We start from the raw sequence: 72,089 nt of genomic DNA, 5'->3' as shown, positions 1-72,089 counted from the left end.
GAGATAAAAAATGGGAAGAAAAGGAGCTGGTTTATATAACCTGGGATGTGTTTTAAACCCGTCTCTACATAAACTGGAAAGGGAATCTAGCCATTGTAATGGCTGCCATGCAGGACTGAAGATGAAACTATGTTCCCTGTTTCATGATACTGTCCATGCTGTGTTCGGGGAAGGAGAAACTTATATAGGTAAAAGTATATTTTCGAAGTTAGAAAACTCTATGTGAATGCTTAAACTACATAATAGTAATATTCCATTTTATACGATATCAAGAGATGGATTTTCCATATAAGTACAAATACATTTATGTAGAAAGTGCTCACACCAACAGTACTGGCTGTCTATGTCAGGAAATTAAGAAAAGTTTCTGGGACCCAATCAGTTTTTGATTTTAGCATATATCCAAAAGATGTGTGTTGGAAATGACAAAGCACTAGGGGCTTTTGGCTTAAAAATAGAAATCTTGTGATGACACAGGGACTTCTCCCAGCAAAGAGAAGTACAATGGCAGCGCTGAATATACCAGTATACTTACATATAGCACTATTAGATATTTTTAAATTAGATCTAAAAGTGGAAGTTCTATTTGTAATTGCAACGAGCCCCTGTGCACCTGTGGCCCTGGGTGTATTACCCAGTGCAGAAACTCAAATTTACAATACTTACTGAAGTGGGCAGTGGATGACAAGTTGCATAACCATCTGTATGGTTTTTGATTGAGGTGCACACTGACAAAAACTCCTCACCTACATGCAAACCATCACCTAGATTGATGCTACAGGACATGGGTAGTTTTTGTCCCTGGTAAAGGGCGGCATAGATTTGTTATGTTCTACAGAAGAAGCACTGTTTGATTAACCCAACTGGAGACTGACCAACAATAATTTATAATTGATTAATTGATTTGCATACAGTAGGATGACCTCTCAATGTGTGTCGTGAAAATGCTTGTCAAGAATCTGCTGAAACTGAAGAAGCAATCTTAAAAACATAAGAAATATGTAAAATAAACAGTGGAAAAAAATCAATGCCCAAAAATATTGAAATAAATTAACACTGGAAAGTATAAAAGACATATGGGAGATAACACATTGACAACACTTGGCTTGAAAAATACATATAAAGGCTTAATATCAGAACAATGTATTTGATTATATTGCAAGATATTTCAGATCTCTACGAATCCCATAATTAGAAATATAAAATCAATAATGCACACATTGAACATTATATATATATATATATATATATATATATATATATATATATATATATAATGTATATATATTATATATACGCAGTGCTTTTAAAAATAGAAATGTTAATAGTTTATCTTTATCAATTAACAAGGTGCAAAGTGAATGAACAGGAGAGAAATCTACATCAAACCAATATTTGGTGTGACCAGCCTTTGCCTTCAAACAGTGTCATTTCTTCTAGGTATACTTGCACAATGTCAGGGATTATGTAGGATTATAGTCATGTGTGTGATTAACCAGTCATACCAAACTGGTGATAATGATAATCATTTCCATATGTACTGTAGGTTGAAACACAATCATTAACTGAAGCAACAATGTGGGAGGCTTAAGACTGGGTGAGGAACAGCCAAACTCTGCTGTAAAGGTGAGGTTGTGGAAAACAGTTTCATGTCACAGGTCATATACACCATGACAAGAGTGAGCACAGCAACAAGAAACAAGGTAGTTATACTGCATCAGCAAGATCTCTCCCAGGCAAAGATTTCAAAGCAGACTGGGGTTTCAAGAGACGATGTGGTCGGCCAAGGAAACTTAGTGCATCAGATGAAAGACACATCGGGCCTGAGCCATTAAGGAGAGCAAAGCATAAAAAAGGAGTAACTTTGCACCTGGGCAAAACCATGTTGCATTGGAGGGGAAGGTAAATTTAAAATGTGGGGACAGATTTATAGTTGGGGTTAGGGCATGTCCTAGATCAACTTTAAATTTCATATAAAAAAAAGTTATCAAGTATTTGTGTGCTAGATGAAAAAACAGCCAGTATTTAACTTATGTGCAAAATAATAAACTAATTTGCCCCCCTTGCATTGTAACATGGTTTGTCTTGGAGAACATTTACTCCTTTTTTTGCCTTACTTTCCTTAATGACTCATGCTAACTTCCCTTCGCAATCAGAAGGTGTCCCATAGTGCCATCTGCTCAGAACTGGAAAAAAACAGTGGGACACAGGTATACCCATCTAGTGTTCGGAGAAGTCTGGCCAGAAGTGGTATTCATGGAAGAATTGCTGCCAGAAATCCATACATTCAATGTGGAAACAATGCCAAGCGACTCAACTGTGCACGAAAACATAAGAACTGGGGTTCATAAAAATAGCAGCAGGTGCACTGGACTGATGAGTCAATATTTTAAATATTTGGCTGCGACAGAAGGCAGTTTGTTCACCAAAGGGCTAGAGAGCGGAACAATAATGAGTGTCAACAGGCAACAATTAAGCATGGTGGAGGTTCCTTGCAAGTTTGGGGCTGCATTTCAGCAAATGAAGTTGGGGATTTGTACAGGATTAAGTTTCTTAAATGCTGAGAAGTGCAGGAAGTACAAGCAATACCATCAGGGAGGTGTCTGATTGGCTCCAACTTTATTCTGCAGCAAGATAACAATCCCAAACATACAGCCAATGTCATTAATATAAAGAAGAACAAGGAGTCCTGGGAGTGATGATATGTCTCCCACAGAGCCCTGATCTCAAAATCATCGAGTCTGTCTGGGATTAAATGAAGAGACGGAAGGATTTGAGCAAGACTACATTGACAGACAATATGTGGTCAGTTCTCCAAGTTGTTTGGACAATCTCCCTGCCGAGTTCCTTCAAAAACTATGCTGTATGACTCTGAGCAGCACAGTCCCCAGAAAAAAAAATTCATGCTTTTAAAACCCCAAGTGTGCCCATCTTAATTGTGAAGGACAGTATCAGTGACAACTGAAGTATTTAGTTCTACCAAAATCAGAGATGCTCTTTGACTCTGAGCAGCCTAGCACCCCCACCCCACCCCCCAAAAAGAGATATTTCTTACTTTTAAAATCCCAAGTGTTTCAATCTGAATGCAACTGTGTGAGGGACAATATCAGTGACATTCAAAGTATTTAGTGGACCAAAAATAGGGTGTTTTTTGACACTGAAAAGCACAGCCCAAAAAAACACAAAATATATTTCTTACTTTTAAAATTTCTGAGTGTTTAAAGCTAAATGCAACTGTGTGGCGTCTTTAGTACTAAGCCGCAAAACAAACTGGGTATTCTTAGACTCTGTCCAGCACACCCCAAAAAAACAAATATATTTCTTGGTTTTAAAATCCCAAGTGTTTCAAGCTGAATGTAATTGTTTGAGGAGCAGTATCAGTGGCATCTTTAGTAAGCAGCCAAAAACAAGTTCTCTGACTCTTGAGCAGTACACCCCCCTAAAACAATATTTTCTCATGAAACAATTGTCTAAATTTTAATTATATTGTGGAGCAGTTTCAGAAGAATTGCAAGGTAACATTCCCTCCTTATCTTATCTCAATGGGTATTCTACTGGAGTGCTGGCAGCTAAAAGTAGCTCCATTTTAAGTAGCATTAACCCTGTTGTCAACCATGTATTAGTCTACAGATCAAGAGCATCTCAGTGTCAGTACTGGCAGTAATAGTACTTTTTAAACTCTACTAGTAGAAAAGGTAATGTAGGAACAAAGTGTAAGAAAGTATGCTAAAATTCCAAACACTGTTTTTCAATCTAAAAAAAAACACCAGGGGGTAAATGTATCATACTCTGGTTTCTTCAAGTCACCGGAAATCTGCGAGTTGACAGCTAAAATTTAAAGCAGCGCTGCCTTGTAAAGGGAAACTTGCCTTTACAAGGCAGCGCCGCTTTAAATTTTAGCTGTCAACTCGCTGATTTCCAGCGACTTGAAGAAACCGGAGTATGATACATTTACCCCCAGATCTTGATGTAAGGATTACGGGAAAAGTTTCTGATGAATGTGGTGATTTGTCCAAAAAAATTTAAATAGTTAACATTCCATACACCACAAACAGTGACAAGATAAGACTAGGATCATGACCACATTTTGCTGTTACTGCTGGTAGATGTACTAGAATGCCCATTGCAAAAGAGAGTGCACAATACGGTCATGCACCTTCCTAAACTTCCCATACACAATCTCTCTCTCAGAGTGTAGGTCTGTCACATTCACAACATCCTCATCAGTGCATGAAAAGAACACTGAGGCTGAAGAACAACTTGGGCACTCACAGAATTATGAGGAGAGTCTAAAGGTATCCACGAGTGCTATATGTGGGTCTGATGTTTCATATTATGACACTGTAATTAAAAAGCAGCCTCCTTCCCAAATGTCTCAACCATTTGGAAATGTGAGGATGAGTAGTAATGATGATGATGATTTAGACATAGATATTGACCATACTACTTTGGAACTTGCAAATGTGCAAGAGGATGAGAGGGATAATTATAGATCTGAAAATGTATGTGTTGGACTTAATCAAAATGATGAGGATGATGATGATTTGGTTGAAGTAAGGCAGACAACAGTGGTGCCACCTCATGCCCATGATAAGCACATTGTCATGCCAGGGCAAAAGACCAAAAAAAGCACCTCTTCTATTTGGAAATATTTTTATCCTAACCCAGACAACATTTGTCAAGGCATCTGTAGTCTTTGCAAAGCCACAATAAGTAGAAGTAGCGACGTTGAACATCTAGGCACCTACTCCTTGGTCCGTCATTTGTAGCAAGTTCATTTGAGTAGTTTTTCAAAAGATGGAAAATTGTGTACGAGCAAAAAGCAAGCAGCTCAGCATCAGCTAGCAGTCGAATAGACACTTCATGCAATCTTCAACATCAACCTCCTCATTATTAGTACGTAGACAAGCATCCAATTTTGCAATGCAAACTAACTCCCCTAACACAATTAATGATTCCCAAGAGACATTCTTGCACACTACAGATGCTGCTGCTGCTGGGGGTGATATATCTATACAGAAGGGGACCGAAAAGAGTAAGCACAGTGTTAAACATTTGTCTGTGAAGCGTTTTCAAAAGGAACCAAGTATGACAGCCAGCATGTTGTTGCACTGCGAATCATTAAAGCCATGACAGCTATGTCAGCACTGGATGTTCATTCAGTTCTCGCCATCTATGCCTCAGGTTTTAGCAGATTAGTTGAGGTCATGTGTCCATGCTACAATATTCCATCTGGATTCCATTTGCCCCAAACAGCAATTCCTCAACTGTATTGGGAGGGTTAAGAAAAAGTAATTCAGTACCAAATTAACTATGGTCAAGTGGTACTGGTCAAATAAAAGACTGCATGACTGTGATATCCCACTGGGTAGGTATATTGCCATCAGCAGCAGCAGCACTGGTAGCTTCATCATCATCCTCTTCATTCTTTCTGCATAATAGTGCTATCATACAATGCCGGGCAAGCTACTCTTTGTACCGCTGGTTTCACCAAGAAACATACCAGTGTCAATCTGTTGTAAAAACTCAGGAATGTCACAGCAAAATGACTCATCCGTCTAAGACTCTTACCAGGATTCCTTCATTGACAATAATGTCATTGTGTGTGCATTACGATGAATTTCAACATGTGCCATGCTTTGCACACACAATAAAATTGGTGGTGCAGAATTTCTTAAAAAATGAAAGGTCAGTGCAGGAGATGCTATCCTTGGCCCATAACATTTCTGGACATTTTCGACATTCAGCAACCAATGTAGAACATTGCAGGAGGTGCAAAAATAAATACTCTTCCACACCACTAAACAGCAGCGCCTCCAAATGGGCGTGGCCCCAATTTTGGGGGCGTGGTCATCATGGGCATGGCTGAACTTCTTTAGACATGATATGTTGGTGGAAATTCAATTGCCGGGTTATTTTAGATACATTTTAGACAAATACACAGGCAAAACTGTGTGCACTACTGTTAGGTACATGCATCTCTGCCGTCACAAGCAGTACAGTGTGAAGCAGGACATACCTCCCAGCTGTCCTTGTTGTCGGACCAAATCCTGACTAAGCGAGACAGACGCCCAAATTCAGGGCTGCCCCACAAGATTTTGGACAGTTGGCAGACTGTCCTGCTCTCTCCTACCTGTTCTTGTCACCTTCACCACCTGTGGCTCCTGCTTTCTTTAGATTGGTTGCTGTTTGTCTGGATCCTGGAATGTTAGGGGCCCTATTTGGACAAGAAAATGGGTACATGAAATTTAGAAAACTCTATCCAGCCCTGGCATTATATCACAATAACATTTAATAATTAGACCTCCATACAGCCCCAACATTAAAATAATAGTACTCCCATTTGATAAATAGATCTATTTCCCTCCAACCAGCCCTGACATTAAATTAATAACATACACATTTAATAAATAGACCTATTTCACTCCAACAAACCCCAAGAGAGAGTGGAACTCCTGCAAACCCCTGTGTAACTGTGGCTCCAGGAGTTATCAGACAGGTATATTCCTGGACAGTGACTTAGCTCCTCATATATTTTTCATCAATTGGCTGCTGGGGGATTAACATTTCTTATCTGTTCCATCTACTAGATCTTCTCTGCAAAGTGGTCATCTTTCTCTTACAGTCATGACCAACATAGAGTACACGCAGGAGAGTTATCTCTGCATGGGGAACACCGGGCCAAGCCACTAACAGAGATAGAAATTGGGAGCTGCTGAAATTGGAAGTCGAATTTTCCAGGACCCCCAGCGTGATAGTAACCTGTCATACTTGAATACAGCAATCACTGGAAATCCCTTGCAACTTATCACTACAGAAACAAATTAGTGAGTACAGCTTTCTCCCCTCTGTGATGATTATGTAGTATATCTAATAACTGATTTTTATTTTCTGTTGAATTCATGTATGACAATGTATATTGTGTGTAATCTTGTAATTTAATCTCAACGTGTGCTTTGCTAGATGACATGAGTTTGAATTTATGCAAGTGTCATTAATCTGCTGAAATAGCCAGACCAGGGAGATGGATCTTGGAGGAGTTTGAAATCCCAAAGTTGTAAACTATCTAGCTAGCCAAACAGTACGAGCAAAGGTGGGAAATCAGGTCTTGTGAACATTCCGATCTCAGGACATCCCTAGCTCCCTTCGAAAAGCCCTGTGACATTTGGGAGATCAATCTGTCCTTTGACAACTAAACTCCAAAGGTGGAGGGGTGAGGACTATGTGGATAAAGGGTTTAAAATCTTCTGCTTTAGACATCAGAGTGTACATTTTCATGACTGAAATGTCACATTTCCTCAATTGTGTTCCCTCACACATCAGGTCTTAGCTAGTAAGTAGTAACTCTGATTTTATTTCCTATTTTATTTTCTGAAACTCATTTGTCTAACATATTGTATGTCTTGATATTAATATTTGTAATTAAGCCTTGGAAACATTTTTTCAGATTAAATAAATTTTAATCCAGTGTATTCTCCGTGATTCTTATTAATGTTTCACACTTAAATCACATACACATGTAGCATGAGGGAGGCTCATGCTATATGTGTATGTGATTTAAGTGTGAAACATTAATAAGTGGTTTTGATGAACGTAAGGACACCATAATAAATCCTTTGTGGTGGCAGAAAAGGTGTATTCATTGCTAAGTGACTAAGGTGATGCCAGTCATGACCAGCTGTTCAGATTGCTGTATCTGGGACAGACTGGGAGTTCGTGACACCCTTATTTTAACACATATTACAGTATCTGAGACTGGGTGTGTTACAAGTGTCGATCAAATACCTGCATTAGTCAGATAAAGTAGAGTATGAGGCTCAGGAAATTTGTGTACTGTTTATGTCTATGTTTTAATGTTTATGCCTTAAAGAAGTGGTCGAAGAAACATAGTACTTATCTTTAACTTTTGCAAGTTCACCACTTCATCTGGCTACAACCTTAGGTTACAAACTGCGGATACAGTTTGCAGCATGATCTGTTCGTTAAATATGTATGGTAGAGTAACACTGCTTAATTGTTATTACAATTATATTGGGTTGGACCTATAGTTCCTCCAAGCTCAGTCCTACATCACTATTATATATTGTTAGTCTTAATTGTATTGCTTATTTAGAGGCGAACACAAATGCACTAATAACCTTTTCTTAAGGAAAACGTATTGAAATGAACGCAGCTGATAAGGCAATTGAATTCTCAACAGAACCTAGCTTCAGATTTTTTGGGTGAGAATTTTTCATGCAATATTATTTTTGTTTTGGGGGTGGTGTAATATCAAATTACTTTTGAGAATCCAGCTTTATAAAACTTGATTCTAAAAGCATACTGAATGTAAAATTACATATGTTTTTATTTTATTCATGCATCAAAACAAATTGATATGTAAAATTATTTTGTAAGTTATATGAATGGAAAGTGGTCAAAGGCCTAAACACAGTTAATATTACACATATGTTGTCATTTGTTTTTTTTAGATTTTCATTCTAAATACTTCATATCAAGTTTCTCAATAATATTTATTTAATTTAAGATTCACCATCATAAAGCTGTTGTTAATAAAATGTAAAAATATTTTTTTGTAGAAAATTGCACAAAGAAATTTTAAAAGCCCATATCAACAATAAACATATTTAGATGTCACTTTTAAAACCAATACACATAAGATTCATAAAAATTATTTTATTATATAAGTTTACTAAATTCATCATCATATAACACAAATTATGTTCTTCCCATAATACTGAGGCCGCTGAATCAAGACCAACTTGAACACCCTTTTTGCCCTTTCTTACCTAAATACTTTATTGCAGTAATCAATATTTTTTCTATATGTAATCTCAGCTAAGTAATTGAAAGACAAATGTTTAAATAAAGGCAATAAAAAGTATAGAAAAATAAATGTTCAACAGATTATACAAACATCATTTTTCTAACCATTGCAGAAATGAAACTGTTTTGTCATCAACCAACACAAGGACTTCCCAAAAAATACATAACAAAGATCACATATGGACTCAACGATCGGTTGGTGGTCACAATGCAGTGGTTTTCACACAAGTTGCAGCAACACTTCTACCCACAAATTTATCAGATGTCAACAATACAGTAAAATCTCTAAAGTTCCTATCAGCGCTAGAAATATCTGGACCCTATAGCAAAATTGTGATGGGGTCCTCTATGCATCATCATAAAGTCATACCCACCAAAATATCTGTTCCATCTCCAATAGGGCAGAGTACTAATTACATTAGTAGCAATCTGGCACATTAGTCTGAACCATATATACAATAACTTTATTCTCATTATTTTCCAAAGTATATAACTGCCTGGATAAATTCAACATGAAGCCATATTGAGTTTGTACTTTAAGGCTTATTTTTCCACCTGGGACAGGGTCCCCTGTGCTGCCCAGCTCCATAGTAGCCACAGGCCCGGCGCTCCCATTAGGCAAGGTTAGGCACTTGCCTAGGGCGCCGTGCTCTGGAGGGCGCCACAGAATGGTAAATGACTTTAAAACTGTGCGGCAACCGCTGACCATACCTGTCACGGCCGCCCCACAGCATTCAGATGCATGGGGAGGGGGGAAGAGGCTATTGCTCACCACCGCCGCCTCTCTGCTCCGTCTCCTCCCCTCCACTCACTAGTGTCAGTGAGTGGAGGGGAGGAGACGGAGCAGAGAGGCGGCGGTGGTGAGACAAGGTAAGGAAAGACGGGGTGAGGGGGGAGGAGGGCGCTGATTTTTGCGGGGTTAGGGGCGGCGCCAATTTTTGGGGGGGGGGGGGGGGGCTGGGGCGCCAATTTTGTAAAAATGCCTAGGGCGCCATGGACCCTAGCACCGGCCCTGAGTAGCCATGGGGATAACTTTGGTTATAATTATGTTCTATTTAGGAGCAAATTTAGCAAGTTCTACCAAATAAATAAGTAAATCTCTGATTATTTACAACTGTAATGGCAACACACATTAAAAACATGTTACTAGCTTACAGTGATCATTTGTTTTTTTATTGTCTATTAATTTTATACAAATGTGTATTTTATTTTATGTTCTTATTTAATTAAGACCACTGCATTATATTCACTCTTAAAAAACATTTTTATGGTTTATTACAAAGCAATATTTTGATTTTCAGGGTACGGTGTTTTGATGTTCAGTGTATTATATGCACTTCAACTGATGATCTGACTCATTTCCTCTTCCAGCTTTCCTGAATTTTAACTCTGTCAGCACTTTGCACGCAACAGTGTGTGATGTTTCATACAAAATTAATGTTCCCATTGACATTTTTCTGCAAGTAGGAATTGGCATTAAAAATGCTGGATCAAAATGTGTTTTATAAAAACAGCTCCTTGAAACATTTTTTAAAAAACTGGAAAAGGTAGTAAATCTTATTATGTTATCAGCAGGCAAAAGAGTGCCCCCCAAAATATGCAGACACTGTAGTAACCAGTAAGCAGACAGTAGGCATACTACAAGAAAAAACTCAGATTTAAGAACAAAGAAACAAATGCCGTGAAACAACACCTGACGTTCTCAATTATTAATTAATACAATATGTATGTTGTCTAATATAATATGTTTATACTGCTTAATATGATTATTTTTTTTTAAAAAAAGTATTATCTTAAACACATTGAATAGAATGATATACACCAACGGTTCCCAAAGTGTGCGCCGCGGCTCACAGGGGTGCCGCGGACAACCCAGAGAAAAAAAAACACAAAAAAAAATTATCAATCCGCGCGGCGCCTGAGACCCAGCATCCTACTCTCTCCCGCAGCTGACAGCTGTGGGAGAGAGGAGAATGCTCGGTCCTGGGCACCACGCGGATTGGTAAGTTTTTTTTTATTTGGCTGGCCGCGGCAGAGGGGACAGCGTGACAAGGGGCAGAGGAGGCAGCGTGACAAGGGGCAGAGGGGGCAGCGTGACAAGGGGCAGAGGGGGCAGAGTGACAAGGGGCAGAGGGGGCAGCGTGACAAGGGGCAGAGGGGGCAGAGTGACAAGGGGCAGAGGGGGCAGCGTGACAAGGGGCAGAGGGGGCAGCGTGACAAGGGGCAGAGGAGGCAGCATGACAAGGGGCAGAGGGGGCAGCATGACATGGGGCAGCGTGACAAGGGGCAGAGGGGGCAGCGTGACAAGGGGCAGAGGAGGCAGCGTGACAAGGGGCAGAGGGAGCAGCATGACAAGGGGCAGAGGGGGCAGCGTGACAAGGGGCAGAGGAGGCAGCATGACAAGGGGCAGAGGGGGCAGCGTGACAAGGGGCAGAGGGGGCAGTGTGGCAAGGGGCAGAGGGGGCAGTGTGACAAGGGGCAGTGGGGGCAGCGTGACAAGGGGCAGCGTGAGAGGATGCAGAGGGGGGCAGCGTGAGAGGATGCAGAGGGGGCAGAGTGAATGTATGCAGAGGGGGCAGATTGAGTGGGGGCAGCGTGTGTGGAGATGAAGGAGGGCACAGTGTGAGTTAGCTGTCAATTATACTTTGACAGAAATAGAATTGAAATAAATATATAAAAATATTCTTTTCCCTTGGATTTATGTGTATTATTTTTGCATACAACTAAATAAGTATTTCTGTCCTGACCTAAATACTTATTACGTTTTTTTGACCCAACTACTTCTAAAACAGGACTGCTCTGTAATTTTTTTTATCTTTTGCTTTTTTAGTTGCATCTGTGGCATAGTTTATAGCCTTTTAAGAGTTTGGTTAGGAGAACCCAGAGATCTCCTTTTCACTGTAGGATGTGATTAATGAACTTGAATCGACTTTTTGACATCATGGTACCCTTCTACATTGGTGCTTGCTTCCCCATTGAACACCTGATAAAATTCTCCATCTTACCACACAAAAAAGAGAGAAAGTCTAATTTGCTGGGATGTGGCTCATACAGCCAATAATCCCTTGTATAAAAAGCACTCTTTTACTGGCATGTTTTACCTGCTTTAAAAAAACAATGATTTCAAATAAGAAACAATTTATGCAATGTAAATATTTGGGCAAAAAGAAAAGTTATATTAGTATTCAACATTAATGGCAAAAAGAAGACAAGAGATATATATTATATACATATCACTACCTCTGGTGGTATTCTTAGTAGGTTCTAATCCATAACTAGGAGACTCTCAGCATTTTCTTTGTGTACCTGGGCAAAATGTATTGAGATGCTATGAGTATGGAGATGGTTGAAAATATTTTGCCTATGTTTACATATTTAAGGAATATAGATCTCATTAGGAAAATCTTAAAATAGAGTTAATTCAATTTATATGTGCTATCATACATCTTGCCTTATGCTTCTATAAGTAGTATTAGAGACTGGTATACTATTATGTTTCATTAAATTAATTAAAACCTAAGTCCTCTTGAGATCTGTGAAAATGATTATTCTTCACTGTACTGTCCATTTATTGTTGCAATTCAGTACGCAAGATATCCCTTTCTATTTACATAAGGAATTTGCTCTCTTATTCAGTTATTTTCCTAACTGCTTTGTTGTTCTTTGTTTTTACTTCTACTTTATTTTAAAAGTGCTGTGCTATGATGCAAGAGGCAATGAGGAGGGGGTGTTGTATATATTTATATAGTGTTATGAAATGGTGAATTGCAGACACGATGTCAGGTTTGGAAAAAGTCTATATTCATATACGAAACGCGTACTAACAAAGAGCCGCTACAGGATGGCTCTTATGCCTTCTATACATATCGGAATGAATCTCAAAACTACCTTTATCAATCTGGAGGAAATAACCTTTAAAGTACTGCTATAGTGGTGGTCACCTTATTGTAACTATGTGTGACGAAACGGAGTCCCACTGCACTGAAGACATTTAATTCATCACCCATTTCTCACAGTTTATTTGTACATTTTAATCCTTGGCCCATTCTAAGTATATACACCAGCACAGTGTTTCCCAAACTCATTCCTCAGGGACCACTAACAGTGCTTGTTTTCTATATCTCTTTGCTGGAGCACAGGTGTATTCATTACTGACTGACACATTTTGAATGATCCACAGGTGGTATAATTATTTCAATTGTGACCTGGAAAACCTACACTGTTAGGGCTCCCGGAGGACTGGGTTTGGGTAACACTGCACCAGCACATTGGTGTATTATTATTTCATGCCGTATATTTTGCCCTTGCTATTACCTGTAATATTGCATGTATTAGAAATATAAGGAATTTGCTATATGTTGTTAAACTAGCAGGACAGCAGAAACAATTTGGCTTGTGTTAGCTAAGGTAATTACCGTTTGTCCATTGTTATAAGGTGTGTGATAGATCTGGGTTGTAATCAGAACCGTGTCTGAGTGATTCCTAAGATAGCTAGATGGATGCCCAAGTTAATTATCTAGGACAACAGGTAATTTGAGAGGTAATCATATCAGATGATGTGCATGTGTCTTCACAGTACTATACTGGCTGAAATAGTATTGGGAAATGTATTAATATGTATTAATACATGTTATTGTATCTAAATGTATCTTAGACTTCGATCAAATATGTCAAATGTCTTAATGTTTCAAACATGCGTGAAGTGTCATTTCCTGATGTAATATTGTAACCTGTTAAGTGTATGCAGCAAATAGCTAATTCAGTCAAGCCAATCAAGGTACCAGAGACAGTATGTATAACAGTTAAATAATTTTAGTGTTCACTGATAAGACACTTGCTGAAAAGGGGGTGGGGAATTTAGAGATTTGACCCTACTCCTGTGTAAAACGGCCAGGAATATAAAGTGAGCAGAATGCCAATAGATTCATTCTATCTTGGAGGATCCTGGTGTATGTACCACCAGCACAAAGGACTCTGGGCCATTCATTACAGTGCTACCAGAGGAAACCCTACCAACACAGGGTCTGTATCCCAGGCTGGGCGACATAGAAACTCTCTAGCAAAACGGTAGTGGTAATACTGCGGGAGGTTAAGACTTTGAAGTTGTCACAGGCACTAGGAGTCTTTGCCCAGGATATCACCAGATGATGATCTTACCAGAGTAGTGTGGGTTACACAGTGGTCCTCTGGTAGCAGGGTGACTAGCGGAACATATGACTCAGCAGATGGTGAGAGGATGTAAATAGAAAAGTCAATGACTAGCAGCAATCTGGTTAATGATTAGGTAGATATGAACACGAGGATCTTGATGGACATTAAGAAGTGCAGGAAGGTAACAGGGAAGTCAGTGGTCTGCGTACAGCAAGTTGTACCACTGCTTATGGTGAAGAGACTTGTCCAGATGCAGGTAGGTAGCGGGGAAGTCAGTGGTCTGCGTATAGCAAGTTGTACCACTGCTTATGGTGAGAGGACTTGTCCAGGTGCAGGTATGTAGCGGGGAAGTCAGTGGTCTGCGTATAGCAAGTTGTACCACTGCTTATGGTGAGAAGACTTCTCCAGATGCAGGTAGGTAGCGGGGAAGTCAGTGGTCTGCGTATAGCAAGTTGTACCACTGCTTATGGTGAGAAGACTTGTCCAGGTGCAGGTAGGTAGCGGGGAAGTCAGTGGTCTGCGTATAGCAAGTTGTACCACTGCTTAATAGGTGAGGAGGTGTACAAGTGTTGATGAGTGGAAACATAGAATGTAGACACTGAGAGCACAAGGAACTTGATCCCAAACAATATGCACAAGTCTATGTTGGTGTGGCAGGCGCTGCTTGACAGAGACGAATTCACTACTGGAATCCAGGCTAATAGCAGAAGGTCAATTAGCATATGTATCTCACGACTGAACAAAGAGGTAAACTTCCCAGCAGATATGCGGAGTAATAACACAGTCTCAGGGAGATAGAGGATTCCGTGGGTAAGTGGAGAACAGTCCAAGCGGATATGCAGTAAACTAATACAGTCAATAGAAAGTAAGCATACCGCGGTTCAGTTGAGCAGGCTGTCCATGAGAGGATACAGGAACAGCTGAGCGGCTGCACGCCAGCACAAGTAAAGAAACCACAGGTGAGTGGTACCGGTAATCAGGGTCCAGGTCAGCACACAGGCAGAGAACTTGACACGGGTAGAACAACGATGTGCAATGCAGGAATCACTGGAGATAGCAAACACGAGTAGAACACTGGAGGTAATAGCGGACTGGAAGCCGCAGATGATTAGAGCAGGAATCAGCAGGGAACTGAAGACATCGTAGAACACGGGAGACTTGTAGCGGTCTGGAAACCGGCAGGAATCAGCAGGGAACTGAAGACATAGTAGAACACAGGAGACTTGAAGCGGTCTGGAAACCGGCAATGAGTTGAGCAGGAATCAGCAGGAAGCTGAAGACACGGAGAAGTACACAGGAACACCTTCAGAGACTCACAGGGAATGAGACTCCAAGATCAGGCAACGAGGTAATGAACACAGGTGCTTTAAATAGGGAGCGTTGCCTGATCAATTAATTAACTAAAAGCAAAGATCAGAAGAGTTCTTAGGAACTGCGCATGCACAGACCATCAGGATGGCGGGCGGCCACGGTTCAGGATAGGTGCTGGCAGGAATACTGGAGAGCCACGCACCAGTGAAGAGGCACTCACGGTCCGGTGAGTGACAGAAGTATACTGAAATTGTTACTTTGGAGTGCTGACTACAAAAGACTGCTGGAGGGTACATGCTACCGTTTACCCTGTACCTTGTGAATGTATTATGGTGTTGTTGCTGAGGGATTTTGTTGCGGAATGACTGGACTGATAGTAGTCATACTTTACCAGTGCCAGAGGAGATCGTTGACAACCGGAGCCTACTCTGTCAGATCGGGTAATAAACCTCTAGGACTGTTTTGACATCACTCCATTGGGAGACTCACATATTCTGGGGAACCTCGTGAGCCTACATCCATAGGGAGACTGGTTCCGAGTCTCGCCAAGCTGGTGGAGAGTTGACTAAATGGCCGGGATCAGCTAGTCACACAGATCCAATGATCGGATCAGAACCTCTAACCCACCTGGATTGTTCAACTGAGGACTGTTTTGGCGGTAGTTTGACCCTCTTGGGACTGTGAGCTGTGAGGTAACTTGCTGGGGACTTTGTTAGGGTTTTACTGACACTTACTGAACCTATATTTGGTGGGGAAACACATTTTTCCTTGGGAAGCACTGTTGCATTTAATCTGTGTGTACACATTTGATAAAGGGATGATTATCTCTTTCTTGCCTCCTTACCTGTGTGATCCATGAATCTAGAGAGCTGGGGATCTAGAGAACTAGGGTTCCAATCCCGGAGCCCTCATACTATGGCTGGTTATACACTACACTGTTTTCAGCCAATTATTGGGCCAATCAGACAATAAACAACTGATTGGCCCGATATCACAGTAGTGTGTACCTTGGAACGATGAACGATCGTTTCAAAGCACAGATCTTCATTTAAGATAATTGGTCATACTGTTTAAAAATGTCATTAAATTATAAATGTCTGTCCAATTCTGCAGTGTGTATGCACTCTGCAGAAATGGAGCGATAATCTAGCTATTTATCTGATGTTTGAAAGCTGTTTTCCGGGGTCTGGAGGCTCTCCATGCTTTGTGAGGTGCAGGTAGGGTTATGCTGCCCTGTGTGCGGGTCCCATGCTGTGTGGGTAGCACCACTTTTTAGAGGGGGCATCTAAGCTTGACTTTACTGCAGCACCATGGTTCAGCCCATCAGCAGACAGGAAGGAGGGAGTGGGGAAAGACATGTGCAGGGAAACCTCTCACTGAAATGTTGCCTGTCAGCCTTGACAGATAACAAGAAAGGTGCACTAAAGTTAAAAGGAGTAATTACCCTGCCTGTATAATGTGAATGCAGGAGCTTCCCTCCCCTGTACTCCTCCTCCTCTTCTCTCTCCCGTGTGCAGCCTGTTTTAAAACCTGTCCTTAAAAACAGGAATTGCTGTCACCATTCAGATGATTGTAATGACAGAGGAAGAGCAGACATCTGGAGATAATCGTGTACAGTCTATTCACCTAAATCAGCAGGTTGATTACTTTTTTCATGTCGTTGGAAAATAGCTCATCGATTATTTTTGCTGTAGTGTGTACCTAGCTTAAGTGCTTTCACTGTGTAAGCATGCTTTGACAGAAACAATAACCAGACTGTGATTGTTGCTTTTTCTGTAAAGCACCTTCATTTATTGCTGGTAATAGTGACTGATTTCTGGGACTTCACTCCTTTACATTGTTTTGGGGGACATGGCCCCGCTAATTATACAGCTAGTTGATTATTAAAGAATTGCTCAATGTATATTTGAACAACCATCTTCGTTCCCTTAATGAAATGTAATGCTTGATTTCATCCTAATGTCTGCTTTTTCAAAGTATGGAAAAGAGAATTTATTTCTATTGTTTTTTTTATAAGTTTTATTAACTTATATGCATGATTGCTATAACATTATTTTAATTTATTAAAATGAATATATTTTAAAAGGAATAGTTTATTAAAAGGAATATATTTAAGCAGTTTTGGCATAGAAACTAACTGCATGCTTTTTATGCCTCATTTGGCGCATATTTGCTGACTTCAAAACATTGAAACATTAATAAAATGCACCTGAATTAATGAATGTACTACACAAATCATTTAATAAGGCCACCCCACGATGTCCATGCATGTAGAAATAAAAGGGGCAAGGCTGTTATCAAACTTGTACAAGAGGCTCAAGAGGAAAGGGGACCAGCACTGAATGCTCTTTACAATCTATTGGACTCCATTATCCTGCTAGTTCTTCACATTAGAATCAGCTACCAGATTGAAAAGCATGCCAATCACTAGCCACCCTGACTGGACATCTGCTTTAAACACTGGCTACTAGATTGGAGGTAATGCCAATCTGGTAGCTACCAGAGGTTCTGCTATAGATTAACCACCAGATTAGCGATTCTGGCATACATGTGATTGAAACTCTTGCCATACAGTAGCCACCAGATTAGAGATTTGCTTTAAACTCTCCGCACCAATACAGAGGTACTGCCATAAAATGGACACCAGATTAGAGTGCCACTTTAAACACTAGCCACCAGATTGAGGTCAGATTTTTAAACTATTATTCAGACTTAGTTGTTTTGTTCACTACCAACAACTATAAAAAGACAAAAGTACCACATCTAATAAAGGCAGATGCAGTGCACAACCATTGCAAGGATTTAAACAAGGCTAAACTGAGCAGTATTTTAGTAGAAACAAAATGGAAAGGTATAATTCAATGAAAGGGGTGGTTATAAAGTTAAAGGTTAGGTTTTGATGCAATGTTTACCATACTTGCCAACTCTCCCGGAAAGTCCGGGAGACTCCCACATTTTGCGAGAGTCTCCCGGACTCCTGGCGAGTGTGGCAATCTCCCGAATTCTGTCCACTTCACTAGGAAGTGCCTCACTTCCTAGTGAAGTGGGCAGAATTAGATCCCAAACGCCGCGATTCCCGGTGAATCGCGGTGTTTGGGATCTAATGGCAATGGCAAATGACGCGTTTGCGTCATGATGTCACATGGGGCGGGGCCAAAATTACGCTATTTTGCCCCCCCCGCCCCCCCTCCACTGGCTGGCTGGCTCGCTCCCGGAAGGGAGCTGAAGAAAGGCGGCAAGTATGATGTTTACACTTTAGCAAAGTGTAGTTTTTCAGTTTTTTCCACCTCCCTGCTAACCTAGGCCTACTTCTATTCTGTGCAGTCATCTCTTTAGAGGGGAAGTATGCACCCTGAAGTATGGTGGGCAAGGTGTTTTACTGTGCACATCCAGTGCTTTTCGGATTTTAGTCCTATTATTTGATTTTAATGTATTTTTTTATATATATAAAATTGCAAAAAGGGACATGGCTTCACTCGAAATGGGCATTTCATGGACAAATTGGGAGTGACTTTAGCGGATGGGACCTAATTTATCCCAATTTTCCAATAATGAATGTTGGGATGTATGATATCAATACTTCTAATTATGTGTTCTACCTTGTGCTGAAAAATAAAATGTTCTCTGCCATTTCCCAACTCATTTGTTTAGATTGCTAAAGTTTCTGATGGGAAAAAAGAATGTATGCCCAGCAGAGTGCCAATTTTAAAATGTGACTACATACACTTGTAAAATAAGAACTGTATTGCAATGTTTTTAACTAAGATTATAATAAAACAGTCAAAGATGTTAATAGTTACTTAAGAATAATAAATCCAATTTTGTGCAAGTATGTGTGCAATTACTAATCTAGTGCTCTTTTATGCATAAAAGTACTGTACAGAGACAGGCTGAGCTGGGGGGCAGGGGAGCATCTACCTCCCGGGCTGGTCCCATAGTGGATTACCTTGGGCTGGGTCACCTGCATTTTTTTCCATTGAAGTAGGCTGCGGAGTCAAATCTTGCCCCCCGGGCAAAAATTTGCCAGCCCTCCCCCGGTACTGTATATATAATTTATATGGTAAATCCACTCTAACACCATTTTACTAAATTAAAATCATTATGCTGGCTACTAGAGTTTACTGAAATAATACCAGATACTTGAAATAGGACTTCTGTCTGAAATATCTTAAAATACAGAAACACACTGTTGCTGACGTGTGACAAATAAGTTCTTAATGTTCCTTGCTAATAAGTTACTTAGCAACCTCTGCAACCATGGAAACAGTTAGTGGAGTTCCCAGTTTGTATCCATGGTTAAAAATATTAATGACGCATGTCAGTTCTTAACCTTATATATCAAATTGCAGCAATGGTGGACCTTATATACAAAGTGCACAGGATTCTCTCTGCATGTACACTCCAAATACCATTGGTTTTACAGTACTGCACCTAAATGGTTCACCCAATGCACTTTAAGGTGCATGCTCTTTGGAGTGGTCTCCTCAAACTAGCTGTGTGCCTAGAATTGAGAGGAGGAGAAACATCAAGGGCCTGATTCATTACGGTACTTAAATTAAGAAGTTTCTTATTTCAGTCTCCTGGACAAAACCATGTTACAATGCACGGGGTGAAAACTCGTTTTCTGTTTTGCACATAAGTTAAATACTGTTTTTCATGTTGCACACAAATACTTGATAGCTTATTTGTACACTGAAATTTAAAGTTGATATTTGTGTGTTACATGAAAAAACAGTCAGTATTTAACTTATGTGCAGACCAGAAAACTCATTTGCACCCCTTGCATTGTAACATGGTTTTGTCCAGGAGACTGAAATAAGAAACTTCTTAATTTAAGATCCTTAATGAATCAGGCCCCAAGAGTTTAAACATCAAAACAAAGTCCAACATCTTATCATTTTAGAACCATCACTTTAATTGTATTAAACTTTTATGTTTTTTAATCTAAACTACTGCTCAGCTTAGCCTCATTTTTGGTTTGTATTATTCATGAGAATGAGGTAATTTAGTCTGGGCCAGGGATAGATATGAATGATTAAAATTATCTAATATTTTGGTACAATATAAGTAAAAGGTTAATAACAAAACCATTAATAATGAAATCTCCTTGCTGCACTGCTCCATAAAACTAAGCACATCAGGGGGTAAATGTATCAAACTGCGAGTTTCCGGCAGGTTTGAAAAGGGGAGGTGTTGGCTGTAGCAACCAATCAGATTCTATATATCATTTATTTAGTACATTCTACAAAATGATAGCTATAATCTGATTGGTTTCTATAGGCAACATCTCTACTTTTCAAACCCGGTGGAAACTCACAGCTTGATACATTTACCCCCAGCACTGCTACTCAATACTTAGCAATGCCCTTGCTCTGGCCCCCACTCCCCCCACAAATGCCAGATCTTCAAATGCTGCAATCTTGCTCCATACACCAATGCAGGTTTGTGGAAATCCAGGTCCATCATGGTAAATATGTGACATCACCAAAGAGAATTTTTCACCTATTTTAGATTTTAGAAATGAGGCCCTTGTTGTTTTTCTGTTTTAAGCAGGAAACTTTATGGAAAAGTCATATTTCAAGTACTGCAAAATATATGTGTAAGTTGTACTACCCACTATAATGATTCTATTTAGATAACATAATATTTGAGTTGTTACTAAGTTGCCCACTCTGTCCTCTCCTCCCTTTCATTGTCATGCACATGACACCCGTTCACTGCTGATCTCCAATGCAGAGCAGCAGGGCACAGAATTTCCATCAACCTTTCCACTGATCAGGACAAAACTGTACCAATCGGGATGGCGAGACAGAGCCCTCAAATTGGGTCCGTCCCGCCTAAATCAGAACAGATGGGAGGTAGAAATTCCGCTTGTGTTTAGATAGTAGAGATGAGCGGTTCAGATTTAGAGAAATACGACAGATCGAAGATTTGTGGATCAGAGTATAAACAAAACACGGCTCAATTCTTTGTGTCATATTCGGATCTGAAAATGTGACAAAATGTCAATTTCAGGAATTTTGTTTTTTCTCCAAACCTCAAATTAAATATATCTATTCCCCCCGTTCTCAACTGTCATTTTAGAGCAGACAGCGTTTAGGGAGGAAGGTGGCTTGCAAGCTGTGCTCCTAAAATAGCATGTAGAGAGTGACTAGAGTGTTAGACAGGGTGAAATAGGGAATTTTACAAAGAAAACAATAGCTGTGATCATTTTTAATGCAGTTTATTTCTATAGCTATGAGCCAGCTACAGTAATTTGCTGATCAACTGGGTGTCAGTCTTTCATTAGCGTTTTAGAGTACTAGCTACTGTGTATAGTATATACTATATAGTACTATCTACAAAAGTTTTAGGCAGATGTGTAAAAAATCCTGTAAAGTACGAATGCTAACAAAACATAGAAGTGTTAGTAGTTTATTTTTATCAATTACCAAAGGAGAAATGTAAATCAAATCAATATTTGGTGTGACCACCCTTTGCCTTCAAACCAGCATCAACTCTTCTAGGTACATTTGCACACAGTTTTAGAAGCTACTCGGCAGGGAGGTTGTTCCAAACATCTTGGAGAACTAACCACAGATCTTCTGTGGATGTAGGCTTGCTCATATCCTTCTGTCTCTTCATGTAATGCCAGACAAACTCTATGATGTTGATATCAGGGCTCTGTGGGGACCACATCATCACTTCCAGGACTCCTTGTTCTACTTTGCAATGAAGATAGTTCTTAATGACATTGGCTGTATGTTTTGGGTCCTTGTCCTGCTGCAGAAAAATTTTGGAGCCAATCAGACACCTCCTTCATGGTTTTGCATGATGGATATACCTGCCTGTATTTCTCAGCATTGAGGACACCATTAATCCTGACCAAACCTCCACGTTGGCGTAGTGGTTAGCACTTCTGCCTTACAGCACTGGGGTCATGAGTTCAATTCCCATGGCCTTATGTGCGAGGAGTTTGTATGTTCTCCCCGTGTTTGTGTGGGTTTCCTCAGGGTGCTTCGGTTTCCTCCCACACTCCAAAAAAACCTACTGGTAGGTCAATTGGCTGCTAACAAATTGACCCTAGTCTGTGTTTTTCTGTCTGTGTGTGTGTGTTAGGGAATTTAGACTGTAAGCCCCAGTGGGGCAGGGACTGATGTGAGTGAGCTCTCTGTACAGCGCTGTGGAATTACTGGCACTATATAAACAAATGGTAATGATGATGATGAAATGCAACCCCAAACTTGCAAGGAGCCTCCACCATGTCTCTCGGCTGTGTTTGAGTGTGAGCAACAGTGTAGCAGGAAATGCACTAACGTCTTTGTGCAGCTAGAAGATGCAAAAAGTATTTCGTATTAAAAAAAAAAACAAAGAAAACATAGGACAAGACCTGATCTTTGCTAAATTTGAGCTGGTGTACAAATTCCAGCCTTTTTGCAGAGTGTAAATGGCTGTGCGCTTTTCCACAAAGAAAGCATCATCCTTAAAAAAGCACCCTTTATCTCATTTTAATAAACTCACTCTGCAAAACAAGGAGCATATGTATTTACTGCAACTTGCTCTGTTTACTTAAAAGTAGAACGTTAATGACTTAACATGTGACAAGTTTATCTACCTCAGATTGGTAAAAACGATGACAATATTTTTCCGTGCAAAAGAAAAAGAGAAGTATTTTATCTGTGCAGGATGTTTCCTCCTATGGTGTGTATATTTATTCTGTTAAATTTAAATGATACCACTTACTTCTAGATGAATATACATATCATTGTGGACACTGATAAATATCTATGCGATGGATGGTTAAGGTCACAGATAAACTGGCTCAAGAGTTTCCTGTGAGGGGAAATAGTGTTACCGGGCTTATGCTTTTGCAAGAACAGAGACATTTTCCTTACAGAGAAGGGTTTCAGAAAAACCGCAAAGCTTAGAATCTATAATTTACAATTTAATACACAATAATATAGTTTAAAATACAAGCAAACTGCATATATGAGTATAATAAAGTGACCATACATAGTAATATTGCTAACACAGTCCTGACTCCTAGTGCAAACGATATGGGGGAGAATCAGAGTCCATTACAATGATAATGTCCAGCATAATATAGATAGGTGGTGTTTTACCAGTTATAAATAGACTGGCTCTTAAGATGATCCGCACAGCGCTGTGTGCACATCCACTTGTAATTATAAACACACGATAAACGGAAAAGTTGTAACTTGATAATGAGATTGATGAATCAAATTATTCCAACTTGTGTAGGAAGCCGGTAAAGTCTCAATGAAGTTCTCCCACATGGCTCAGTTCGAAATTCAAATTCATGGATCAAAGTTCAAGTTCATAGCTCAGTTAAATCAAAAATGTTAAAATAAGCTATAAATTGTTGCTTGTTTGAGCTTAAATGACTAACGCTTTTTTTTTTACTTTGAACAATGAACATGTTGGGGCTGGGATCTGTGATGGCTACGCGGCTTTATGCAAATATAGCAGACAATTCAGACAAGGACAGTCTGAGCTGATTCAAGACAAATTGAGACTTTGGGCAGAAATCAAGGTGCACTCCCACTACATGGAGAATACATAGAGCCAATCAATTTCATTATAAAGTAGGATACTATGAACACACCATTTTCTTTAATTATTAGCAACCACTTCATTACATTACACAGAAACATCTAGTTTCAAAGACAGTATACCGCTGTTGACTGCAATAACAAATAATTACAACATATAGCTAGGAATGTTACCCTGGTATGAAAGCTAGAAAAGTGTATTTGAACACAATATAATAAAGTAATAAAGTGTCATATGCACAAGAGAGAATAGAGTCTTGACTGTTATTAATATATTCAAGTCCCACTTTCCATATAAAATGTATAAGGAAACACAAACTGCTCCACATCTCTTGTTAGCACCTTTAATAAAACAAATGAGAATTTTTCCTGTAGAAGTCAAATTGGAAATGTCAGTAAAGTAATGTGACTAGATGGCTGCAACTTCATATAATAGTTTTCAGATAGAAATTAACCTTAGTGTGTGGCTGTGGGGTTAAAAATTCAAATTATAAGCTACACTGGGAAACTGATGTGAACAATTAATTATCTTTAAGCCAAAAACTACAAATTTCACAACTGTTCTGCGCAATGTTCACTTGACGGCAAAATTTCACATTTTTCTGGCACATTTGACCTCCAGTATTCTCTTAATATTTGGAAGAATAGCCCTTGGTCAAAATTGCTGCAATCAACCACTTTCTATAGCCATGGATGAGCTTCCTGCACCTCTCTACAGGCAGTTTGTCCATTATTCTTTTGCAAACTTCTCCCAGGATTTAAATGGGCCTTTTCTGAACTGCAGTTTTCAAATATCTCCACAGGTGTTCTATGGGATTTAGATCTGGACTCATTGCTGGCCACTTCAGAACAGTCCAGAGTATTGTCTTTAACCATTCCTGGGTGCTGAAGTGTGTTTGGGGTCATTGTCTTGTCCGAAGACCCATGAACATTGACAAACATCACTGAACCTACTCCATGTTTGACAGGAGGGAAGCAAGGTGTTCTTTTCACTCTTTTATGCTTTCTGTAAATATAGGGATGATGTTCTTTACCAAGAAAAAGCTTTAGTTTGGTCTCATCTATCCACAGGACATTCTCCCAGAAGAAATGTGGCTTGTTTATGTGTATTGGTCTTTCTAAAGTCTCTCTCAACAGTGAGGCCCTCCTACCATAGAACCACCTTTCATTACGTTGACGACAGATGGTGCAAGTTAAAACTGGCATACCTTGTGCCTGAAGGCAGATTGAATCCGTTTGTCTGTTGATTTAGGTGCGTTCTTCACCATTCAAACAATCCTGCACTGCAAACTTCACAACTTCTCTTTCCAGGGAGGTTAGCTACAGTGCTATGGGCCTTAAACTTCCTAATAACGTATGGTAGAAATGGAAACATCAATGCCTCTGGAGATTGATTTGTAACTGTGAGATTGACCATGCTTGGCTACAATCTTCTGTCTAACCTCTTCAGACACAATTCTGGCTTTCCAAGCTCATTGCAGAGAATCATGTGCTGGAAATATAATTATTTCTAAATACTTATAAAAAAAAACAAAAACAAAAAAAACCTGATACAAATAAATTTGTCTGGCCCATCTGATTTCGTAGTGGAATAAATTTTCTGCTTTTTGTGTTTGATTTCACTACAAACCAAAGAAATACGTATGTGGATACCAAAATATTTTTTTAATTTAAATAAGTTTCTGCAAGATATTGCGTAATATTAGATACATTCTGAAAGAATGCCAGTGTTTTTGACCGCGACTAAGTTGTTCAATCCAATGTTTTCACCTCCAATATACAATGTTCAGAGCATCACCAGTCTTGGAATACTGGTTATAAGTCCCTTACTGTGAATGTATTCAGCCTCGGAATAAACATTAACGTTAGAATTTGAGCCTTGCGAGAGATTCCCTGGTAAGTGGGCTCTCTGGTATAAATCACATATGATATGTATGAAAATGTAGGAACAATGCATTTTATTTTACCATAAGGCCTCAAAACCATTATTTGGAGAAAGAGATGCTACATAAAACATTATTTGTGAGCTGACAGAGAGCACTGAGTGTGTATTATTTTTTTTAATTTTTATTATTTTATTTTTTCACACACTGAATATATTTATTTAAAACAAAGCAATGTATTCAGATGCTATATAGAAAGTTAGACTGCAGTGCATTCACCTTATTCGTTCTTGCAGTTAGAATTCGATTTATTACTGTTATTATAATCAAGTGTTTATAATGTGCTTTCATTTTACCCAGAGCTGTACAAATTATAAGAGGTACACAGAAATGACATACTAGTACATACCAAAGCTAAAAAGGTGAAGAAACTGCGTGCAAGAGCTTACAATCTACACTCAGACAGGTATGAACAAAGTGGGGTGCAAGCTGGTTGAAAGGGAAGGGAAACAATAATATTGGTTAATAGGGTTGCAGGAAAAAAAGAGTGTATCTGATGATCTATGAGGGGCAGGTGAAAGTGACAATTCATTTATTTAAAGAAATAAAAAGTGTAATGTTAAACCCCCTACCCCTCTACTTGCAGGACAGAAACAATATTGGATTTACCTTTAACAATTTACTATGGGTGAATAACTAGGCACGAAAGGTGCAACTTCCTATTGCAATATCCTCACTGTTCTTCCCCCAATCAGACTCTCACCCCGACAATCCATTTTACACATAGTTGCTAGATTGATTTTCCTGGCAAATCATTTTTCCACTGAGTCAGTCTCTACATCGGTTGCCTGTTTTTTTGGGGGTTTTTTACCAATCCAAAACAAAATACTTCTACTAACATACAACACCTTCACAAGATCTGCATCCTTCATCCACACACTCATAACCTGCTCCGAATCCCAGTTACTGGACTTTCTCTCAGGCTGCACCCTTTGAGGAATTACCTTCCCCACACAAGACTTGCCTCTAATCTTCAAACCTTAGAGCGTTCTCTGAAAACCCACCTCTTCTGGGAAGATCATCAAATTCAATACATTTCACCGGAGACAAAAATTGCTCACAAAATGAAAACACGAAGTTTGGCAGGCAAATGCCCCTGGATAATGCTGTTTGACTTTCACAAGTAGGTAAACTTCATTCTCTATTCTGGTTTAGAATAGGTCCTTTTTAGTTGTCAAGTAATAACACAAAAATAATGTATTATAAATCTTAATAAAAAATGTAATTTTTAATTGACCCTAAAATTATTTGTTTTATTAAAGGTGAATGTTACCAAGTTAATGTCAGGGTTGGTGAGGAGTGAAATAAATCTGTTAATTAAATGAGAATGCAACTAATTTAATGTTGGGACGGATGGAATAGGGGTATGTCCATTTTCTAAATGGGAATGCTATATATTTATTGTTGGGGCTGGCTGCAGGAGACATCGGGTCAGTTTATTAAATGTGTATGCTGTTTAATGTTGGTGCTGATTGGGGGTAGGAAGGCTTATTTATTAAATGTAAACACTAATGTTGATTGGTGAGGGAAGAAGGCCTAATTATTAAATGTGAATAGTAACCATTTTCCAAACAGGGCCCAAACGTTCCAGGATCTGGTCAAGCAGCAACGGAGTTTAAGACACTGGCAACAGCACCAGGTAGGAATGTCCCCTCTGGCGGTACATTCTCCCGAGTGTGTGCGCCAGAGCTCTGTCTTGCCAAAGGCACAAAAATGTTTAGTTATGACTGATGCCACCACAGTATATCCACTAGTTTCTTCAGTACTAAATCCTACCATCAAACCACCCACACTCCAGGAAAAAGATGAGTTAAACAGAGACTTAGCAATTCATTTTCTTATGTTGTGAAAACCATCACAACATTTCAGGAGTGAAAGTGTAATCACAAATTGTCTATTCGATTGGCATGTGAGCCACTTGTAAATCATTTACCAATGAAATGCCATTTATAGAGAATAATGGTGCCACCTGGAGCTTCAGAGCCACATTAGCTCCACCCACTCACGTGTGGAGTTTGGCATAAGTCGCTGGGAGAAAGAAATAGTGGTACCCAAGCAAAGGTATGTCTGCAGGAAAGATACTCCATTTGTCCATAATGAAATAATAGACTAGACGCCTGCTTTTATTACTATTTCCCCAAAATGTGTGAACTATACTGATGAAGTTTCTGTTACAAAGAGTAAGCATAATAACCTACAAGCTTTTTAATCACAATTTGGTCAAAAGGCTGCGGGACATCAGAGACTGGCTCCATTGTTGGTCCTTGTAACGTTTTACTACTGCGATGCTTCAGTTAATGGGACTTGCAATCTGGTATCTAGAATTTGAACTGATATATACAACCTTATAGGGTTTCATGGTAATGGTCTAAGTGAAACTATAGCATATTGGGGCTTTCCTTTTGCCTTCAAATACTTGTAATGTCAAACACCTTTACAATAATCCACTTGGCCGTGTAGTTTGCTTACTGGGTATAGGCAAACATAGTAACTGAGGTTTCATTCCCTTTTGTACTATAACGTTTTGTCTTTCAGCAGTGGCTCGTCAATTCTAAACAGTGACTTCTGATGACAACACTGGAACTTCAATGCACCTATGTAGTCATAAGCTTCTGTTTTGATAAAATAGTTTAGCTTAACCTCATTCAGAGCCGAAATGACTTATGAGAGGCAGAGAACATTAGGACTGTTTTTATTGCATGCAAAACTTGTGTATGAAGTTTTTTTTAAACACAGGGAAAAGTGTGTCTAAAAGTGCCAGCAAAGTCTAACTGGGAGGTGCAAAATTTGCCCCAATAAGAATATTGGAAGAGATCCAATCTATGCAAACTTAGAGCTGGTGCAAAGGCCAAATGTTTTTGTGCAAAACAAGGAATACAAATCAAAGGAATAAAATGCATACTTCACCCAATAAATCACAATTTAATTCTACAACTGTGTGTGGCATTTACATATATTTTCCTATATTTAGCCATTTTTGGCCATATTGCCATACTGTCCACAGGGCAGAGATTCATCGAGAACATTTAAAAATCTCAAGCATGAAAGGAAATGTCCATATCATCCTATAAGCTTTTTTTTTTTTTATTGATCATTGCAAAATTTTGTAATAGATTCTATGTAACACATTTGCTGGTACAATGTTACTATAAGAAATTCCTGTCTCCTTTTAAATACAAGGTAACAAATATAACTCATTACTATATTTTAATCAGCTCGATTTGCTGAAACAATTTTACTATGGTATATGTTCCAAAGCCAATATCCACTGGTAGGAATGACATAATTAAAATAGTAAAAAATTAACAATTAAGAACCTTTTCTAATCCTCCTTCAAGCAATTAGATTTTTATAGCTAGAATTGCATCTAATACATTGCCTGTTTTCTTGATTTGTACACTATTAAATCCATGAACCTCTAAAAGCTTCTTGTATTCACTTCCACTCCTCTGCGATCCTTCACTCATGCTGAGAGACTGTAACAGTGCTCTTGGTTCCTTTTTGTCTTCATCAAGGACAATTTCAGCAATAAGCAAGGCATTTCTACCTACAAAAAGTCACAGCAAATTGAGAAGAATAATGAAAAAAATAGTCATACTTAATTACACTTATGTTGCACAGTTGTTATCTATGTTTTTACCTGGACAACAAGCTTCAGATAACTTCTTCAAAATGCAATTTAAATTTCCCTCTGGCAGATCATGCAAGACTCTTGAAAGGATGTATAGCTCAGCCTCAGGAAGTGCGTCTTCTAAGAAGTTACCTATTATAGCAGTCAAGGCAAGATAAGACTTGGTTACAAAACGGCTTAAAAGTAAGGTAGATGTATATACATATTGTCCTGCCATAGACATCTGTAAATACTAAAGTAGCAGTAATGGGTCCTGCACCCTCATGCTGCACAACACATCCTATTCCATAATTGTGTGCACACTTCTGTAGCAGGCAGTATATGCTACACAAAAAGAGGATTTTTCCCACTCACTGTAAAATCCATTTGGAAGGCACTGTCTACTATAGGGTATAGAGGGTGCTGTGCTAGGAGTAAGGCACTACTACACTAAAGACTGGTCTGGCCTGCTTTTCCTCCTCTTCTATGCGGAGGCCCATCAGTTAATTAATGAACAAAGCCTCAAATCAAACAAGAACCACACTTACAACAGAAGAAAGAACATAAAGGGGTCAGAGTGTAGTGTGTCCCAAATTAATTCAGATAAATGGATTTTACGGTGAGCACAAAAATCCTCTTTTCCTATTTATTCCATTTAGTGGAAACTGATGATCATGGGGACATACCAAATTCAGACACTTGTCTCGCTGAAGCGATGGCCAGGAAGTAGGACACCTTCCATGTTAGAAACTTGAAGTCAATGGATTCAAGAGGCATGAATGGCAGCTTCCATAGTGCAGAAAGGACCAAGTTCAGATCCCGTAATCCTACAGGCGGTTACACATAAAGAACCCCCCCCCCTCCCCCCGAAAGACAGGTCTGGACATCAGGTATAGTAGCCAGTGGTAATTTTTCAAAGAAGCCAGTCTCCTGGCTTTAATCATGGTCTGGATGCCCTTCTTAGATAGACCCTGTGTGGTTTCCTATATGCCCATAAAACATGCGTATCTCCATATCGCTATGCAGGATTGATCACTGAACGTGAATTTGTCCACCATGCAAGTATAGGGACTTCAAGTTTGGGATAGGCCAGAGGAAAGTTCAGTTTCTGAACAAGAAATCACCCCTAAAAGAAAGAACCTCCTCCTCCATCATGGTTGCCTTCTATACCACAAATGTCCCTGGTGTGGGGCTTACCATGATCAGCCCCTATCAGACAATCCCCCAGCTACCTGATGATCCAACACTGTGATTGGCGTGCCTCTGCTCTTCTGCAAAGGCACTTTGTTGTCAGTAGCCGGGGGAGAGATTGCAGCCAGCCTTGTCTCAGCTGTGGACTCCCTGATGTGGTCCAATACTGCACCGGCCAAATCCTGGGTCCCTGGTAGCAGATATGAGCAGCTGACCCTAGTCCAGGACAAAGTATCGATGGAGAGTCTGCTTGTGATAATGAAGCTGTGACAGCACCTAACTAAAAATGCCCTACTTCTTGGGTACCAATTTAAAAACGGATGGATATTCATACAGTGGGCATAGAGGGGAGGAGCAGGCTAGACAAGTCTTTAATGTAGTAGTGCCTTACTCCCAGCATATTGTCCTCTTTACACCATGGTAAGCAGTGTTCCCCAAATGCAATTAATGAGAAATAAGAAGCATTTCCTCCCGAACAAGGCCATGGCAGGTGTGTCAACCTAAGCAGATACAGCATTTAAAATGCTTACTACATAATAGACACGTAGATATACAAAGAATAAAATGCATTTAATTCAAAATACATCTATGGTGGTCTCTCAACCTGTTAAAAGTCTAAAATATATTAATTGAAGTACTGAAAAATGCTTAAAAAGAATTATACAGCAGGTAAAAAGTGGTTAAATGATGAGTAACAGAAAACCATTTAAAATATGCATATTGTTTGTCTTTACCATTATTTTTATTTAGAAATGGAGAACTCAATGTAGGCGTACTGATTTATGCAACTTCCTTTTTCTAAATAGATATTTCCTATTTTTTTCTTTTGAACACAGACCACAGATGCAATATACTACAAAAACTTAAAAGCTATAGCGTTCCTGGCGACAGGGCATCTTTAATACTAGCATTGGAACTTCTGATAACATTTACAAAAAAAACAAAAACGGTACCCCACTTCAGTAATTATGTGTGCAAAGGAAAAAAAAAAAAATACCTGACGTAAATGTCACACGACCGGTATCCAATGTTGAAGGTTCAAAGTAAGAAGTATTTTTAATAACTTCAGGTAGATCAAATACATTGACTCTCATTTCTGGGTATACACAAACCAATTCATGAGCAAGGGCACCAGTGCAACCTTCAAAAATATGAACAGTTAAAAATAGTTATTACACTTTTTGTAACTAGATTGTTATCAGTTTCTTCTTAACAGATGTGTAAAATTAATGAGGAGAGTAAGGTTAAAGTTAATGAAGGCTGTAGGCAGTGTTTTTGTTTTCTTACAACCACTGAATGTAATGAATGATCAACCTATCCCATCCATAACTTTATAGTAGAGCTTTTTTGACAGCTCTCCTCTCTCCCTTCTGTCAGGGCTGTGGGACTTGTAGCTGCATTCCAGGTAAGATCTAGAGGAGGAGATCCTACAAACTAGCAGGGGTTGTACAAAAGTATTTAATGTCTTATAATTCACAAGATCTCATCATATATCAACATATATTTGTTATCCTAATGCTGCAATGTTACTAATTAGCCCACGCAAACAACAAGAACTACAAGGCTTTTCTTTGGCCCTCTCTATTTATCTTCTATATATCTATAGATATACAGTATATACCATTGTGTGAGAAAAAATGTGAAGAGCAAGAGAAGGAACATAAACCATACCCCCTAAATCACACACGGAACTGAACTTCGAAAGGTCAAAAGCTGTTGCTAGATCTCTCGCTGTGATTTTAAGCATGCAGTGTATCGCCCTCAAACAGCGTTCTTTCGCTTCAGGTCCCTTGTAATAAAAATACAAAATAAAAAAAGATTACCACACTGACGGCAGAGTAAAGCAAGCAACAACTTTGAAAGGGTATTATATTAAAATACATTATTAATATATGAATAAATTACAATATTTTAGCCTTGTAAATGCTATACTGAAGGATGACCACACCAAAACTAGGCTGTAAAAAAATAAAAATTATTATAATAAACATTTACTTTAAATGGATTTTTTTTTTTAAATTTTTTGTGAAACCTTTTTATAACGGAAATGTGTGCGACATCATAGTTCTTAGGGTGAAATCTGCAAGACATCGGAACAGAATGGGAGAAATATAAGATCTCTCTAGCTGTTTTGAACCCAAGTCAGCACTCTACATAGGTCTCAACTAGAAGAGTTACAACTCTTCACTGCAACAAAAATCAAAACAAATTTCACACACACACACACACGAATCCATTTTACAATAATGCTGTAATGCAATATTTCAATAAATTGGTGGGAACAGCTAATTAGCCCTCTTGGTACCAATTGTAGCCAAGAGGGCTACAATTAGCACTGCCCCTCAATATTCAATTTTTTTGTTACACAAGTGATGGCTTGACAGTGTTTTCTACCCCTAAATCCTCATGCTGCAATATGTATTAAGGTGAATATTCAGTAAACTACAGTTTTGTATCAAACAATACATGCCAAAATTATGTCTGTCAATATGGGACCTGTTCCAATATCTTCTTATTTGCTGAAGTCCACTATGACAAATATTGATATTTTAGATATATTTTTAAATTTAGCAAGTGCATTTTAAATTAACTCCACATGGGAAGGGGGACAGTTAACTGCGCTATCTATAATTATTCAACCAACCAATGGTGATGGTGAAAGAGGTGCAGTCACATTGTATTCAAATACAACACTTGCTTTCTAACAAAGTCCTATAAGTGTAGTACCAACATTGGCTGTCAAATAGATTATATATGAAACAGTATGGGTATACAATGAGACATAAGTAACAATTTTTTTCTTCCCAATGTTTTTAACAGGACACCATATATTTCTTGTAAAACCAAATGTATCTAAACCAACTTACAGGAATGAAAAGAGAATCAATCCTCCTGTGCTCTCTAATGGCACAATAGGGTGCTCTCTAATGGCACAAAAGGAAAGCAACATCTCATAAAAACTAATACAAACAGAAGTTGTTCACAATTGTCAAACTGCTCACGTAGAAAGGGCAAAGTATGGTGGGTACAAATATACCACAAGTGGATAGGGAACATATGGTTAATTTGACAAAAAGCATGGTACTTGCTACTCAATTTGAAACCAAGTAATTATGTATTCCATGAGCTGCAGCACAGAAGACATGTTTACTTGATGCTTTACTGAGGCGATATATATAGGATGATCCTACTTCATCATTGACAAGCTGGGTGGGCTCCTAGGAAAAATCTTCCAAAATGATGTACAATGTCACCAAAGTGAAGTCAGAGCGGCTTCAATAAACCACAGTGGCATGCTACATATATTCTATCCATATTATTAAGACATTCTCACCCGACCTGTCTAAATCACGCAGTCCTATTGAAAGGCTTATACTGCAGTTCATGAAATAAAATATGTTGCTCCATTTATAATTAAGTGCTGGCGCTATACTCTTTCACCTTTAATAAAAAGATAGGGGAAAAGGTAGGTTTGACAGGCAAAAGCTATATATATGATGGCCATAAGATAGTGGTGGACATAAGGCAGCTATGCTGGGCACTGGCTATATACGATGGGCAAAGGGCTGTGTGAGCATGAAGTATATTATGATGGCAAGGCTGTCTATAGTGACAATTAGGCTATTATTCTGGGCATGGCACTGCATGTGGGAAGCATTTACTTTTTGCCATTCTTCACATGTATCTACATTTACGTAGTTGGAACACTTATGCGCATATTCAATTGTTGGCGTTTTCCGCAGCGGAAAAAGTATTACCGTTATTACTAAGCCGGATTTCAGCTCGCAGCTCCGAGCCGGGAGCTGAAATCCAGTGTGAAATGTACCGTAATAGCGGTATTTACGTGCACTATTACCGTAATGACGGTAATAGTGCGCGCACCGCGTTACTTTAGACAGTAAAGCCAACAATTGAATATGCCCCTTAGGATGTCCTTTATTGCAACACAAAGAATATTAAATATTTACTTGCTTGCTATACATGCTTGATTTACTTAAATCCACACTTGCCACACAGGGCAGACCATTTTCATAACACTACGATCCTCGTGGTATCTGGCCCTCCTTCTTTTAGGTATTAAAAACTGTGACCCCTTTTCCTTAAGTTGGATAGCGCTGTCCTTTAGGAATGCTTATACTTCAGTTATTAAACATAAATGAAGTAAAATATTATATATTTAAGTGGTGGTGCTGTGCTTTTTCACCTTTATAACGTTTTTTTTTTGCAATTAGATAAGTTGATCGAATCATAATTAAAGGAATCCATTAGGGTTTCTTGCAGCTGGTCCAGAGTAATAACTCCTATGTGCCAATACGAATATGTAGGCCAACAGATAAGTAAACATTAGATTAATACAGCATTGTCACAGAGATAGATAGAGATATATATATATATATATATATATATATATAAAACATACACAGATATACACACACGCTAATTTGAGATGAACAAATTCCATTGTGTTCTTACATGGCAGTGCTCAGGTATCCCCTTGCAGGCTTTTTGGTGTTGGCCTATTCCTGCTACTACAGAAGATTCCAGATGTGTAAAGTGTGACCACAAATGGTCATTGCAATGCATAATATATCCATGGATTGAATATTCTGAATCAGAAACCAGATATGTATTTGCTATATCAGTGTTATTATACACTAAAAAGAAAAAAGAACTAGGTTACAAGTACATAAATACAGCATGACCTAGAGATGATTTTACTTTGCAGAACATAGAATAAAATGAAACAAAATGTTAATGACAGATAATGATCAACTGCCCTTCTAATTTGCCCATTTTGTACCACACTGAACAACGGTGTTTGCTTCTATGTATTCTTTAGGATGGTGGCCTACCCTAAACCCATAGTATTTTCCCCAGCTATGACACTTAAGTGGCCAAATTGGAGAGATCCAGCAGATTTCTGCAGATGACACAGGATAGACAGCAGTTATCAGGCAGAACAGGTTTCCTGGCAAGCCTGAAGATCATCCACAGGATTTTGATCATTCACAGACACATCATCCATTTTGGGGGCACTCAATGTATCATTATTTGTTTTTACCACAACCTGCTCACCCACGAACATATAGGAGGGCAGCTCTAAGGGCAATGTCACATGGGAACTTAAAAGTAAAAAGGTGCAGTGTACATCAGCACTAAATGACTCCTGTGGTGACATGCTGAAGAGATAAGAGAACGCTCTTCCTGTCACACAAGAGCTCAGACCACGTTGCATGCAAGGTTTTTAAAATTACTCAAAACTTTTACAGTGGTCATTTTTGTATCATACAAGTGATTTAGACTTTATAGCAATCCCTGCAATACACAATGTTGAAACATTTATTTCATTGGTGCTAATTGTGAAAAAGACTGCTTCATCTGTACGGTTATCAATGATGTGTCTGGGAACCTCTGCCCTATTATAATACCACAAGTTGCAAAGAATGAAACTTTAATACATTTAGAGAATATATTCTTCCATTTCTACAGACAGTCCTACTTTTGAAGATTAGTCCCTGGAACACCCTTCGTCAATTTCCATGATCCTTAAAGGGGGTTTAAATTCAGAGCAATGTGTCTCCTGAACAGTCCGCGAAGGCACATCTGCACGATCTTCAGGCTGAAAACTCAGCTCATTTTTTCTCACTCCTCATAGAGGTGCGCAGAAGAATGAGCAGAGATCCCTTACTACCGTACTAACAAGCAATATGCGTAACCGGACTTCAAGGCAATGTTCTGTGGCACATCGCTCTAAACTGAATTAAAGGGCTATTAAACCCAACAATTAAGTTGGTTTTATATAAAATTAAGAACTACTAATAACATTGCCAAATAAATATATAAAAACTCCTATACGATAATAGAGTTGTGTTTGACATTCTATTTAGATTTGCCATGTTGGCTAGTATATGTCATTGTTCATTTCTGGAAAAGGGAGGATAAAAGTGGCTCGCTGCAGTGTCTTTCAACTGGATTACTAATAGGAAGTGTGTTGCATGCAGGATAATAACTCCCCCACGATCACAACTTCAGTCCTTACATGCTCCAAAAAATGTTTACATCTAAGGGGCATATTCAATTCCGATCCCGATTCGCGGGATCGCACCGGAACGGCCGCGAACCTAATCCGCGGTACCGCAATAACGTGGATTTTCCATAGGGCTGCGTACGAAAATCCGCGTTATTGTGATACCGTATTACCAGCAGTAGTGCGCATTTTCCGCGGTGATCGGATCGGAATTGAATATGCCCCTATATTTGTAAATACCCAAAATACACACCCAGGTTCTTTAAGTGCATACTGTAGGCACATTCTTTCATTTTGCTTTTTCAGACCAGATTTATGAGGCTTAGCCTGTAGCCCTGAAATGTTTGTTTTTGTGAATTTCTGTATAGTGTGTAGAAATTGTATCAAAATCCGGTCAAGTGGTTAGGTCATGGCAGCTGGTAGAGTCCTATGTCTGTTGTACAGACTATAGAGTGTCTATATCATTTTGGTTAAGTGACTACTACTGACAATCTGTATACATTCATTTAAAGGTTTGCAACATAGCAATGCAAATTATTGCACTCTCATTTCTGGGTAAATGCACCCAGTTTTACTGGTAATCACTTGGATTTACGGGTCAAGATGGCAGCATCTACCTGGGCTCTGAAGTTTGTATTATCTGCATGGAGGGGCTGGGCAGAGTGTAAAGTGTGGAATAGGCGCACAACTGTGGATGGACTTTGATCTGAATTTTTTTCTGTCTATAATGTTCTACAACAGTTTTCATAAATGTGCTGCAGTGTATTTAGAGTATAAAAGAAGCTGCAGCTCATCGCAACCAGATGTTTTCATTTTCAAAGCTGTACTAGGAAAATGACAGACTGCATCTGATTGGTTTCTATGGGATACAGCCTTTTTTCTTTAAAAAAAAAACAAAAAACTTTGCAACAGTTATCATAAAATTCCCCCCACTGGATTCTACTCCATAATGCTGAATAAGAGACACACAACCATGGCACATTAACCACACTAAGCAAGACTATTTATTAGTCCAGAAAGTGTCACTGGTGGTAATTTTATGTAGAGTCAGACTCATTTCTATACAAAGCCGGTATCTGCTCCAACAATTCTGCCCTCATTCCTGACATTTTGTTCACCTCAGACCTCTTACTAAACTTCACACTATACACAGAATTCAGTTCATAACAGTTGATTCACTTGTGACAAACAATTGTATACAGCAATACTTCCATATTCTGATAGATTTCTTGCTTTCATTTTGAATTCTTCAAGACTAACATTACACAGAAATAAATTACCACTAAGATTCACCTTGATGAGTTTTCTCCAACAGGCCAAGGGCAACACAGGCATCAAGAAGCCTTTCAGTTCCATCTACAGAAGCATTAATCTTATCTGCAATTTCCATGGCCTTCAGCGCACCTTTATCTTTCAACTTATCAAAGACCTTCAGTTTAGATGCTGCAAACAATGTCTGATAAAAAAAAAAAAAAAAAATACAAGCAGAGGAAATCAGAGAGCTCGACATTTATCTACATTGCACAGATGGACAAGGTTTATATTGGTGGAAGGGTATGCAGTGTAGGTTTTAAAAATACATCATTTTATATCTTTATATAAATATACAAAATGTCAAGGGGGGGGCGGTCTGCACACCCTAATTTCCAAATATATTAAAAAAGGTGCTACACAGCTGTGACAAAGTGCCATACACAATCCAAGATGCAGGCGCACTCTAAGTGCGTAGGTCTAAGTGAGCATTTTAGGTATGTCACTTCTGGGGGTTTTTACAATAACGTGGAAAACGACATTTGCGAAAGTAACATGCAACCACGCAAAATGATTTCAGACCGTTAAAATGATGTGAAAATTTCCGCAATTCTTTGGCACTCCACTGCAAAATGAATATTTTGGTCTTGAGGAAACATATCCAACATGTCAGATGTGATTTATTATTTCAGAGAGAAAAAAAATATTACACAGTGCAAAGTTAAGGCATTCCAAATTTGATGTTTTTTCCCCACATTACAATATTTGGACATCAGTGTATTTTGTACCCTGCATCTTGTAAGCAGTACAAGATACAGACTTTTTGTAAAATAAGATATATAGCTCACAGCATGAAAGCTCAACAAGAAATTAATAAACAAAGGTGGCTTTGACATTTGTTTCTATGTCCTATGGTTCCAGAGACGGAAGCATTTTAGGGGTCTATTCATCAGGCTTGCGTTCAGGATATCCAAGAGGCTGACTTTTCACTTTTGTGTGTGAGACAAATAGGTTTTGCATACTTGGTTTATGTCTACTGTATAATACTAATGACCATGTTGTCTTATTATGTGTGGTGCTGGGAGTGGGGAAGATTTGGAGTTAAAGTTTTGAACTCTAGCACCAAATACCAAAGGGCCAGGCTTTTGTCACGGAGTGATTTAGAACATATTTTATTAGACGTCCCAACAACCATACTGAGGTGCAGGAACACAGAGCAGCAAATCAGATTGTAGTTACCATCGTTTGTAGCACACTTCATAAAAAGCTAAAATATCAATTACTGCTATGAGTTATAGGCACTGACTCACCTATTATATTAAATAAATCCGACTGTATGTATGTATGTATGTATGTATGTATGTATGTATGTATGTATGTATGTATATATATATATATATATATATATATATATATATATATATATATATATGTATATATATATATGTATATGTAAATAAAATCATACTATTCTTGCAGAACTAACAAATGTATTTTGGTAAAATAATATGTAGAAATCATAGCAATAAATCATGACTTTCATTTATAAAGACTTAATAGTGCCGTTATATTATATTTCCAGATATTTCTCCAATTTATTTCTAATAAATGTGTATTTTGTATGTGCTCTCCATGTGTTTAAATGAGCATACGCTCAAAACTACATAACACAAACAATTTCGTTTTCCCAGAAAGGAATGTAGTACTTTGTATATCCAAATTAGCCGTAATCATTAGCAACTGCACCTAAGTTTCATAACTACAAAAAAACTATTTAACTTTTCTTTATCTAGAGTAACAATATGCAAATGACTGAATAGCTAAACCCAGATTTCATTAAAAAAGTATTTGAAAGTAATCCCCATATCCATTTATCTGTTCCCACCCCTAAAACCATCTTCTCTCATTTTGCTGTTGGAGGTTCCCACTTAAATCAGGTTAAAAGGACCCGATCTCCGGTTAGGACTCAGCCTAACATTTAACCCTGTCTCTTTTCTGGCCATCATTAGCAGCCCGATGTTAAATGTGTGATAAATGTTGGCTCAAGGACATTGAATATTGGCAGTCAAAAGCCAATATTACGACATGGTGGGCCAAAAGGCCTGAATTTAACAGGGACACTTACAGTGCAGAGGAATGATGGCCCATAGGCACACTGAAAAACATATGTTAAAATGATAAAAAGTGGAATGGGGTATCACAGTGTAATTTTTCCAAACGTCAAATTAATATTGTCTTTTCTGTATGTTTTTGAAACCGTGCAATGTATCAAAGTAAAAAATACACATTAAGCCACGTTTTTTTTTCCAAACTAGCAGATACATCAATGCCTTTTACTTTAGAAGTTGAAAAAAATGTCGTTGTCTAATCTAAGGCCATGTACAAACCAGTGGTAATCAGCATATCGATGCCGACTACCCCGACAAGACTTACCCCGACGTCTTCACATTGAACGGCTCCTTCCCGACATGGCTCCAGGACGACTGATGTGACAACAGACTGCAAGGCATTGCGACGAATGAAGAAGCCGGCGAGAGTTGATGACGTCACTGGTGACCGCGACGCTGTTATTGGTGCTGTTAAGGGGGTAATGTAAGTATGCGGTCTTGGACAATGTACAACTCCTTGCAAAAATGCCTTGCAGTCGGTTGTCACATCATTTGTCCTGGAGCCTGGTTGGTGGGAAGAAGCCATTCGCTGTGAAGACGTCAGGTTAAGTTGTCGGAATAATCATCATCATTATTCCGTACCCCACCCGTACATACAGCTGTTTTTATGAGAGACAGAGAGAGAGACAGAGAGAGAGACAGAGAGAGAGACAGACAGAGAGACAGACAGAGAGAGAGACAGACAGAGAGAGAGACAGACAGAGAGAGAGACAGACAGAGAGAGAGACAGACAGAGAGAGAGACAGACAGAGAGAGAGACAGACAGAGAGAGACAGACAGAGAGAGACAGACAGAGAGAGAGACAGAGAGAGAGAGAGACAGAGAGAGACAGATTTATAGATTATTCCATAGAGATAAATTAAGAGCGGACTGTGGACAAGGACTTTTTACAGAGACGTGTGGATTTCAAAGCAAGAATGGGGGAAAGTAGAAGATGCTCCTAGCATATTCAGAAAATGGTGCATACCAGATAAATATTAACATTTCCTAAACAATCGATATCTACGATCATAGTATGATAAAAAATAAAACTGGGTCAGCTGTACTTGCAATTATGTCTCCATTAGCCAGAGCCTTCAGAGACCTTTCCACAAAAATGTTCCTGGTAGTAGCTCCATTTGGTTTATAAGTATTACAAATTTTTGATGCAAAAATTACAGTACCTTAGATGCTTTGAAGCCATCCAGAAGTTCATAAATCTTTGAGGGTAGTTGAAGAGATTTGTTAGGCCTTTCTTCAATGCCATTTTGAAGCGCTGTAGTACATGGAAGAGAGGATGCAGAATTACTAGCGCTATAGACAAAATTCTTAAGTCCTTTCTTTCTCTCATGAGTCTTGCTGGGAGAAGAAGTAGTAGAGTCGTCTTTTTCCACATCACTGAGGTTCTCAAAGCTCTCGACATAAGGAATGGAGTCATGCTTCACCCTGTGTATGGCTTGTTTAGGTGGTGGGTAGTAGATCTCTGCAAGTTTTTTGCAGAAGTGATTCAGAGGAAAACCAACTACATTTAGGAAATCTCCATGTACACTTTCTACTAACATTCCTCCAAGAGACTGAATCCCATAGCCACCTGCTTTGTCCCTACAAAACATTATTTTGAGAAGAATGTATTTTTAGTGTAATATTTAAATTATCAAAATCAAGACATCTTCGTTGACTTATTTTACTGTTAACACTGTAAATTTACTACAGAAAGAGTAACCCTTCACAGTTTATAGACAAAACTTGTTAAAGTGGACCTGTTACCAGGTTCTATTATGTTATTTTTTGCTTACTACATTAATGTCAGATCTAACAGTACCCCGTTCATGTCGAGGGAGAGTATTGTTTTCAAAGTGCTACGCTCTCTATTGGACAGGGCTTCCTCCAGCAAGCACAGCAGGAGACCTGTGAGGTATAGAAAAAGTCAGCCCCAAAAGAGAATTCAATACTCTGACAGCCCAACTTGCCTTTCAAAGTAATTTTTCGACTGCACTATGATAGCTATAGAATCTGGTTCCTCTTTGCCTCACAGATCTCCTGACTAGCATGTTGGACAATATGCTCTCTCCTGGACGAGTGGGGCTCTTGTTTTTGACTTATTACATATTACTTAAGGCACTACATATTAAAGCACAAAAATAACATCATAGGACCGGGTGTAAAGAAACTTTAAACAGCCATTAGCACACAGTGCCATCTACCATCTGTGACAATGCACTGCACCCAGTTAATAGAACCTCATAAAAAACAAAAAAAAAAAAAAAAAAAACACAACATCTAATTACCTTAATACTTAAAACTCTGGCAGTAAAAATCCCTAGTTTTAAACAAGAAAAAAAAAAAATAGTTTTGCTGCTAAGAAAAAGTGTACTACTCGTAGGTTATAGATAAAAACTTGGCCAGGTCATACTATTTGACATACAAAATGAGAAGCCTTGATGTTCATTAATATTCATAATGTGTGCTCAGATGGCTAAGCTCCACTGTTGATCCATTTTAACAAACTAACAACCAGTTATTACAAAGTGAAAAGTAAAAAATTGGTATAAATACAAAAAACAACAAACAAAAAACAATGTTGTGTAGGTCACTCTAACTTTGAGTTTTTATCCAGACCATTCTGAATAGATAAGAAAACTTCTACAGGATGAAGTAAAAAAATGTGACAACACCTCTGATCTCAGTGTAAAATGCACCTCCTTGAGGCCCTAACTCAGGTGAGAAGCATCTTCTTATCACCTGTTCTAAGAAAGTGGTTAAAATGTTAGGTAAGATGTCTAAATGTCCACTCCAGAGATGGTGATAATTACATTTTAAGAATATTTTATATATTTTAAGCCTATACGCAAAGTGATTTTATTTTAGGACCAGATCACAACCAGTAGCATTATGGAGAAGCCGATCTCTGGCATATTTCATTTATTGGAGTCCACATTTTGGTTTGAATTTCTGGGGTTATACAAGACTTGAATGGTAAATGCTGTGTGACAGAGCTTTATTTAGTTTCAAGGTGTAGCAGATATTTTAATTTTTGGAAATACTACTTTAAAGGGTCCTCTCATTGCCTTACCCCATTCTAGTATTGGGTTGAGAAGTCTATAATACTAATATAGCATTTTTTAGTATTGAGCTCAGAAAACATTCAAGGTCTGTTTCAAGAATTTTAAGGTATGTCATTACCTTGAAAAGAGGATTTTTATACGCACGATCAATGAGTTTTTCTGATTCCATCTGAGGGACACTGCTACCATGGGCTGTGAGAGTGGAGTTGGAACTTAACAGGTTAACTTTGTTAATGTATCAATGCTGACAAACTCCTCCTCTCTGCAACCCCCTGTAGCCTGTTCAGTCCAAGTATAAAGCCCCAAGGAAGGGGAGTCAACCAACCAGAGACCAAACAGCAGAAGGGAGGGTACGCAGTGTCCCCCAGATGGAATCAGAGAAACGGATTTATCGAGAGTATAAAACTCCACATTTCTCTTTCATCCTATCTTGGGGACACTGCTACCATGGGGACGTTCTAAAGCAGCTCCCTTGAGGGACCGTTCTGACAGCCCAGCACGTAGTGCAGTTCTGCCAAAAGCAGCGTCTGCTGACGCAAATACGTTGAATTGATAAAATTTGATAAAAGTATGGACCAAGTGGCTGCCTTGCACAACTGGTCAGCTGAGCCCCATTTCGTGCAGCCCAGGACGCCTCCACTGAATGGGTAGAATGGGCTACAATAGGATCTGGCACAGGTCTGTCAGCATTGACATAAGCCTGCTTAATAGTAGAAGTAAGAGACCTAGCAATTGATTGCTTAGAGGCCGGCCATCCTCATTTTGAGGAGTCAAACAAAATAATGAATCCGTGCGGCGAATCTTAGGGCTCTAAGAATTTATGTCAGAAGGACATCTAACTGTTATGGCTACATAGAACAGGTAGACGAGGTATTCACCTTTAGCAGCCGCCTTTCCCGTAGAGACTGGTTATGCTCACAGGTACTCAGATGCCCCCAGGTCTTATGCTCAGAGTAGTGTGTGTTTATGCTTACACGGTAGCGCACAGGTATAGGAGGTTGCACATGGAGTAGCGACAGGCCAGATGTCAGCGGACTAGTCAGGACACCAGAGGATATGTCAGGTATAGGCAGAAAGATCAAGGTCAAAGGCACAGTTTCAGGATCCAGGGACATGCGTAAGATCAGGGTCACTAGCAGAGGTTCCGAATCCAGGAACAGGCAAAGGTCATACACTGGTAATCAATCTCAGGTTAAACACCAAACACAGGAACAAATAGCAGGCAGCAGTACTGGAGACAGGACGCTATAACCGGCAGTGAGGCCCAGATCTCACTGCCTTAAATAGTACCAAGAGCCAATCAGGACAGAGGAGGATAGGGCTGACAATCAGCCTCAGTAGGCAGCTAATTAATTACTAGCTAGAACTAGCATAGGTAGTAACATAACCAGGAAGCATGTATAAAAATATAAGTGAACCAGTTTAGATCATATGAGAGCTCCCCCTGGTGTTGGAGGATGTCCCTACACTGAGGATGTCCCACTGTGAATCTGAGAAGGGCGTGATGAGCCTTAAAGATAGGTAAGTGAAGGTAGGCGTCTTTGATGTCTATAGACACCATGAATTGATCTGGTTCCAGTCCATTGATGACGGACCTGAGGGATTCCATTTGAAACCTGACCACCTGCAGTTGCAGGTTTAACGGTTTTAGATTTAGAACAGGTTGGAACGAGCCATCAGGCTTTGTGACCAAAAAGATATTGAAGTAGAAAAGTTGTATTTTTTGGTGTTTCGGAACCTGGTGGATGACTACGGCGGAAAGAAGAGAGACAACGCATGTAAGCACTACGTCTGTCTTCCAAGGGTCGCGGGGCAAGTTGGTTGCGTCATGATCTCCAAATCCAACATTCTTCTGAGGATGCTGCCCACTAATCTCTGAACAGTAGCAGACGTTCACCCACTCCCACAGCTGCGAGGAGTGAAGGGAGACCGTCAAACTGACTGTCCGGAGGCTTGGGAGATGGACGTTTCGTGGAGGAGGAAGACCTGCCTTTATACGATTGTCCTCTAAAGGCCGAAGGTCTTTGTCGATGTGTCTAGCCCCAGCCAGAGGAGCCCCCACAAAACATCTGTCTAAATTAATTAAACCTTGGTGCCCTAGGTTTTGGGACATTTACTGGAAGGAAGCTGCTTTTACCTCCTGTGGCCTTGCAAATTATGCTGTCTAGTTCAGGGCCGAATAAAACTCCACCTGAATAAGGGAGTGATTCTAAAAGCTTTTTAGATTCAGTGTTCGCATCCCAGTTGCAGAAATAGATGAAGAAATGGAGGCTGCTTTCTGGGCAGCTTTGTATAAGTATCCGTATGCTTCCTTGAGAAGCAGAGCGAGGGGAAGCAATTCTGAATTTTGCAGACCCACTGCTAATTGGTCTGCCCATGTTTCCATAGCCCTGGCAACCCATACCAATGAAAACATAGATCTGAATGAAGTACCTGACGCAGTGTAGATAGACTTTAAAAATCCCTCTATCCTGCGGTCATTATTAAACTGCCGGGTGGCTGTCCCTGTGATAGGGAGTATAATATTGCGTGCTAAGCGTGCCACCGGTGAATCAACCCTTGGAACCTGTTCCTAACATTTGAGGTCTTCCTCCTGTAATAAATATAAAGCCAGATACCTTTGCGGAATAGTAAATTTCCAGGATGCTTCTGCTATTTCCTTCAGTTCCACTGATGGAGGAATATGGATTGCATGTCTCCTAGCTATTTTAAAGACTCTTTGATCTAATGTTCTAGTCTCTTCTAAATCCAGAATACCTAATGTCTAACGAACTAAACTAATACCACCAAGTCATCAATATCTTGATATCTGTTAGACTCTTCTGGGTCTATGAACTATGTAGAATCAGAGTCTTCTATTAGTTCACCATCCTCTTCTGAAGATCTCTCCGAATAAGAGAGGGTCAGAAGGGGGTTAGTGGATCGGTGTCACTTATTTTTGGGTAAGGGTCTTGGAACATCCAAGAACCGGTTTAACCTATCAAGTTCTCTAACTAGGAAAGCCGGTTCTCCTATAGGAGGGTCTTGTGAGGTGAGGACAGATGGAGCCCCAGCCTGTCCTAAGTCTATGGACTCGACGGTCCCCGCAGTCCTGCCTGTTACGTGGGGGTCAATTGCTACTAAGGTAGACGGGAGAACTGCCGCAACCCCTGGAATCTCTGTTGATTTAGTTAGCAGATTTACTAATGCCTCAACCCCGTGTCAAGGCTTTTTTTTCCGCTAGTGGGAGTGGGCTAACCTGAGCCTGCACGGCCACCCTGGCTGTGCAGGCTCAGGTTAGCACACTGTACCCCGCTGCTGTAAGTACAAAGCGCCCCAGGTCCTGTAGTCCAATTGGTAACCTATCTTTACACTTGGAACACTTAAAATATTTTGTCTGAGGTGCCTTTCCCTTATGGTTCAACTGCTACAGACTGCGGGGAGGGACTCTGTCTTCTTAGTACCCTCCGTGCAGCACCGTTTTTTTCTGTTTCTCCTGTATTTTCTGCTGGCAAAAGGCAATCTGCTGCATCTATAACATGCAGCAGTCACTTGTAATACTACTTTGCTGAGGAGGGGACGTGGTGCATTCCAAATTGGCGCCCCCTGGCGTTCCGATTACTGGCGCTCTTTGCAGTTTTTGGCATTATAGCGGTCCTTAAATCAGCATGGCAGCGGCTGAGTTTTGTAAGTGAAAAAAACAAAAAAGAAAATAGAATTTTCCGATGTTAGCGAGTGCCGTTGGATCTCACTGTCTGAATAAGTGTGCTCTGTATTAGTAGAACTAAAAAAGATAAGTCACATAAGGAAATTCTTCCTAACATTAAAGTAAGCCCAACTCCCTTGGACACTTAACTAAGACAGAAGAGGCTACAGGGGGTTGTCAACATTGATAGCTTAACAAAGTTAACCTGTTAAGTGCCAACTCCACTCTCACAACCCATGGTAGCAGTGTCCCCCAGATAGGATAAAAGAGAAATAAAGGTATATCATTACATACCTTAATGTCATAATTTCTTGCCTGGAAGAAGTGGAGTATATATTTGTTAAAGAAGGGAAACTTGGTCATTACCTCCTCATATTGTATTATTGATTGTTGCCCACACTAATTTGTTGTCTATTCAACCAGTGGGCATATCTTCATTTGTGGCAAAAATTTGAACTATAACATGTTAAACTTTCTTATGATTTGGTCTTCTCTCAGATTTCTATTCCAGATGCAACAATTATCCCTTATACAGTTTTTAAAAAAAAAGAAAAGAAAAAATTGTGTAAATGAGCCCTACAATGCGATCAAATAAAGTGTAAAAGTATTTTTTTCAGGCTTGCTCTTTTGTAACCATCGGCAAAAGCTCAGGTGTAAAAAATCTTTACATGATACACAGAACTGAAGTGTACTTTGCTACAGCAAATGGGATTTTTGACATAAAAGCACACAAACTAACATATTGCAGGTCCATAAGTCCAATGCGCTAAAAAAGGACTTACATTGGCTCTCCACTGTCAATATACTCCCAAAGAAGATCCTCTGTTAAGTCTGCAAACTTAACTTTGGTTTCTTCATAAAAATCAATAATGTCAGTTTCCAACTGGTTATCTGAAACATGAGAAATACAAGTTGGGTAAATGTAGTTATTCAAATGCTCCATATAGAACAGTAAAAAGGACGAAACCTAGAAATATGTTACCAAATGTTGCATGAACTACATTTTATTTAACTTCCTTTGAAGGCAAGAACAGTTTGACAGAAAATGTTCTCAAACCTTTTATGAATTGCTCAGTAATTATCACTGCCATCCGTTCCCTTGTGTACTGTCTACATAATATTTTCCTACTCTGCAACTCTTAACCTTTTCCCTACAAGGAAAAACTAAAACAAATTATTCAAAGCTCCGTTCCTAGTAGCCATGCCCTTATCCTCTCTCAATTCTTAACCCTCATCACAACTGTAACAATGTCTGCAAGAAATTGGTCTACAAAGCTTGGATCGTTTTCGAGCAATTACTGCGTAACTTTAAACTTGGAATAATCTGAATAGTGTCCCATATCCTGTATCAGTTACTTGAATATATGAAATAAGTGAACTTTTAGCAGCAAAACATGCAAAAACAGCCTTTGTTTACTTGCTTCATGACCTTGTTTGGCCTTGGGAAATGTCAGCTAGCCAAATCTGAACTTCTATCATTTTTGTGCTTGCTTAACGGATTGGTTTATTGAAGAAGGGGAGAGGAAAGGGAACATAGTAAAAAGGGAGAAAGGAGGGATGTCTGATCAATCATATCAATTTATTACAAACAACTAAACATAAGCCAACAGTATAAACTGATGAGAGATCTAGTCACACCTTAGCAGGCTGGTAATACGCTGCAATTCTTAAGTATAATTTTAAAAGTAATGAATACATGTCTTTAAAGAATTTTAATAGGGGTTTAAAACAGCCAGTACACACACACACACACACTGCTAGAACACTGGTCTATGGTCTCTCACTTCAGGACATCTAGAATAAGAAGTAGGACAACATGCAAAGCACACTTTAGTCATAGGTATTATAATGTGTGTTCGGGATCAGATGGGGAGACAGTAATTCATAATCTGTGACTCATGTAGCTTTGAAATAAAAATAAATCCACGAACATAGCTTTGGTTGCAAGATTTAAATACATGGTGATGTGGCTTTTTAATTGCCTACATAAAAGGGGTAAATTTATCAAGCTGATTGAAAAAGTGGAGGTGTTGCCTATAGCAATCAGATTCTAGCTGTCATTTTGTAGAATGTACTAAATAAATGATAAATAGAATCTAATTGGTTGCTATAGGCAACATCTCCATTTTTTTCAAACCCGCAGCTTGATAAATTGACCTCCAAGTCTTCAATATGCGGATGTGCTATAACATACAAAATAAAATGAAAATAATACCTTCATGACTTCTGCAATGTACAATTGCAACTCCTGTAAAGACACTATGTTCTTTACCACTCAACCTACAAGATATGGTAAGAAAGAATGGTTTGTGTTATCTTTCATATACCATTCAGAAAACAGATAAAATATTAGCAAAAATAAATATCAGGTTATGTATCTGCATATTTTTGATAAAGCAGACATGTGAGAAATCATACATTCGAATACAAAAAGTAAAAATGAACTCTGTGATATACTACAAGAGTTGCCAACCTTGACAGCATATTATACGCGTCCTGTTTGTCAAAAGGCTTTTCAAGGATTGCACCTTCCAGAGTCTGTAGAAAAACGACAGAAGGTTGTTATAATTAACTAAATATACATGCATAAAAGTGGACGGGTTTTAGGTTATGATTTATACTGTGCATGCTAATGCAAAAATCTAATTGTCACACTAGTAATGTAACACTCCTAGTATGTCAGACAGATTTGGATATGAAGTATGTTAAAGTAAAGAGTATGTTCTTTCAGATTGCATGCCATCTATCCCCAAACCAAAGATTTATGCTAGAGAAACCGTTGACAGGTGGGCACTCAGGATTCTGGGCTGCAATTTGACAGCCGATTACTGATGTCCCTGATGTCTCAATAAAAAAACCCTTCCATTATCTTAAAAAATAATGAGTAAACTCATCAGACAAATAACAAATGCAGCAAGTTGGTAAATCACAGTTGCATGGAAAAACCTACCACCACCGATAATGAAGGTAATTCTATGGCAAATATATTCCATGGAATATATTGCTTTTATTCTCAACTACATACTTCACTCCACACTTTCCCTCTGTCTTGCAAGTTTCAAAGTCACATACACTTTAGGCGAGTATACCAATATTTGGAAGTAGTACTTTAACCACACACTAAACAGCCCATGGCTGACCTGAGACAGGTTGCTGGAGGAAGTTTTTCTAACACCACACCCCTCCCCTTCCCAACCATTCCTACTTTAAATAATTCCATATGATCTCAGTAGCAAACACAATCTCTGACTTTGACAACCAAAGGACTTGCTGTATGCCTTGCAACACTCATGTTGTATCTTGCATATCTTATTCGTCATCTGTTCTTATATATACACACCTGTATTACCTCCCTCCTCCCAAGAATGTCCCCTACCCACAACGCTCCCCATATACTGTACACTTTGCAAATCCAATAAACACTAACAAAAATAAAGAACATTTCCTCACTATTTTTGTGTTAGCAAGTAGGAGAATTGCTTTGCACTAATAACTGCACTACTTAAGCCACAGTTGCTAATTCGGTGTATAAATGTCATTCTTGTTTCCAGTTGTTATAGGGCTGCTGAGAACAGCAGGAGGTATAGATAGATAGAGCCCAAGCATGGTTAATTTCAACATTAGTTTAGGTTTGCTAGTTTGTGTGAATGTTTACTAGTTCATCCCAAGACTGCATAAACCATTTTAAATTGCTATATGGAAAGCTGTTAGATGGGGGAATGTCCTGGAAATAATGTGTGATTATTTTTAAATGGAAAACCATCATGAATAAAAGTTAGACAGAAAACATAATGGTCACAATTTTCTTCATCAATTTAGAATTGGTGACTTTACATGACAGCTGAATCTCTACAAGAACTCCCCTGTGTAATGACAAGTTCCAAAAACTAAGGACTCATGCGCAAAATATCATCAATATTTCTGTTATACTACTGATCATCATCATCAACATTTATTTATATAGCGCCAGCAAATTCTGTAGCGCTTTACAATTGGGAACAAACATTAATAAAACAATACTGGGTAATAGATACAGACAGAGAGGTAAGAGAACCCTGCTTGCAAGCTTACAATCTATGGGACAATGGGAGTTAGAAACACAAGGGCATGTGCTATATCATATTGCACACTGGACTAGCTAGAATGCAAAGGTAAAAGTATTGAGTGTGCTGTATGTGTAGCAATGTTGGTCAGAGGGTTGTTGTCATCTTGTGTTTGCTGTGTAAAAGGTGGTAATAGGGAACCTAGGGAGATTAAGATGGTGGTTGAGGAATATCATAAGCTTGTCTGGAGAGGTAGGTTTTCAGAGAACATTTGAAGGTTTGAAGACTAGAGGAACGTCTTCCTGTGCGAGGGAAGGCATTCCACAAAGTTGGTGCAGCCCGAAAAAAGTCCTGTAACTGAGACTGGGAGGATGTGATGAGAGTGGAAGAGAGACGCAGAGCTTGTGCAGAACGGAGGTGTCGAGTTGGGAGATATTTTGAGACAAGTGAGGAAATGTATGTCGGTGCAAATTTATTGACAGCCTTGTATGTTAGTATAATCATTTTATATTGGATTTGTTGAAATACAGGCAGCCAATGTAGAGACTGACAGAGTGGCTCAGCAGAGGAATAACGGTTTGCAAGGAAAATCAATCTAGCCACTGCGTGCAAAATAGATTGTAGGGGTTCAAGCCTGACTTTGGGAAGACCAATAAGGAGGGAATTGCAATGGTCGATGCGGGAGATGATGAGTGCATGAATTATGGATTTTGCGGTGTCTTGTGTGAAATATGTGCGTATTCTGGAAATAGTCTTTAGATGTATGCAACATGATTTAGATGTAGAGTTGATGTGGGGAATAAACGATAGTTGTGAGTCAAGGTTTACACCTAGACATCGAGCTTTGGGGTGGGATTTATGGTCATGTTATCAACAGAAATAGAAATGTCAGGCAGGAAGCTTCTGTTTTTGGGTGGGAATATTATTAATTCAGTTTTTGAAACATTAACACAGTCTCCAGGATGCCATCTAATAGGCTGCAGTTGTGCACACTGGTATTCACTACAGTGTACCAATACAGCAGAATTTTGCATCCCTTGGTTAAAGTGTATCTGTTGTCAGTTGTTCAAAAAGCTCAGAGTTTAGCTCATGAAGTTATGTATACACCGATCAGCCACAACATTAAAACCTGCCTAAAATTGGGGAAATTCCCGTTGCGCCGTCAAAACAGCTCTGACGCGTTAAGGCATGGACACCTCTGAAGGTGTCCTGTGGTGTCTGGCACCAAGTCTTTTGCAGCAGATCCTTTAAGTCCTGTAAGCTGCGAGGTGGGGCCTCCATGGCTCAGACTAGCACATCCAACAGATATTCGAACGGATTGAGATCTGGGAAATTTAAGGTCAAGTCAACACCGTGAACTTTTTGTCATGTTTCTTAAACTATTCTTGAACAATTTTTGCAGTGTGGCAGAACACATTATCCTGCTGAAAAATGCCAATGCCTTAAGGGAATACCTTTGTCATGAAGGGGTGTACTTGTTCCGCAACAATGTTTAAGTAGATAGCACGTGTTAAAGTAACATCCACATGAATGTCAGGACCCAAGGTATCCAGCAGTACATTGTCCAGGGCATAACACTGCCTCCGTTGGCTTGTCTCCTTCCCCATGTAAGCAACGCACAGGTACCTGGCCATCCACAGGATGCAAGAGAAAATGTGATTCATCAGACGAGGCCAACTTCTTCTATTGCTCAATGGTTCAGTAATGGTGCTCACATGCCCATTGTAGGTGCTTTTGGCAGTGGATAGGGGGCAGCATGGGCTCTTTGACTGGTCTGCGGCTACACAGTCCCATACGCAGCAAGCTGCAATGCACTGTGTGCTCAGACAGCTTTCTATCATAGCCAGCATTAAGTGTTTCAGCAACCACAGTATACCAGGAACACCCTACAAGATCCCCCGTTTTGGAGATGTTCTGACCCAGTCTAGCCATCACAATTTGGTCCCTGTCAAAGTCACTAAGATCCTTATGTTTGCCAATTTTCCTGCTACCAACACATCAACATCAAGAACCAACTGTTCACTTATTGCCCAATATATCCCACTCCTTAACAGGTATCATTTTAACGAGAGAAATAAATGTTATTCACTTCACTTGTCAGGTTATAATGTTGTGGCTGATCGGTGTAGGCTGTTTCAAAAGTCCTGGGGGTAAATGTATTAATTTGCACTTTTTGCAAGTTGCCGATATTCGGCGACCTTGAAGGAAAAATTCAAGCGTCAATAGCTTTAAAAGGCAACTATTGCCTTTTAAAGCTATTGCCGCTTTAAATTTACCCTGCAAAGTCGCCCAAAATCAGCTGCATGTAAAAAGTGCAAGTTAATATATTTACCCCTGGAGTATAATGCACCTTTTTTGAAGACAAAAAGAAAAAAAGCCGTTTTAAACCTCAGCCATCCCTATCCCTGTAAATCACTTACCAGGACTTATCACCTAAAACCCCATTCTTGCAAGATAAACAGGAAAGACAGGATGTGTTGGACATTTCAGCTTGTGCCTATGATTATTACTAAAACATTATAAAAGCGGTGGCCACATTTAGTTAACATCACATTGCTTTTGAATATGTGTGCTTAATTGAGAGGGAAAGCAGGTAAGAAGGGGCCCATGGGGGAGACTTGTGCTGAGCTGCTGATAAACAGCAAATTTCAGAGGAGAGAAGCAGCTAGCTCATAACGAACACAGAAAAGGTCCACATTTATGTAATGAATAATAATACCATAGGAAGATGTGTGGCTATATATTAACATAAAATGTATAGTTGTGAAATTAATATGCAAAAGCTTACCAGATGCCATTCTAAATATGCAGATTAGGTTCCTTAGCTTTAAGGGAACATATTAACTCACTCTAATGCTCCATTCTTCCTTTACCCTGGCCATCACTATCACAAATGGAGGGGGACATTTAAATGAACATATTACAGTTGCAGGTGTTGAGCGATATGATAATGCAATCATCATGCAAACAAAGTACAACTTATATCGTTCAAAGTGTTTCAATGCACCCAAACTTTTAAAACTTGATTGCTCTTTTTTAATTGTTGTAATATGCTTTACTGCAATAGATATAACATTGCTCATTAAGAGCAATACATAAAATATTTTCAGTATTGTACTGATGGGTTACAGTAGACACTGAACAGCACACTTGTACCGATACTCTCAATACTACTGCAGGAAAGAGTCTACCGGAATTCTTTGACAGAAACTTAGGAGACTACAGTACTTGCTCCAAACATGCAAACACAAAAGTATAAATACAAAGTCACTAGAACAAAAAGCATGCAGATGCTAGGATCACTCGTTAATGCCATGTGTGCTCAATACTTACTAATATATTTACCTGTTAAGTGGGGAAAAAATCCAAGTAAACATAGTAGGCCTCATTCATCTGCGGACGTAAATCCCACTGCATGCCGTATATTACGTGAAATTACCGCTGACCATGCTCAAACAAACTTTACATTAGTGAATGCAATTTATGTCCAAACACATGACACTTTCTATTGCCTACTATTGAAGGGTAGAATGGGGCATGTATGCTATGTACACAGTAAGGCTGTGCAAAGGCTGGGCACACACACACATTCGTCCGATTTAAGCTCTGGGCATCTCAGGTATGTGTTTTTAGCCACATCACTTGCACCAGCTACAGGGCAGGTGTAAGTGCCAACTGATAACGATGACTTAAAACGTATGCATGCCTGGAACTTGCATTTTATGTACAGTACACATTAAGAACATCCCGATTTAAGCATTACAAAAAAACATTGTGTTCAGTGTCCAGTGTATTTTAATACTAGACGTAGTGATTTCATTTTAATGTCCAACTTACCACTATAGTGTCGGCACCAATGACAATATCAGGAGTTTTAAGGTGCTTCTAAAAACAAAAGCAAACAGTTGCATACAGTGAGAAATATATAGTGAAAGTCTACAATCAATATACAGTATGTTTCGACAATTATTCAAAATGAGTAATCCTACGGCAGAAATGGGTTTTTTTAAAAGAAATTATGTAAAAAGTTATGTGTGCAGACTGATTTCTGATAATGTTCTCCTTACACATGATTGAAAAATAAACCCTTTGTTATAAATATGGTTAATTTTAACAAAATATTTGGTATTTACATTGGACAAAAGAAAAAAAAAAAGAAACACAATACAAACTTATTTAGAGTACGGTAAATATCTCCCCCCATCACTTTAAATTCTTGCTTTTATAATCATCATCTGCCTGAAGTCAACAAGATTAAAATACAAAGCATGAACAAATTTCTATACTGTGTATTTCTTTAAGAAAAAAAACAAAAAAAAAACCACAACATTTTATTAGGAATAAGGTAGCACACATTAGAGTGGTACATATTATACAGTCAATATTACATTACATAAATATTATTGTGCACAAATCTTATTCTGCAAAGGAGGTTAGAATATGCGACATGGAAAGGGGTTTGGGAGGCCCTCGAAAAGAGTAGGAGAGGGGAAGAAAATGCATCTGTCTCTATAGATAAGTCAGTTGTGTGAGGGCAATATGAGAATACCATATGCATTTAAAAAGGAAATTTTCTTGTGCTTCTGTTATGAAAAGAGAGAGCTTATCCCATAGAATTAGCGCTTGGGATACCATATTCTACTAAGGATATTGTTTAGGATGCTACTCATAAAATCCATTTTATGTATGTGAAAAATTCAGCTGATCGCAGATTTAATAGTCATTCTGAATTTTCCATTCCTCTGCTACTTGGGAATTGACAGAGTTGAAAATGTGAGAAGTTAATTAAGTAGTCCAATGATCATTTCCATGTATGAGCAAAGGAGGAAAAACATACTTTGGAACAAGAGTAGGCTGTTCTACATTAGTAACGTCTTTGATGAGCTTCATAAACTTTGTTTAAAACCACCACCAGATATGATATAGTGTGCCTTTCTGTGAGCACTTCCTCAAGCAGAGGTCCGAGGTGGTGGCAAACAAAAGTTTAATTTAATTGGAGTATAATACCACCTGTAATACCTTTTAAGTACATTTTATTTTGTCCTAGTACACATCCAGCAATTACATTTAATTCTGTGCTCTCCCTTTCAGCTACTTTTAGCGATTCTCGAATTATGACACTCACTTCAATTCGGGAGGCTTTTTGAGTGAGGGATTGTGCTTAATGAAGAGATTCTATAGGGTAGAAATGTAACACTTAGATCCGGAGTGAAAAAAGCAGAGGCATTCTACTACTGTACGTGGTCTCTGAGATGGACTTAGATAGGATGATTGGTAGAAGTGTTGAATTTGAAGATGCTAAATACATGGGATCTTAAAAGATTAAATCTTAAGTGTAAGTCTTCAAATGAGATGAAGATCATTTAAAAACCTAAAATTTTTCATTATCTAAATTGCAGAATCTAGGGTTGTTCCACAAAGGTATAAGATGTGATGAAGCTGTTAAATATGATTTTCGTTAAGGCCTCATGAAGCCTTTGTTCATCCATTTTTGTAACTCGCATAGATATATTAGGTTAGACATTTTCCGCTGAAATACAGTTTTGCAAGATGTAAGCCCACGGCCTTGAGGTTAAGCGGACATAGAGAATTCCAGTGAGAATGTTGCAAGGTTTGCGTAAAGGCTACGCCCATGACCTTGGATACGGCAGTCAGGAGATAAACCTCGAGCCCCCCTTGTGATAAGAATAATCTGGCCTTAGAAGGGGAAGAAAGTTAAACACCTCAAGAATACGTGAGATAGTTAATCCGCAGCGCATTCCATAGACTATTGTATGCTTATGATGTATAAATCATATATATTCAGAAGGTTATAAAATCTTGTATATTTGTATCAATAAACAGAGAATATTTCATGCATACAGAACCTTGGTCTGTGTCTATTCTCTCCAGCAGATTGAAGCGCTTCCAGACATACCTGACACCACAAGGCAAACTAAAGTTCATTGTCATGGAAAAGAGGGACTTTGAAATTAATTCATCTGATAACTTTTCATGACATTCTGGAGTATATGCAAATTGCCATCATAAAAACGGAGGCAGCAGACTTTGTGAAAAATAATATTTGTGTCATTCTCAAAACTTTTGGCCATGACTGTATAAAACAATGTCCAGATGTGGATATAATTTTATGCCACTGCCGTTATCACGTTAAAATGCGACACATTCCATTTCCGGAAAGAACAAAAAAAACAAAACAAAAAGTAAATACTGAAACATCAAACTAACCATGTGCATTCTCCTGGCGACTTCCAGTGCCTTCTGTTTAGCAGTTTCAACAGCATATTCATGGGGCGCAGAAAACAATGACTTATCAAGTGTCTCTTTGAACCAAGATGGCACCACTTCAAAGCGAAGGCCCTGTGTAAAGAAGAGATGCTTTACACATGTACACACATTATCCAATAATACAATTAAAAGGAAAGGAGAACTGCAAACAATATTAGGCAAAAACAAAAAGACCCCACAAAACAAAAACAGAGCACCATTCTCTAAACTAGTAAAGCTGATTCGGTACGCGTCAAGAGACTTACTAGCGCCAGGGTCTGCTGTCAGAATGTATTAGGGAAGCTCATAGATTAGTGGTTCTTCCAATAAGCTTTCCTAACACACAAGACACTAACAGACACGTTTATAAACAAAATACTTCAGGCACTGCGTCATTGCAATCAGGTACTCCATGAATCGTGACAATTCAATGACAGGAGACCATGTTTTTTGTGCAGGGTTTTCCTGTACAAAATTTTTGAAACCTTGCCAATTTTAGACTCACTATCATTTTGTTGGAAGACTAAAGGTCTTCGGTCTACTGAAAGAGCAGCATATTTTTTAACCATTGCCTAGCAATGCAGTATAATTTACTGTACAAAAAAACTTTTTTTATGCACAAATTACCAAGGACAGAGTGCAATTCTTCATTTCGTGTGTGTATATGTGTATATATATATATATATATATATATATATATATATATATATATCCTATATTATAAATATGTCAACAAGGAAGTCACTCATTGCAGAACACACCAGTGTGCACCATGCCAAATGTCACCCGAGCACCATTTTAACGCATGGTAATAGCATCTATGGATAACTTTCTCTTTGCATCAGAGTACTGATCTAGTGTCCAGGAGGGGAACAACACATCTGCAGTAAACAGCAAATGAATTATATGAAGGAGCATGCCAGCTGATTTAGGGTTAACAGCAATGGCCTCCCAACAGTGATACAGGCACTGGTGTAAATCATAATGGGATAAGGGTCATTTGAGGAAAAATGCAACATGATGGGTTGGAATAATGGTCAATGAAAAGAATGTTTCAGTATTTTAGAAAATTTTAACTTATCATTTTCTATCACTTTTCCCACATCCAAAAAGGCATGAAAAGTGTTTGAATCCAGGTTTATCGGTTGGTCAAGGCTGCTACTCAGTGGCTCAAGTAGTTGTACCTGTGCCTAAAACAAATTGCCATATGACCCTTGTTGTCCCCTTATGTGACCAGCAAGTTAAAGAAGAATCAGAAAACAAAAAAAAGAATAAAAGCAAGTAGGAAATCAGAGGGAACAGTTCTGAAAACCAGTGCAAATCAAAATAATTAACACAAGTAATCAATCCCATTTTTCAAAAAGAAAATTCATAAATGCCCCCCCACCACCACTGAGTTATACAGTGGGAAAAGCTGGGACCCCATGAGCTGACACATTGCAGAGCATAAAGATTGGGTCCTGGAGCACATGCATAGAGACAGACATGCAGCATAAAAAAAGTGGTCTGTAAGAATACACACACAAGTCCCAGCTTTTATATATTATCTTGATCTCCACATCAAGGAGATTGTGAAGTAATTTACATTAGTTGACAAAGATGGCTTATCATGCAATAGTTTCTGTGGATCATGTCCATATTCTGCCACAGCATTACACTTATACCACAGCATATGACCATCATAAAGTGTAAAATTTACACACTCCACATTTTGCTGCATAAATCCATGCAATGCACTGTATCATTAGGTTCATCTACATTCCACAAAGACACTAAAGATGTTACAGTAACGATTGAGGGACTCATTCATAAGTTACCCTGTTTTTGAAATGGCATGAGCCATCTCCCAGCTGTAACACACCATGTTGAATTCTGTAACTGTGACCAAGTGCTTTTCATACTTGAATTTTTAAAAAGTACATCTCTGATCTGGGGAGTACCAAAAAAACACCATGCACTATATGTAAATGCCCTGCCTCTGCTCTATACTCACTCCCAGGTCTCCTTCTCATGCTACAGCTTCCCTGCCTCGCAAGTGCTAGCAAAGCAGAAGAACTGAAAATGGAAGCCTCACAGGAGTAAGTAGTGAGCAGTATGTGACCCAACTCTCAAGCACAGTGAAGGCATATGCATATAATGCATCCTGTTTTTCTATGCTCTTTTCAGTACTCGAAAACAAATTTTATTAACACTTTACTATTTACATTTCTGCATAAAGAAAAATAATTTATTCAAAATTGAAAGCTCTTTAAGCATGTTATTATCAAGTGTCCATGCTGCATTTACCTGCATTTATTTCATGAAATACAAACAGACACAAAACAAAAAAGAATGCTCACCACAGGGATCACTAATAACTAATCTGGACTGCCAGACCTCAAATGTAGAGACTTAATAATGCTCTTTTATAGTACTGTGAATAAACTACACGTGAATATAAGGTCAGATAAGAGGTGTTGCGAGTAACATTTTGCAGGGTGAATATTACTGTGCTGGTACAGGTAAACAACGCAAGGTACCTACCACATTGGAAAGTATATCTTGCCTTCGAGGAGATGCACTGGCCAATACCACCCTCTTTCCTGCCAGTTTGGAAATGACTGGATTTAGCTTCATTTATCTTCTGTAAAAACAGGACTTTAATCTCCTAAACAGAAAAAAAAAAATGTAAAAACAGAGGGTATAATTTATCAAAATCAATTACAAACTGTGTGTTTAATATATGTGCTGATGCAGCCTATCCCGATCTGATAAACTGAAGTTCAAATGCTCCTGCTCTATGAATTAAAGTGGTGAAATCAAAGACATTTGAAATCAGGTTAAAAAGGGGGGGGGGGGGTCCACCTAATTTCTACAAGGTTAGGTCAGGGCATAAAATGGGGCAGTTATAGGGAAATGGACAATTCCATTAATACATTTAGGTTAGTAAACTATACCAGGCCAGATTGCCACTAAACCATAAGCGAGGTGCAACCAAACAAACTTGGGCTTCAGCCTTTTCCTTTGGGCATCGTCACATATGGTGTGTCTGGTTCTTTAATATCCTAGACATGGAGTGAACTCGTGAATACAGGTCAAACATGACAGTCCTATAGTTTAGTAATCCAGATCAGACTTTGGTCAGAACTTTTTAGAAATTTGGCCAGAAACAAAAGGGTTATTTAGCCTGTAAAGCATTATCTAACGCAATTCAAACATTTACAAAACTAACCATTGCAAAATGTGGACATCATTGTACAATCACTGCAGAAACACATATTTAGCTGACATTTCAAGTTACTTGCCAAATAGAAACTAAACAAAATTTGCAGAACAATTTTCCCATTAAGTTATACATTACTTGTCTAACTAATCATGACTGCTTATGGAAATAGAACATCTAAGGATGACACAAGTACTTTGCAAAGTTACTGGGGGCTCCTTTGAAAATTGGAGCGAAAAACACTGCACGACTCGACTGACTGACATCACAACTATTGATGGTCAGAAACACAGTTATTACATTGGTTTACAATCACTATGTTGTGGTAACCAATTTACCAATGTAACAAATGTATTTACAAAGAATAAATCAGAACCCATGATAAATTAGTTTCACCTACTTTGTGTTGAACCATGCCTGTTTGACATATTTATGAAATGTTTCTTTACAGGATTAAATACATTTACAATTATCTTTTTAAGTAAATCTTCTGAACATATATCCATTTATAAAGGTCAACTATATATCACATTGATACTTTTATTTGGTGTCAGGACATTCAGAACAGCTGGGAATACCAATGAGGTACACAAACTGGACAAACTCACTCAATTTGGTTGTGCTTGATTAATTATTTGACAATCAGAATAGGGACTAATTTTGCCATATACAAAACAACCTATATAAAATGTTATTGGGTAGCATTTATTCAAACTGTGTAAAACTACATATAATGATAATTTCAAAATACACATATATACACCCACATCACCATTCACCAACAACGGTTGACAAAAACTTTCATAGACAAAACATTTTTCTGAACAGTCTAACAAACAATACATTGCAAGATTTGATAGTTTTTAATCATTTGTCAATCCAAACAAAACATTTTTTTTTTAAATGATCATATTGCACAGAACAATTTGATGCTTGTGGAGCCATATTAACATATTACCTTTCAATGGGTTTGACAACCAATATATCACAATACCTGTACACTGGTTGAACAACTAAGTGCTGTTAGTTGACACTTTCTTCCTGCAGGATGAAGAAATAATATGTAAGTGAAAAATAACGACCTACTAATTGTTCACTTATGTTTAATCCCTCATTAATTTTCATGTCTCCTGGTCTACTTGCAAAAAGTTTATACATCTTCATTAACATAGATATAGTGGCGTTACAGGAAAAAAAGGGAATCACTGGTGTTAATGAATGCCAGTCCACCCTGTAATAAAGTTATGTCACAGTCTGCATATTCCAGTGTTGGTGAGCTATCATCTATGCTGGGGAAAAAAACAAACATTTTATTTCAGTTACTCGTTTACCACACAGCATTCACATATAAATTCAGCATTTCATATACTCTATTCTGTGCATCAGTTTACATCATTATCAGCCTGCAGCTCGTTCTACAGTAACGTGTATAACCGTACCCATATTACTTACTGTTACTTTCCCCGGCTTCTCACACAACTGAGCATGCAGCTTAAGGATACATGACCCAAGAGGCAGTGCCCATTAGTCCAGAAATGTGAAATGACCACTGTCAACTCCTATCAACCTACGAAATCTAGAGTGCCAAACTGTATTTACCAAAATGTCAGTAGAATACAGCTACTGTGAGCATAGCTCGTAGTGCGGCGTCCATCTTGTTGTAGATCGACTTTCCTGTATTTAAAGGCTATTATCTACCACAAAATGGCTTGAAGTTGTTCCTCAATAGCTTTATTGTAAAAGTTCATACAGAACGCGGAATCGTCATGTGCCAAGTGTAAACGTTTTAATCCCTAGTGCTAGAAGTTCAGCGCCATATTGTTGACTATAACGTCGCCAACAGCTGTTGTCTACTCTAGCAGCTAGAGTCTAGCTCACACGTCACCGTCTATTTTATTATTTTATGCTCCTTGACATAAATTGTAAATACTAAATCAAGGAATATAAACTGACACTTTTAAAATGATGTGTAGCTTGTCCTGCATATTTTATTAACGCGTTCAAATTATGCTCACTTTACTACATAAACAGGTTTGCCAAACACTCAGCAGTAAATTTAGTGATCTTAATCTATAATACAAATTTTATCAATTAGTAACAATAAAACTAGAAACTGGGAAAGTAGGCACAGATAGCATTTCTATGATTTTGAATAAGTAGCTGTAGTTTTTGCAAGGGTTCATTTTTTTAATTAAAAATTGCAACAAATATAAATCCTAAAATAAAATATACTATATACAACATCAAGGGGTAAAATCATACTTGCAACTTTTCCTCGTTGGCTTCAGGGAGATCCGGGGGGAGGTGGGCGTGCAGGGGCGGGGCTTGATGAATCACATCATTTTGCCCCCTCCCCCCCCTAAATGGTTGTCAGAATTTTGCCCAATCACAGCGGGACTAAGATTACACAATATTTGCGTATTTAAGCCCCGCCATTTATCTATTGCGGGGCGAAAACCGGGGAGGTTGCCCTGCTCTCCCAGAAATGCGAGAGTCTCCCGGACAATTTGGGAGAGTAGGCAACTATGCGTTAAAGAAAAGCAGCTAATGAATCTCTGAAGTGTCTTACATTTCGCACAGATGGCGAAGCCAACCACGACTGTACTGTACTGTACTTGTCTTGTACTGGCTCAGCATCAGGACGAATGCCAGACTCTTCAGGGAGTGAGGGAGATCACCCCTATTTCAGGGAGTCTCCCTGACATTCAGGGAGAGTTGGCAAGTATGAGTAAAATGGACGAATATGAACAAAACTTCACATTATCATAAACCTGAATTCTCCTACAATCCCTCCACAAAAACTACAGCATCACTACAGAAATGAGAATAATAATATACATCAAATAAACATGACATCCTCTAGCACAATACTCTGCATTACAACAACCCCGTCACCAATCTATAATACCACCCACACACCCTTTGCAATCAGGAAATTAAAACAAACTTTAAATGTATGTAAATCTAGCTAAAAGAAAAGGGATTTCCTCAAATACTAATAGACTGCCACCTAGGGATGTCTCAACCTCTGCCAGAGTCTACCAGCTCGCAGAAACCATCCGGCCTGTCACAAACGCCCATCCTGTCTCAGATACAGCAATCTGAAAAGCTGGCCGCGACCAGCGTCACCTTAGTCACTTACCAATTAATACACCTTTTCTGCCACCACAAAGGATTTGTGGTGGCATCCTTGCGTTCACCAAAACCATTTATTAATGTTTCACACTTAAATCACAGATACATGTAGCATGAGCCTTACTTGGCTTTGTAATTTCATAAAGAATCACGGAGAATATGCTAGATTAAATTTATTTAATACGAAAAAAAATTCAAATGCTTAATTACAAAAAAGTTAATAACAAGACATACAGAATAAGTGCACAAATAAGTTTCAGAAATAAAATAGGAAATAAACCCAGAATCACTAATTTACTAGTTAAGATATGGCATGTGAGGAGTAGGAGACGGATGGCACACTTTCACCTTTGACAGGTCTCCCCAGAGAAAATTAGCACGTTATTGTTTAAAACAGAAGATTTTAAACCTTTTTATAACTTGCCCCCACCTTTGAGGGTTAGCTGTCAATCAGGACATATTGATTTCCAGAATGGCACAGGGCTTTCCAAGTTAACTATCTATCCCTGAAATATGTCTGACATCTCATAGGGCTTGAATCTCACCTCTGCTTGTTCTGCTTAGCCGGTAAGGTCCACATCCTCTGCATACAAAAAACTACTCACAGATGCTTATCTGTCCCTGGGCCTGGCTAATTTCTAGACTATTGACACTTGCATAGGATTAGACTCATGTCATTTAGCAATGCACACGTTAAGATTACACTACAAGGTTACATACAATATACATTGTCAAATCTGAATATTAAGGGAAAATAACTATAATACATAATTGTCACACAGCCCCTCTCCATTTCCATTATCGATCAAACCTCATGCAGAATACTATGCACCACTGCACTACAGGGAAGTATTTTTCTTCTAATGGGAACTAAACACTGTGCACTCCATGTGTAAAATCTAATAACTGCGCTAACTAAAAAAATGAGTGCTTTCCAATTGCCCCCCCCCTCCTCATGATATTTTGGAACAAAATACAAAACCCCACACTCTTATACAACTGTTAGAGGTATTGTGGTTTACATCTAGCAAGGACTGGCTTGTGAGCCACACCCAATTGTGCCTTAAATAGGCTTGATGGACAGCTGCTATGACAATAAGGCAATATTTTGAAACAAAACCAGAGAAAAAACAAGCCTGTGCATATGAATGTAGTGTGTGTGAGGGGGCAGCATATGAATGCAGTGTGTGTGTGTGGGGAGGGGCCAGTAAATTAATACAGTGTGTGTGTGTGTGTGTGTCAGTAAATGAATGTAGTGTGGGAGGGAGGGAGGATCTTAATGTATTGTGGGTGGTAGGCTATTAATTTAATTATGGAGTGCAGGTGGGGGCTAATTATTGGATGCTATTTTATTTGTTGGGTGATGGTGGGGCAAATTAATTTAATAGTGGAGCCTATGAATTTGTAATAGGGTAATTGGACCTTTAATTTAATGCTGGTGGGGTTTGGGAACTATTTATTGCTTGTGGGCTGTTTGTGGAAAATGAGGTCTATTTATTAAATGTGATTATGTATTATTTAATTCCTGTGATTGTTGTGGGAAATTGTAATATTTGTTAAATGTAAATGCCATTTAAATTATTGCTAGGGCTGTTTGGAGGGAGAGAAATAGGTTTATATATTAAATGTGTTTGCTATCTAATGTCAGGGTTGGTTGGAGGGAAAGAGATATATTTAGCAAATGTGAATATTATTATTTTAATGTTGTGGATGGAGGGAGGCCTAATTATAAAACATGGGTGCTATTGATTTAACACTGGGACTGGTTGGAGTTTTCTAAAAAATTTTGTACCCATTTTTTTTCCAAATAGGGCTTCCAATATTCCAGGATCCAGCCAACCAGCAAATGAGCTAAAGTAACCAGCAGCCACAAGTGGTGAAAGTGACAAACAGGTAGGAGAGAGCAGGACAGTCTGCCAACTGTCCTGAATCTGGTGGAACAGTCCAGAATTTGGGTGACTGTTTCGCTTAGGACAGTTGGGAGGTATGTCCTGCTTCACCGTGTACTGCTCGTGAAGGCACAACTGTGTGCATTTAGCTGTAGTGCCCACAGTATTGCCTGTGTATTTGTCTAAAATGAAAACTATGCTACATTATAGGGGGTTACCCTGTCAAAAGTGCCCAGGCCCCCCAGAGCTTTAATCCAGCTCTGGGCCTGGGCATAAAAATATAAATATGGATTTAGCAACACTAAAATAGCCTCTTTTTCTATAGATAAAGGGTGGTTTTTGGTACAATATATATTTAAGTATGGGCCACTACTTATGGACCAGTGCTGTGTGCTTGTCCCCAAAAAAGTCTGCCAGCCCGTATCTATCCGCGAGCGCCAAGCAACCTAATTATATTAAGTATGTAGCAGTACAGCAATATATCAAGCAAAAGATCAACTTTATCAACATTGTGCTCAAAATCACAATATACAGTAAATCTCCCTTGTAGCTTTTTGTACCAATTTGTTGAATTTTCCCCCTCCCTTGTACACCTGACCCCAACCACAACATATCACCCTCTCAAACCATATGAAACACCTAAACCTATCCCTCCACACCCCATATAACCATCCCTATTGTACGCATACTTTTCAACCACGCAGAAAGAGAGGAGAGAAAGAAAGAAAAAAAAGTGGGAAAGGACAGAGAAGAGAAAAAACCCTAAAAACTACAGCCCAACCTGAGATTGTGCTAGGAGAATAAAAGATGAAGAGGGGAGCTAATGCCTTTTGACAGGACGTCTTCAGCAAATTAACCTTTTAGGTGACATCAATATAAGAAACAGTGGTGTTGCCCTTTTTCAAGTAAACATTAAAGCCAATTAAAGTCCATCATATAGAGCATCAAATTTCAGCCGATTGATGACCCCCTAACAAACCGGCAGCCTCCCTAGATGTAGTAAAGAAATACATTCTTCCGTCAGCAACAATGCCAGGTGTGCAGGATACATAGAGTAAGGGAGCTGTAGCTCCTCTTAGTCTGCATAAATTGTTTGTGATTCCTGTGTATTTCCATGGCAAAATCAGGAAAACCAGCTACTTTTTGGCTATAGTACTTTAGAGGACCACATTAAGAACTGCATCCCAATCTTTATAATGAATAAAAACTTAGCAATAAACGTGCGTGATGGACTCTCTGGCTGCAAAGGATGAGGGGAAGCTGATGTGCTCTTTTTACTGCAAAGTGTGGGGTATGAACATCTCTTCCAAATTCTTTAACCAGCCAGCTTTCCAGAAAAGCCTCAGGGTTTAACCATTCTGCCATTTCAGGTAATTCTGTATATGGGACATTGTTTCTGCGTAAGAAAGCTTCCATTTGCAAGTATTAATTTGCATAGCAAGATTGCTAATCTCTCCTTTCATGGGGGAAGTGGTGTCCTCTAAGGTATCCGCTGTTCAATTTCAGTCACCCTCTTCCTCATTATTTGGAGGTCCTGCCTAATCAGAGAAAGATAACAATGTACCTCTCCTATCTTATCCATCACATGTTTCTCTAAGGCACTGATGGCTAAAAGTTACAAAGAACTTTCGATATTTAAGGATGTTGAAGACTGGTCCTTTGAAGCCATTGGTTGTTGACGAGAAGTGGATGACTCTACTGAGCAATTTTGCTGCAACAATTTTCCTGGGTTAGCAATTCTTTCCAGAGGAGCTAATTGAAACATAGGGAATTTACACTGATATCTTTTCAATAGGATTGATAGGATATAGGTTTTGTAATACACACTGTGCTGATTAGAAAATTATCAATTTTCCTTCATAAAGATTGCCAAGAACAGAGACCAGTAGTGTCGATTTTAAATTGTAGATTAAGTTGATTGCATCCAACATAAATCTAAAGAGCAGCTTCAACAATATCAGCTGTCTGTACAAACAATTTGAATACTCCTTAAAATTAGGGTAAAAATGAGGCACTCCTGGACAAGGTCTATTTTTCCACAAGGCTGGGGACAGCAGGGTAAAGTTCCCAGACAGTCACTTACAGTTAGTATAAAACAGCCTTATGGATCTCTAAAGTCACAGGTTTTTCTGCGGTTTAAGCATGTTAGTATATTTAGTATGTTGTTCCTGTAATATATCTGTATGTAATGGATTAATGATCAATATTTCACTAAACAACACTACACACAGGACCGTCTCTCCCATTGGGCACAATGGGCAGGTACCCGGGGCCCTGCAGCCCAGGGGGCCCGTCAAAGGCAGCGCACAAAAAAAATCCTGAAAAAAAAGAGAAGCAAATACTTACCTTGCGGTCAGCTGGCGATCCGGCTCTCTCCCTGATCTCCTCCTCCGTGCGGCGCTGGCAGTGCATGTCGGGCTTGACGTCATCACTCCCGCCCGACATCCATTGCGGAGCGCAGCACGGAGGAGAAGACCAGGGAGGGAGCCGGATCGCCAGCTGACCGCAAGGTAAGTATTTTCTTTTCTTTTTTTTCAGGATTTTTTTTTGTGCGCTGCCTCTGACGGGCCGCTCTAGTGTTAAGCTATTCGGGTCCTGCCACCACTGGGGCTCAGGATCTTTGGTCTCAGAATGCTGGAAGGTACGTGGCAGGAGCCAGCTGACTATTTTTAAATCCCCTCCCTCATCTAGAATACTTTGGTGGGGATCGCTCATTTGTTGTTTGGATCATGGTTCCAGCATTTACTTAGCCAGGACTTCTGCCGCCCAACTTTACCAATTCTCTTATCTCTCTGGAGCCTGCCATGACATTATTAAAGCCGGCTGACTATTGGTGGAGATACCTTTTGAGAAAGCATGTCTAAGCTTGCTTACATGCACGGAATATAAAAGACGTCTGCTGGCAAAACACAATTTGACATTCACAGGCTCACAAGTTACAGCCTTACTGTTTGTAATCCAATCATTATCAATCCAATCTTAAACACTTCCATATATACATTATTCAACCAATATCAATCTTATTCTTTCAGATGAAAATGTTCAATCAGGTATTCTTAAAGCAAACTCTAAACTATTCTAAATTATTATTATTATCATCATCATCCTTTATATCAATAGTTTTTCTCACCCATGGATAGTTTGCACAAACAAGAATATACGTACATGGTAAGCCAGACTTAAACATGGAATATCCCGCTGCTCCTCCTTAGGAATGAGAGATCCCAGGTAACACTACCACACGACACAATAAGGATAAAGCGTGAACCAGGTTAATAATGGTTTGTGATCCTACATTTATAGATCAAACTGCACTTGGTCTATGTACCTTCTTATTCTCTCTCTCTATTGCTAACCAATCAAAAGCCTGTTATCCATAAGGGCCCATATATATAATAACTTTTTTTTTTGGTACGTATATGTATGTATATATATATATACAAGTTAACCCGTGCATGATACTCATGCATTCTAATCAAATCAAGCCACTTAAGGTGTTAAAAAGGTTCTTGTCAGGCATTTGGGCCTTAGCCCAGGCCTCCTCAGGGGAAGAGCGTTACTTCCCGATGTAAGCGCCCTTTTTTAACGTGGTTTTGTCCACATGTCACCACCTCATCATTCTTCTCCATCACCTCATCCTTCATTTTCATCGCCACATCTATCCAGATGTCTATCCAGACACAGGGATCTATCTCAGCGGTCCTGAGTATCACACTCCTCTCACTCTGTCACCCCCACCAACCACTCCCCACTGTCACCCCTGGCAACCACCAACCACTCCCAACTGTCACTTCTCCTTCAAGAAATATATATATATTTTTTTAAAATCTTTATAAACACTTTTAACAATTAACAAATTAAATTAACAAATTAAAAACATCTTAGTATACCAAATTTCAGCCCTTTCTGAATTTTTTTTTCCACACACACTAAGAATTTAGTAGGTCAGTGTATAACTCCGCCCAGCAGGTGGCGCTGCAGCTTGGTTTTATTTTTTCATATATATATATATATATATATATATATATATATATATATCAACTTTTAGGTAAATCACATAACATTAACATCCATCTAAAACATTTGGTGCACCAATATTATCCCCGGTAATGTTACCATATTTTCCACTCAGTCCTGGACTGACCTGTGCACAGGAATTTGGTAGTGTTCAAAGGTCCTGCAGAGGTTTCCAGAAGGGTTAACAGTCCCGATTAAGTCCCTGTACTTTCTCTGAAAGGGGAGCTGTTTAAACTGTAGGCTGGATTGAATATTTATAGCAAAACACAGGACTGTTGCTCAATTCAGCCACAAGATGGCGATGTTCTCTCACAAGTCAATGCGTCTCTAATAGCACATGTGCTCTGAAACAGGGGATAGAGTCCAGAAATCAGCACACACAGGATATAGTTGAAATGACAGTCTTACTTGTTCCCTGCAGCCTGTGTAAAGGTATGATCTGGGGGAAAAGCTCCCAAGAAGGGAACAGTATTCTTCCTTGTGCAAGAATGCAATGTCAGTTTTGGATAGCTTTTCTCAACACTCTCCTCTCTGACACTGGGGTGTGTGCAGTACACTGCAGGCTAGGGTTTTACCTTGAGAGGGTTCTGCAGTTAGTGAAGACTGTCTTTGGCGCCCCACTGCGTGTCCCCAGCTGTTCTCCGTCCGCGTGTGCTGGCAATGTCACCTGTTCCATCAGCAGCTCAGTCTCCTCTCTGCTTGGCTGCACATCAGCTCCCCTTTCTCCTACCATGCCACTCTCTCTTCCTCCTCCTTCCTGCACATCCTCTTCCAGTTACTACCCCAGCCAATCAGGGCCTTCATCCTCCTCCTGTCAATCACTCCTGGGCACAAGTCTCCAGGAGCACAATTAACCCCTTGTAGCCCTGCATTTTAAAAGCGCTTGTGCACACCTCTGTGCTGTTCAACAGGGTTTTGAGGCACCACATAAGCCAAATGTCAGACACACAGATAATACGGCGGTTTCAGGTACCAACTCATATCATCATGGAGACTCTGCAGATTGTGCAGACTTTATCTAAAAATTATGAACTACATCCCCAAAGCAATTATTATTGTTATCTTTTATTTGTAAAACGCCACAAATGGTCCGCAGTGCCATACATAGAGGTTGGCGAGACAGTACAGGGTGACAATACATGGCATACAAAACATGGCATAAAAGATAGTATAAAGCAAAGTGCAGTAAGAAAAGTGTAATAAGTATAGACAAAGAGCAATATGTATATTCAAATACCAATTTAGCAGAGAGAAGTACACAGGGCAAAGAGGTAAAAGTGAATTCAAATGTACAGATAGGAAGAGAAGGAGAGAGGTGGGGGAGTGAACAAAGTCATGCGCCTGTGCCGAATAGAGTTGGCAGTGCTTACAGGATCAGGGCAGAGATGGAGAAGAGGAAGCACGGAAGAAGAGGAAAGATAGGGGCAGAAGTCAAAGTGACAAAATGGAGAGAAGGGGCGGAGTGCTGAGGGCAAAGGAAAACAAAAAGGAGGAGGATATGAGAAAGAGGGCCCTGCTCAAGGGAGCTTACAAACTAAAGGTGAGGGGGAGACTGACAGGAGACACAGAGTGGCAAGAGGAGGTGAGGAAAAAGAACACTGAGGGGAGAGGAGCAGGGAGTAAGAAAGAGGGGTGGGGAATAGAAAGGTTAGATAGAGTGAGAGAGAGAGAAGAGGGAAGGAGAAGGGCAAGGTTAGGTGGAGGAAGGGTAGGTTAACCTGAACAGGTGGGTTTTAAGGGAGCATTTGAAGTCTGACAGGCTAGATGAAAGCCTGATAAAATGGGGGAGATCATTCCAGAGAAGGGGGACAGCACGGGAAAAAGTCTTGAATGTGGGAATGAGAGGTGGTGTTTAGATGGGAGGTAAGGTGACGGTCGTTGAATGACCGCAGTGGGCGAGCAGGAGTATGAGTAAAGATGAGGTTGGAGAGATATGGGGCAGTGGAATTAGAGAGGGCTTTAAAATTGAGGGTGAGGAGTTTGAAGAGGATTCTGAAACAGAGGGGGAGCCACCGACTTCGCTACATTCTTCTTCTCCAAAATTGATGCCATCAGAACTGAAATGAAAGGCTTGACAGAGAGGGAAGGTAGATGAAGATCGGCGGGAGAGGTAGATAAGTCGGGCGGCAGCATTGAGTATGGACTAAATAGGAGCAAGACAGGAGTGGGGGAGTCCAGTAAAAGAGGAGGTTACAGTAATCCAGGCTGGAGATGATCAGAGAGTGGATGAGGGTTTTAGTGGCCTTGGATGAGAGGAAGGGTCTGATCCGGGCTATGTTGCGGAGATGGAAGCGGCAGGATTGGGAAAGGGATTGAATGTGAGGGGTTAAGGAGGGAGGGTGACCCCCAGGCATCGAATTTGGGGTGAAGATTTGATGATGGTAGAGCCAATAGTGATGGAGAGGGTGGGAGGGAAGGAGTCACTAGAGGGGGGATGATAACTTCGGATATGTCCATATTAAGTTTGAGGAAATGTCGGGCCATCCAAAATGAAATGGCAGAGAGGCAGCAGGACACCTTATTGAGGATGGAATGGGAGAGCACAGAAGAAGAAAGGTAGATTTGGGTGTCATCAGCATAGAGAGAGTACTGGAGGCCAAAGGAGCTGATAAGATCACCCAGTGAAGAGGTGTACACAGAAAAGAGCAGTCGGCCATGGACGGAGCCCTGAGGGACACCTACGGGAAGTGGGGAGGAGGAGGAGGAGGAGCCAGAGATAGCGGCAGAGAAGGAGCATTCAGAGAGATAGGAATCAAACCAAGAGAGGACGAGTGTC

General features: G+C 39.2%; 1 protein-coding gene across 4 annotated transcripts; it reads right to left on the bottom strand.

Moving 5' to 3' along the window:
- Nucleotides 1-28,685: 28,685 nt before the first annotated feature.
- Nucleotides 28,686-61,933, bottom strand: ASMTL (acetylserotonin O-methyltransferase like). 4 transcript variants are annotated; one of them, XM_075196495.1, is made up of 15 exons: nt 61,872-61,933; nt 61,267-61,313; nt 59,594-59,717; nt 57,032-57,163; nt 54,641-54,688; nt 49,234-49,298; nt 48,976-49,040; nt 47,543-47,651; nt 41,195-41,612; nt 37,906-38,068; nt 35,058-35,239; nt 32,256-32,373; nt 31,582-31,725; nt 29,424-29,546; nt 28,686-29,330 (listed from the first exon to the last, which is right to left on the bottom strand). In XM_075196495.1, the coding sequence occupies exons 3-15, from the start codon at nt 59,684-59,686 to the stop codon at nt 29,125-29,127; spliced, it is 1,866 nt and encodes a 621-aa protein (XP_075052596.1). In that variant the 5' UTR covers nt 59,687-59,717; nt 61,267-61,313; nt 61,872-61,933; the 3' UTR covers nt 28,686-29,124. The 4 variants fall into 4 exon arrangements, with proteins under 4 accessions (XP_075052596.1, XP_075052597.1, XP_075052595.1 ...); XM_075196496.1 differs by lacking the exon at nt 61,872-61,933 and adding an exon at nt 61,725-61,854 and having other exon boundaries at nt 61,231-61,313; XM_075196494.1 differs by lacking the exon at nt 61,872-61,933 and adding an exon at nt 61,725-61,854.
- Between the last annotated feature and the right edge of the window lie 10,156 nt (nt 61,934-72,089).

The sequence above is a fragment of the Mixophyes fleayi genome, chromosome 2 (assembly GCF_038048845.1).
Source record: "Mixophyes fleayi isolate aMixFle1 chromosome 2, aMixFle1.hap1, whole genome shotgun sequence".
In the NCBI taxonomy this organism is placed as follows: Eukaryota; Metazoa; Chordata; class Amphibia; order Anura; family Limnodynastidae; genus Mixophyes; species Mixophyes fleayi.
This window is presented reverse-complemented; position numbering and strand designations above follow the sequence as displayed.

Bases quoted from the DNA above. Each gene is read 5' to 3' on its own strand.
- ASMTL (XM_075196495.1), bottom strand. From the start codon at position 59,686: ATGAAGCTAAATCCAGTCATTTCCAAACTGGCAGGAAAGAGGGTGGTA. The intron at 57,164-59,593 runs GTAGGTACCTTG...TTCTTTACACAG, and splicing joins AAGATATACTTTCCAATGTG to GGCCTTCGCTTTGAAGTGGT. The intron at 32,374-35,057 runs GTAAGAACACAA...TTTTATTACAAG, and splicing joins GGATACCTGAGCACTGCCAT to GGACCTGAAGCGAAAGAACG.